The sequence below is a fragment of the Dermacentor albipictus genome, chromosome 5 (assembly GCF_038994185.2).
Source record: "Dermacentor albipictus isolate Rhodes 1998 colony chromosome 5, USDA_Dalb.pri_finalv2, whole genome shotgun sequence".
NCBI lineage: Eukaryota > Metazoa > Arthropoda > Arachnida > Ixodida > Ixodidae > Dermacentor > Dermacentor albipictus.
Window position 1 is genome coordinate 135,403,869 of NC_091825.1, and position 60,948 is coordinate 135,464,816.

A 60,948-nucleotide genomic window follows, 5' to 3' on the forward strand; every position below is an offset into this window, starting at 1 on the left:
CATGAAGTAATCGCATCTCGCCTGCAATACAGATCTAGCTAATAATGCAGTAATGTAGAGCCAACGAAACGTTTCCCGGGAAACGAAATTTGCGAGCAGTAAATGATGCTTGGTGCGTATTAAGTTACATTTTCTCGTGGAATCGTCTGTCATCCTGAAATTTATGTGGGTAATGTGGTAGTAGCTAAAGGAAGTGTTCAACGCGCGTTTTGAGTAGAGGGCGTATTCACAGAATTCTACAAAATTTTCTTTTCTTTTTAGCGGACTCGTTATTTCGTTTTCTTTCTTATCTTTTTTTTGTCATAGCTGTAGTATAAGTTATGCAGATACTAACAACGTACACGTCTGACGCAGCAAGTTAGAACGAATACAGCAAGATACAGCGAACGCAGTAATACGCAGGTACTCTAGTTTATATAGTTACTGTAATTATTATACGTCTGTGGCCTTGTTTTAAGGTTAGAAATTGCACGAAGAAAAGACGGCGCAGAAAGGCGCAGAGCTTCGGTTGACTGCGTTCGACGGAAGGGAGATGGGAGAGGATAGGCGTTGAGGCAACAGAAAGAGAAAGAAAGAGAATCGCGAAGGACGTAAACAGGACACACAATCCAGTAGAAGCAAGCAGCGTTGCCAATGGTAAGCCCGCAGGAGCGCAGACCCCCAGGAAGCGAAACAGCGCGTTCATGGCCTCCTTTGCGAAAGCCCTCTCCGACCACTGGTTCAGACACTTTTGTTCTCGTACAGAAGTGTTAACCCAATAATAATGCGTCAAGCGCACTAAATAGAACATGTGTATAAGCTATCCGGGACCCGAATACCCAGAACACAGGGTACGAAAGCACATGCGGTTTGTGATGTCTGCCTTCCATTTATTGGCCGGTCACGACTCGAGAGCTGCGCAGTAGCCAGTGCAGTGGTCAATTTCGAATCAAATTCGGTTTTCAAAAGGGGCCCTGATCAAGCCAGCCTCCGCCCACGCGGCAACAGCTTCCGCCATGCTGCACGCTTTTAGTGCGGCCGGCGAGCGCAGCGGCCCGGACACGCTCGTAACTCAAGTCGCCTGGTCGCTTGACTGGCTGCCCGGCGCGCCTTGCCCTTAATAAGCGTTACTCGTACGAAAGGACGCAGCGGTGTCTTTCCAGTGCGGCTAAATTAAGCGTCCTCCGCAGTTCTTATTTACTTCCGGTCGAGTGGTGCTTTCGCGTTGAGAAGTGGTCCTCGAAAAGCGATGCGACGATGACTTGCAGGTCTTCTCTCACACGCGAAACGCTAAAATGTAGTTAGTATACGCCACGGATGTCGAGTCCCTATAAGGCACTTTAAGAGCCTCACAAAGAACACCCTTAAGGGCCATACGAAGCAATTATAGCTGGCTCGCTTACGACAGTGACGACGACTTCGATGAAAAGGACGGCATGGTGATGAGCCGGGAATGTCGTAGCCTTCGACTACCCCCATGAACCCGTGATGACGATGCCGGTGGTAGACGCCTCTAGACCTTCAAAACTCCTGGAAACAACAGCCGCTTTAAAAATTGTAGATCAGATATGACGCTCGCACGAAGCATGTTTTCGTATAGGGTCTGCTCGTATGAAGCGTGTTAGTAAGTAATATTATCTACAGGGTAGGCATGCTTGATTAAACCTTTAATTATACCAGATATTTCACCCTAACTTTAACGAAGTTTTTTTTAATGCGGTAAATCTTAGGCGAATGAGACTTGTGTTATATGCTATCTCGTAGTCGACTTGAGTTACACTATTTTTGGTGTGGCATTAGTTTAATAATTAGCTAAGTTCTAAAATGCAATATTCAAATATTCATTTTATGGCATAAGCTCTAGAGCGTGCCCGGAAACAACAAATTTAATTTTCATTACGTTATCTTTTACGTGAATCTTTTTTCCAATCTCTGATGAAAGCCCGCGAAATATCAGAAATATACCGTCACTGTGAACTTGAGCGTCGGTTTCCGTCTCCACGTGCCGACAGTGCTGACGTAGGTGCGTGGGCGCCAGAGCAAATATATATATATATATTTTTACAAGGGACATGAGACCTTCGTTATTCAGAAAACCTCGCGAGTGAGTGCGCTGCAAACCAGACGCGCAAGCGCACATTGACGTCATGCTGTTACAAGCCATTACCGTTAATTGTAGAAGGCACAAGCAAGGGTCGGATCCGGACGGCGATAGAAAAAGCGCTCGGGAGGTTGTTGTTCCGCCGTCTCAGCTGTAGCCTATCTCTGTATATATGCAGTGAATACATTTTTTTCCCTTTAGTTTTGCCTACTCCTATTCCCGTCCCATTTTATTGCGATAGCAATTATATGGACACTCCAGGCGCATTTCTGCCGTCGTCATCGGTGTCGCCGTCGCCGTGAGGTTCCGTATGAGTGAAAGTGGGTGAGGGTGAGCCGGCGAACGCGGTCCAATCTCGCTTGCACGAGCGAGGAACGCTGCCCGGATGCGCGCCCTCTCCTGCTTCGTGCGAGGCAGGGGGGTGGGGGGAAGGGGTTAAGCGGGGAAAGAGTGCGTTCTTCGCCGGCAGCTGCTACGGCACCTCTTTATCTTCGTCGCCCGCCGCTCCGTACAGAATGGAGACAACCGCGGCGTCTACTACAGTGTTGGCCACGCGAGTTGCGGACATTGTAGTAGACGCTTTGGCGGACGTCGTGGGGACGCGTTGCCGGCGCCGGTGTGTCTTGAAAGTGACCTGCGAGGTGGCTAAAGTGCGCGCCCGCGCGTGCCTCGATCATCTTCAAAGCGATCTGCGATGTTTGCAGAGAGGGCGTAGTGCCTGTAGCTTCGTAAGCGCTGTGCTTTCGACATTCCGTCCGCGTTGAAGCGAGATATGCGTGAAGGTCAATTCGCTTGCTGCTGCCGCGATACCTCACTCCAGCAGTTTTACAGCGAGTCATCGAGCGAGATGTGTTCATGTTTACCTGTGCACACGTGACACCATGCTGGTTAGTTTAGTTAAACACGTTAACGGGTTTGAGTTCATGATAGAATGTGTAAGTGCGTCTGAACAAGGATGTAGAAATAAGCAGACACACAAAGACAGCGCTGTCTCTTTGTGTCTTTCTACGTCCTCGTTGAGTCACACTTACACATTCTATCATTGTTAATTTAGTTAGTAAGCGAATGTTTACAAGTTTATATGGCCTATAACACCACTATCCTTACTTCATACAACTATATACTAATTTACTATCGCAATCAGTGCTTCGCCTTTCGGGCGGAATGATGATTTTTTGGCACAGGTGAGGGGTACAAACTGTAACGCCTGGCTCTTTCCAGAATGGCAGAAGAGAAGGCTTCTACCGCATCAGCTGGCAACGTCAATGGTTGTCCTTGCCCAGTCAAGATATCCTGGCACGTTTTGCGGAAGTGATGATGTCGACGCAGAAGATCGTTTGACGATCTACGAGCGTGCGACTAAGAACAACGGATGGCATGGTACGATCATGTTCTCAACACCCTACGTTATCGTCAAAGGACAGCAAGGGTGTGGTTCCAAAATCACGAATTCACCTCATAATTTTTGTTTCATATATCGCGGTTCTCTTCAAAGTCTGGAAAGAACCACGTAAAAATATCATTATGAAATCAACTTCATTGATTGTTCTTAAGCACGACTTGTACCACCAAACTTATGCCCTCAAACAAAAATTTGGAAGTTTATGTAATTGAACTTAGTCATTTAGCTAAGTAATCGCACTTCAAGAAAAAGTGTGAAAAACGGAAGCACACTACAAACTATATGTCGTTGGGCTCATTAGCTGAAGAAGTACCAATTTTTTAAAGAGCTCGGTTCAAGTTGCGTGAAACACCCTGAAATTCGGCGGTCGAGAATCATACGCTGATTACAGGATGGTGCTGTCAAGTAAGGACGGTTTAAGATTGGCAGGCGGGTTAAGCGAAGTTTAAATAATTATCGCTATTTAGGATGTACACGCTCCGATCAATTTTATTTTGCACATGCGTGGCGTCATAAAGGAGAGGGCTGTCCTGTATAACTTATCGCGCAAGTTGACCGCTGCCATAACGCGACGTCGGTGAATGAACTTTCGTCATTACTTGGGGCAGGGACCCATGCTTGGACATGTTGGTTTAGCATTACTGTAAGAAATAGACGCATTGTGTGGGCTGTGCCCTCTTTTGTGTCCCTGTCATTCCTACTTCCTGCAACCATACTTGCAAAAATTACGACCAAAGCTACTAGCACGTATTGTAGTGCAATGCAAGGTTTGTACATCGGCGAACACCTTTAAAAAGGTCATATGTTAACGAGTGCGATATTTTCGATTGCGTATAGTTCGCACACGCATACTAGAAATTTATTTACAAAGTGGGAATCAAGCGACGCGTATACAATGTCGCCACAGGTTGCTTCACGGCACTTACTCTTGCATTGCCGTGAAGCCGCAGCTAAATAAGAAAGACTTTACGTCAAAGACGCATCTGCAGGCAAAATAATGTATAAATGCGCTGGATTTTCGAAGAAAAAACACAGAGGGCTTAGAAAAGCAGTAGTGAAATAGGTGATATATATACAAGAGAAGTATCCGTTTAGATCGCAACAAATGCGGCGTCTAGAACGTTCGTCGTCTGCCCTACATAGTGAGGAAGCCAACAACCAACTTCTAGTTACAAGGTTTGCTCTTAACATGGCTTGCTGGACTCAGCGGCGTCAAGACGAGAGAAAGTGGGCCTGCGAGTGGCGCGTCGGAGAGTGCGACACGACACATAGTGCAATAGCAAGAAATGTTAACTCGCGACCGCGGAGGAAGAAATAAGCTCCTTACTCGGCCGCAACGCGCCAAGCCGTGAATAGCAGCTGACGTAAACACCACTTCGCCCCAAGCACAGCTAGCGAGAGCGTCAAAGCGACGAGCCATTAACGAGGCGAGAGCTCCTCAAACCGCCGCGTCCACCGAAAGACGCCCCTGCCTTTGGTAAGATAGCTGCTGTACCCGAAACCGCAGCCAAGTGGAAGTTGATAAAAAGAAAGGATAAGACAAAAGCATAAAATAAACGTGAGGGATCTCAGGTCCTGAAGACTGCAGCCGCACGAGAAATCGAAAAATAAAGAAAGAACCGCAGCGGTCGGCGGTGTCCCCTTCGTCCAACATTCGAGGCGCGTATACCACGAGTGAGAAGACAGAAGAAGCGAGCTAAAGAAACGACACAAACGGAGGTAAATCGGAGAGAGCAAAGGAAACACCGGCGGCGTTAGAGCTTTCCACAAAGGATGTGCGGCAGACAAGACGAGGCACAGGGGCAAAAAAACAAAGCAGCTCGACTGCCGCTTTAGCACGCCGAGCCTCGGCGTCTCGCGAGACGTCGCGCAGAGAAGGCGGCGTGCTGCAGAGCACCGGGTAGGGCACAGGAGTTGGGGTGGGACGAAGGCTCGCAGGAGGGGGGGTGGGGAGGAGGAAGAGAGACGCGAAGCTCCGGTTCCCCCGCGAGACAAGGGGCCTCACTCCGCGCGCCGCTCGCAGCGGCGCCGCGAAGCACGCTAGCGAGCTTGCAGGCCACGCACCAATGGACGGAGTCATCGGAGCGAAATAACAAACCCTGTCTCGCAGCACTCGAAACATTTTCGCCGTCTCTCGAGCGGCCATGGCAGTTCTGTAGCCATGGCGGCGCGGCGCACCTTGCCGAGGGAGAAAATTGCGAGAGAGGGACGGCAGGAAGCTCGCGGGCTCCCTAAAGAGGAATATAAATCCTTAACAAAGCACCGGGCGCTGGCATATATAAAGCTTGATCCATATTTAAGTAGCTTGGAGGTTGCGCGGGGGGGTTTCGAGGGATCGGGGGAGGAAGGGGAGGCACCCTTCTCTCTCGGGAGCTGCGGGTGGGCGCCGAGCTCGCTCTCTTCCCTCCGAGCATAGTGGCGCGGCGTGAAACGCCAGGGCCGGGCGGACGTCGCGCACCTTGAAACATTCTGCGCGCCGACTAATCCTCGGACGGGCAACAGTTGGCGTTGCCTGGCAACGGCTCCTTCCCTCCTGTTGCACCTCGTCGCCATGGCGATTGAGCCTCCCCGCTCGGCCGGCGAGCGGCGCCAGCCGACGACGACATTCGTCGACGCTCTTGTCTCCCCATCTCCTCCCCCCCCCCCCTACCGGCGTTTTGTCGCCATTACTATACTCGCGCTTGCATTTGCTGCTTGCTCGCCGCGAATTTGACGCTCTTTCTGTTCTTCGTTCTTCGGTGCTTCGTTCCTTAGTAGCAGCAACGACAGGCTCGGCCGTCATATTCCGTTTTCCCCGCGCTGTGCTCATGGTTACCCCGTCTTTTGGAACAGCCGCCGATGCGAACGGCTGTGCGCAACAAGCACGCCGAAATATTTCGAGCTTACTCTCTCTACCTCTTTCTCCCAGATTGCTTTGCCATAGGTACTCCTGCCAAACAAAGCGCGAAACGCCGCTGCAGCGTGGCGGTGCGCGTGCATTCTTTTGTGTTACTGCACCCCGCTCGACGAGCCGAAAATTTTCTGCCGCTGCTTTCGTTTTGCTCTTGTAATGGCGCGGCTTCTGGCATGCGCGCAACAGACGGCCTTACGGCGGGCTGCGCTCGAAGAGCAGCCGATCTTTATTAACGTCAGCGCGCTGTGCGGCGGCGCGCGCCGGTACGTCTGCTTCTTTATCGCCGCGTCGAAGGTGGGATTAGCGGCCATTAACAACTGCGTGCCTGGTTGGGGCACTAATGACGCGAGGCACGCGAAGAATAGAGCGCGTTTGGAAACGCGCGGCGCGCCTTGAAGCGAGCGTGAGTGTGCACAAGTGTTCGAAACCAGCCTTAAAAAAAGATACCCTGCTGCCGAGAAAGCAGCGCAACTGTATAACTGCGCAGGTTTGCTAGGTACATAACTTATTGCATTTCGCAGCGTATAGCACCCGCCGATCCGCTAGTACGTTCTTAAGGCCTCGGCGAGCAGGTTGCTGAGGCTCAGCGTTGATTGCGCTGAGTCGGACTTGGGATGATGACTCGCAGTTTTCGGTAGGCTGTTTTCCCCTTAATCGTCTTTGCCTAACGTAACTTGCATAGTTGAGCTGCAGTACCAGACAAAAAAAGAAAAACTATCGTTAAATTTAAGAGCTGCTCCAACGGCACACTACCATCATGCTCAATACTGGCGGGATGTGCAATCATTTCGCAAATGCTACTCTAAAACTACCCATTAGAGCTTGTTTGCGATTATCTGATCCGCCGTACGATACGTCGGGCAGAGTTACGAGCCAGATTTATCTAATGACATAATCACTGTATTGCCGGCAGTTTAATTGCGTAAAATACAGTATGGCAAGGGAAGCGTATACGGGCAAGTAGGCTAAAGCTGTATATATCTATACGCATGATAATATTTTTAAGCGCTAGTAAACCTACTATAACGTAAGAACTGCGTGATAGAGGGACGGAAGAGAGCGAGAAATGACGAGAATGATGTACCTAACGCGAACGTATACTTAGACAATGTTTTATCTAGGCAAACAGTCGTTTAACAACGCCTTCTTTGGGCTCTAATTTAGAATGAAAAAGTAGAAAAAGATTAAGAGTGTGAGCGTTACTTCGCTCGACAGGTGTGCGAGATAGGTACTGTGCAGAGTTAGAAAACTGGTCATTACTGGCTAATAGAAAGAAATGTATCTTGCGATCGCACAACACACACACACACAAAGAACCAGAAAAAATATGAAAGGTAGTAGCGTCCCGTAAAGGCTTATGTGTGTTCAGGAAAGAGACGAGGGTTATCGTTGAGAATCTGAATTAGCATTACGCTGCTTCCAACCCTATTACATGCGTACGTTTCGCAAACCTTTTGATAAAGCGCGGCTTTATCGCCAGATCACGAGTGATGCTCAGTTGCACCATAAACGTAACTCATTACCCATGAGGAGCGCCTCGCTGCTGTTTCGTCACTCTTAAACTCTCCCAGCTTACTTCTCCCGCAGCTCGCCCTGTTGGTAAAGCCGACTTTCAGGGTAAATCACGATTCATGCGCGCCGTGGCGGGCCATGATGCAGAGTCCCCTGTTGGGTATCGCAGGCAATTAAGGTTTGGTAAGCCGCCACTCTCTGATGTAAGCCCACAATTTTGAAGATTTCTGCGGGCTATGAAAGGCGCTTGTAGGTGTGACGAAACCCTGCACCACAGAAAAGAATGAATGATGGAAAGTGTAAGGTGAGCAGCTTCCCACCACGCGCAGTTTGTAGAAGCGTATCAGCCCTTCATCCCAAGCATACAGACCCTTCACCGTGCAGAGCACAATTAGATGATGATGCGCATGTGGCATTACTGCACTCTGTGTACCGATGTTATGTATCGCGATGTAATGACATCGCAGTACCAATAGTACTGTGTTGTACTCATCCTTTCATTTCAGTGCATTCATTTATTATCAGGGCCGTTCAGAAAGAAGCGTATACCAAAAAAAACATACAGAAATAAGCAAAACATAAGCATTTGGTTATTTAGTATAGTTAATTACAAATTTCAGCCTTCAACATTCTGACATCTTGAATGGAGAGTTCTGCTCATCGCCCTGCTGACCAACCCTAACCGTATCGAGCTAAGCTGTCTGAACAGTGTTACCTGAGGAATACGGCTCAGTGGTGTCATGGGAGGCCGGTAATGTATTAGGCAATGGACTCGCCTTGTGGTACCGGGACTTTCGTAATATGCGAGACTACGCACAGCACGAAGCGAGACTGTCACCAAACAAAGATATGCTGCAAGTACATATTCTTACCTCGAAACAACCAAAACAACGGGCCGGCCAACGTCACTTTCTCCGTCCCGACATACGGCGCAACAGGCGCTCCTTTGCAGCCTATATTAGAATGAGCGCGGAGACAGTTCGATACATTTTCATAATGCAGACGTCCGGAATCGATTACCCCTCGGCAGTGAGTCTCCGTGGCGGTAGAGATAAAGAAGCGCGCTTTTTCTTTTTCTCGCTCTTCTGTCGGGGAAACACTCTATATTGCGCGTTTCCACGCCTCTTCTCTTGTTGCAGACGGGCGGCCGTACTATACGAAGTAAGTAAACTAAAACAGAAAAAAAAACAAGCAGAGAGCCCGCTCATGGGCGCAAAGAGAAGGGCAGCAAAGTAAGAAAATCGGGAGTCTAAGAACACGCGAACACGGGGGCTAAGCTGAAGGAGGAGGGTTGGGGGGGGGGGGGGGGGGGCGCTGGCAAAGGAATTCGTCAATGCTTATTAAGGTTCGGCTGGCGTGACGACGCGCGGGCGACGCCTTGCCCACCACCCTCGGCAGCAGCCCCCCTCGAGAAGAGCGGTGGGAGCCCGACGACAATCGCCAGAACCAGGTCGCCGTACGCACGCACAAATACACGCCACGCATGCCTCGGACGCGACGCAGAAAGCGCGGCAGCGGGCAGACCGGCCTCGGCGGACGCCGGCGACAGCGGCCGTGCCTTTGTGCTCGCTTTCTCGCCGCACACCGTCGAAAGGCGGGGTTGGTGCCGCCGGTCGGCTGGCTGCTAGGGAAAAGCGTGCATGAAGCGGACCGATTACGAGCTTTCGCTGTTCGGCGTTGCCCGTCGGCACGCCAGGGTAAGACGACGCCGGCGCAATATTAACGCGCGCTCTGGCTCGCGCTTCTTTACTCCCCGCCTCCGCCCCCCCCCCCCCCCCCGCCTCTCGTTCACACAGTATCGGGGCGTCTTTCCCGCCCGTCTCTCCCTCCTCCTCCTCGCCCATCCGCTCAAGCAGCGACGAGAGGCAGCTCATGTACGAGGCTCTCGCCAGCCGTATAACCGACGCAGCACACGCCGCGCCCCTGGATTCGGAGACCCTATACCGGGAGCCCCGAATCTCCTCGGCGGCAGGCGAGATTGATTTATTTTTTATTTATTTTTTTATCTAGCGAGAGTCTTGCGTGACTGGGAAAATAAAAAACAGAGAGGGTGGCGCGTCAGGGATTTCGGTGCGGCATTGTTGTTCATGAACGTCAGCGAAGAGAGAGAGAAAGTGATTTGAATGAGGCTGCGTTTCTCTTTCGGAGGCGGCGCGGCATTATGAATCGGATGCGAAATTCGAGACGTCGCTCGGAAGGGCCCGATTGTCTCGCACGAGCGAAGAATAGCCTTCAAAGGCGACTGTTATTTGCTGTGTGTACCAAACATATAGATGGTTAATTTCGCTGCACTACGACCAACAACGTTTTGTGCGGAGGTTCTCTAAGAAAGCAACGAAAGACATCGATAAAGAAGCCGGGTATGACTCCAATTTCAATGTTGAATCATAGAGAGGCTGCGATACTGTCACTGCGACTACGCCTGCGCGAAATCTTCCCACTCTTTTCGTCATCTTTTCCTTTCTTTGCCGGGAGCTATACGCTACCAGCATCACGCGTCTTACGTTCCCGGTCTTCGACGTACACTCACCCTGCCTGTCTGTCATACTCTCGAGACAATAGCTCACGTACTTTGCGTGTGCCCTCAATATGCGGCCGAACGAAAAACACTCAAATCTACAGTTGACAGCTTGGACTCCCGCCCCTTTTCAGAAGAAAAGCTTTTGGGCGCGTGGAGGAGTGTTTACTTTGCCCAACGTGCCATAAAATCACTTTTGAATTTTTTAAGTGAGACTGGTTTAGACGATCGCCTCTAGAAGCTGTGAGACGTGCAGTCAGTGCGAAATGCGTTTGCACAATAACTTTTTGTGACAGGATTACTTTTTGTATGGACAAGATTACTCTTACGCGTATTGCGTCTACAGTGCGCATCCGCATATTGGACACCGTGTATATAGTATCTCATTGTGCGATAACATAATTACCCGGCACCTACCTTTCCCTGTATTTCCCACTTCCCCTTTCCCCAGTGAGGAGTAGCAGGCTAGAGACGCGCTCTCCAGGCCGACCTCTCCTCCTTTCTCTTCATTAAAATCTACTACTCCTCCTCCTCACCCTGCCTGTGCACCGTAATATACACGTTTGCATTCCGTCTAAAGTTCGTGGTTGAGTCGTGATGATTGAAAGTAGTCTGGGAAATATCATAGCAATTCCAACGACTCACCACCTTTACGTCCGCCCGTCCATCCGTCCGTCTTTGCAACGTTGGGCACACTTCTCCGAGACTGTCGACATCAGGCGCAGGCGGGAAGTGGCGCTTTAGACTCGCGCTTTAAAAGTGCGCTCTCAGTAGCAATCAAGCTAGCGTCGAGATTCACTTTTTACGTGAGAGGTATAGGGACGAGTCATTATCGTGCAGATTTAGATTTTCAGAGTGCCTCTCCTATCTTTGCGAAACTCCGTGAATGGCCTCTTCTCAAAACGTGTGGACCACCTTCGGCAATTCAGGCTGTAGTGTTCAGGTAGAGCATGCAGTTTCCCCGTGTCGTCGCTCTGTGGTTCTTTCCTTTTTATTTTTATTTTCACCCAATGTGCTTTGCGGGGTTCAACGCCAATGCTCTCTATTAGCAGATTCGAAGGATAGCCATCATGAAAGTGGTGTTCGTCTTAACGATTTCTGTTAAACAGGTATAGCATCACAAGTGCTCGACGTCAATTTTGCATTTCCGACATGTGTCCTAATCTTTATAATTGAAATGTTATTAAGTAAATAGTTTAAATTAGGTACATGTACGTTGAGATTTCTGAAGAAGATATGTTCTACCTCTTTCAGAAATGCACCTGAAAAGGCGGTCTCTTTCACAGCGCTATCTCTCGCAGACGATGTCAAACAAAAAAAATTGTTCCAAACTTTTTTAAAAAATGAAAGAAAGAAGCCGTGGCCCACAATTTAAACACAAACGTCTGCAGGCCAGTCATGGGTGGCCTGGAGATAGTTTTGTGAGGGTTAGCTGACACTTTAACGATACCGAAGCATATCTAAATTTTCATCTCGCGGGATCGGCCGCCCAATCTACGCCAGATGACGCCAACAAAAGACCGCGTATTCATTGGACTCATCTCCATACTGCTCTCTCTCTCTCTCTCTCTCTCTCGCACCTTCACACCCTTTCGCCGGGCGATCACTTTGAAAACGACCGACGCGCGGAGACTGGACGCGCGCGCGCCAGTTCTCGCCTCGCTTTCCGGGATGGAGCCGCATAGCACGGCCTCGCTTCACTGCGGAAAAACTGCAGGCTCAGGAGGGGGAAGCCAAGGGAGCAGCAACGGCCGGCCGCGGGGGCTTCGTAGCGGCGGCCTGCGTGCATATTCCGCGCCGCATTATCTCCTTCCGTGCGGGCTGCCACGGCACAGCGCTCTCCTGCCTCGGCAAAGATTTAATTAGGCGTGCGCTACAAAGCCGCTCATCCCTTGCGCGGGGACGGCCGCGGGCAGCGGGGATGTGACGGCAGGCGATGGAGGAAGAGGAGGACGTTCTACTTCCGAGCGCGCTGACTGAATGAACCGAATAAGAAACAACAAAATAAAAAAAGAACGCGACCCTAATCAGATCGGCGACAAGAAAGGAGCGTGGCTGCAAGGGGCAAGGCAGGGTCGCGGCGTGAGGCCCTCGAGACGCCATTGTGTCGGAGTTTGGCGGCGTGGACGATTACCCGTGTGAGAGGCGCAGGGAGGGAGATATGGGGACAGTGTGAGATGAAGGAAGCCCCTGACGGCTTGGTTGCCAGTAGTGCCGCCTTTGGAACGTCAGCCGTCGATTCCAACGCGATCCGTATATACACAATTTGACGCTAGAAGGGGACCGCGTAATTAATCCGACAGAATCTAGTTTTTTTTTTATATATATATATAGGGATTCGCTCATTGAAATCCTCGCGGCTGAGTGTAAACGCCAGAGGATAGAGTAAACCAGTTTCTGGCTGGCACCTCGTAGTTAAGACTGGCGATTAGATTCATTCTTCCTATCTGCTTTCTGTTGCGACAACGCTGCTGAAATCGCCCAAGCGCACTCAACCGATGAGAAGTAGGAGGGTGTTGTTGGCTGCGGACCCATCCAGTCTTTCGAAACTTGCCCGCGTTGGCTACCCCCGAGCGCCGCTATTCAACAGCTTAGGAAACCTAATATCGATAAGGCACGTCGTTCAGTGAACCATCATGCACTTAACCAAACGCCAGGCAGATTTCTCGAATATTGTTTTACTAAATCTAGTTAAGAGTAGTAAACACAACTTATTTGTACGCCAACATCCGGCGTTAGCGAAACTGTTTTCATGGGTCTTCGCCGATCATGTCTCTGAAGTGGTAGATGAGATTCGGGAATATAGTTGCTGTGAGTTTGGTGAGTGAGTCACAGTGGCGGAGACTGCATAATGCGGATGGATTGAAAATTGTATGACAGCGGCTAGAGAATTATTGAAATTTCAGAGATTAGGAAACGTTCGTAGAAGACTTGGCATTTCAAGTAGGCGTGTCCCTTCTGTGGAAGAAAACAACTACTGAAAGGCTTGAGAACTACATAAAAAAAATTGCTCGGCAGTGTCAATGTCACGTACGTCGAAAACAGCAGAAGGATGAATTTGTAAGCGTTGGCGGAAAGCTAACGTATTATATCAAGCTTTTGATTAGTCAAGAACGAAATCTGAAGAGTGATGTCGCTACCTGAGCTTGGCGGTTGAAGCAAAATTTCACGACGCGACCGATTATCGCATTTTGTTTTATCAGTAAATAACAAGAAGGAAAAACGGAAAGCTGAGGATGTATAACAGATAATACGCGAAGAAAACGTGAAAATAATTTTAAATAAAGGCGCTCGTGCAAACTAAAAGCAGTCCAGTGCCTGTTCATTGCGCGCTGGGAGCTAGTCGCGAAAGTAACATTATTCGCCCGTTACTTTTCGATTTGCGTTTTGGTAACCAAAGCACATTTACAGCTACAGCTGCACGTATGTGTGCTTTATAATCATAAAACATCCAGGTTTAAGTAATTTCCAATCCCATAAGCAAAAGCGAGATTATCTTGTAAAGTTTATACGGCTGGGTTAACCAAGAAAGTGAAAGGAACTGAAGCCTGAGTGGTCATTTAGGTAAAAGTAAATTCTGCGGTTCTACGAGAAAAAATCACGACGTTATTATGAAGCACGCCGTATTGGCGGGCCACGGATTATTTTGCTCACCTGGGGTTCTTTAACGTGCACCCAATACACGCTACATAGGTGCTTTTTTTGCATTTCGTCCCCATCGAAATGCGGCCACCACGGTCGGGATTTGATGCCGCAATCACGTGCTTAGCAACGCAACAACAAAGTCACTGCGCCACCACAGTGGGTGATTAGTTGCTTGGCGTTGCCACAAGCGTGAACATCAACGACTGAGGCGAGTCGAATACCCGAAATCGAAATCGAATAACCCTGAGCATTCTGCATCTATTCCTAGCAACAAGAAGGCCTTTACGTTTCATTCGAGACGCAAGTCTTAACCAGACCCTGCAGACTGTCTCGGGTTTTATGTTTCAACACTCTGACTGACCACATCATTTTGACATCATTCATCTTCATCCTGCAAAGCCACACGTTCAAAGTTTCAGAAGCAATAAAACGACGTGGTCACAGATGGACGCACGAGAGCACTCCGTGGATGTCACTCCGTGTCTTTTTACTGCGCTTCAGTGGTTAATGATGCCTTACAAAAAAGACTGAATCTCGTTGGAGTAATTAAGATTAGCAAATACTGGGTTAACTTTTCCAGCACTCCTTCAAAGCAATATCTTCAAATTGAACTAGGAACTAGAGAAACATAGAAAGGTAATCGCAGTGAATGATGAAGTTGAAAAACACAGAAAAGCAATTCCTTTCATGCGGAAGCTCCGCCGTCGCCTCCGGCTAAAGGAACAGGGCGCATTCACTGCTGTAAGCGAGTTATGCGTGTTCAAACAAGTTCGGCGCCACGCCGCATTTAGAAACTACAAGATGACGATTCATTGGGGATGGAAAATGAAACAAAATGTTGCGCCCGGTGGCATAAGGTGATGGCCCTTCATAATGTAAATGTTGTTATCAGCAAACCACGTTAAACATCCAACAAAACGACCACGCATGTGATTTTGTCATTTCACAGGACCCTTACTCCTACCCCCTTGAATTATTTGTACATGCTTTCGCAAAGAACATGCATCGTTTTATTGGTTTATTCGCTTTCATCGATCAAGACATTCTGTACTTGTAACGCGTACTTGCTTGCAAGCGTTCTAGTATTGTGAAAAAGCCTAACTTCGACGGTGATAGAGGAATACTATTAGCTGATCCCTCCTGCCTTCGAGGGCCGAAACCCTTGGTTTTTGTAAACAAAGCCGCCGGAATGCTACAGCACAGGTGGGACTAAATGTATGTATGTATGTATGTATGTATGTATGTATGTATGTATGTATGTATGTATGTATGTATGTATGTATGTATGTATGTATGTATGTATGTATGTATGTATGTATGTATGTATGTATGTATGTATGTATGTATGTATGTATGTATGTATGTATGTATGTATGTATGTATGTATGTATGTATGTATGTATGTATGTATGTATGTATGTATGTATGTATGTATGTATGTATGTATGTATGTATGTATGTATGTATGTATGTATGTATGTATGTATGTATGTATTATAGCTCTTTAACCATGCGATTTGCACAGTAGGACCACCCGGTCGTACAGAATATTTTGTTCTGTTCGACAAAACACAGCCACTATAAGGATCGCCCTATCGCCGTATATTGATCGTAGGGAAACGCGACATGGCTAAGCATCTGTATTGATGGGAACGTTATCTTCCTTGCGGCGCACAGAAATCTCATTAGTTTCGGGTTCACTTTATACACGTACAGGATAATACCGTGAGAAAAGCATCGCGCAAGGTAATCATTGTTTGGTTTTCGTTTGTTAGTGTTTTGTTACCTCTCCCGTGCGCAGGCACCTTTGCCAAAGTTGAGCGCACCCAATCCCAGAGCAAGCGCGTTGCAAGCGAGGCAAGCCCGGCTCCCTCCCCTCATTCGGTGTTTCTCATCTGCAGTTCAGCTTGCCAAGCCTCCCCTAACCCGACTCGCTGGGATCCGATACGCGCTGCCACCGCCATATAGTATGTACGCAGAAACCCTGTTCCCCTGTCGAAACCGTTTCGCAAACACGGCGCTGGCTAACTCCCCGTATGCACCGCCACCTCACCAAGTTCTGTGCAGTACAATTGAACGTAATCGAAACAAAAGGTCCCACGCGGAGCCTTTTTCCTTGAAACGAGCTCTCGGTTGGTTCTTACTCGGTGCAATCTTCAGAATTCCACGACGTTTGGCATCAGCTTATGACGCTTGGTTGGTTGATACGAGCGCCCCTTTGATATGAGATGCCTTCAAGCAGCTGGAGCTGCGGTCACGTGATAAACCCAGCGATGCGGTGGTCCGGATGAACAAAAATTTTTGGATGGCAAGAACTTTTTTTTCTGTTTTCGATGATTTTATGGCATATCCGATATTGCAGTTGCTTGGAACCTGTTCGTACGCAACCCTCTATAATTTACGTGGACTGCCTTGTTCAACGCGAGTCCAGATGGCATCGCCTTGCTCGCAGCACAAGGGTTTCCGCAGCAGTGCTTACAACTGTGGCGACGACAGCGGAACATAAGGCGCGTTTCTCGAACCCACCCTTTTTCCCGCTGCTGTTCCGCCCTTCTCCCCTCGCACCCTCCCTCTTCCAGGAAGCCACGGCTTCCGCCGCGGAAACCTACGCGTGCCGGAGAGAGTTGAAGACTCCGAACGCGCGGTTGGGATATCCCCTGGGGAAGCAGCGGACGCCAGCGTCACTAGGCCTGATTGCTGCGAAGCAATCTTGAGCTTAGGCAGCCTACCCTTTTTGCGAGTCTCTGCGGCGAGGCTAAATTGCGGTCACCGCGAAGCTTCGTCTTCCCTCTTCCGCGCATCCGATACGGGTACGGACGGCGGAGAGGGCTCGCTTTCGTTCATCGCTGAATCGTCCATAAATATAAAAATGAAACGAAACCATGGGATTTTCTTTTCGGAACCTAATTTATCTACAGACACTGCGATCCGCTTGAAAGGTTACCAAATCGATATATCCTCGCAGATTCAGTGCCACCCTTAACTACCAAAGTAAACGGGACAGGCCGATAGAGGAACACGTTAGGTGGCGAAGGAACACAGTAATGCTCAAAACGAAGCGGTACCTGCAGCTAGTTAAAAACGAAGAGGAAAGTCTATTTAATGAAATCTGGAAAGGTATAACAAAGTGTGAACTTTGGTACGCAACTCCAGGAGAATGCGATGACGTCGGAAATGGCATACGCAGAACAAACCCCACTCAGACTTGATCCTGACACCTCTTCAATTATAGGGATTTGTGAGAGAAAAAAACACAGTTAGAAGCACAGAACTCCCATTCTGTGGTCCTCCTTTATTCAGGTTTGCGTCTCGCAGCTCAAGGCATCTTTGCAGTATAGTTTCTGTTTTAAATACATGAAACCAGGTTAACATCGCCAACAAGCCCAAATGACGTGTCGTACTAAACTAAACAGGCTGAATGCACTACACAGGGCACGGGTCATATATATTTAGAACCTGCAAGTGATTAACATACCTTATGCAGATAGCAGTTAAAATCCTCGAACCAAAGGAGCTTCCGCGTTGACTCCGATCTCTAAGGAAATGCTGACGTTAGAACACATTGCGGATTGTGGCTCACATTCATCCGCTTTTAAACATCGAGAGTCTAATGTCAACTCCCGTTAATATGGTTATCACCAGCAAAGCAAAAAAATAAGATTATATAAAAAGAACCGTTCAAATGAGCCCTCGATGAAGCAGATTATCACCATTTTTCCTCGTCCTTGGAGATACAGAAATTATTATATCATTTCCGTCTTATATGTCTCTATGGTCTTAGACGTCTAAGAAATACCCAGGAGGCATTCGCATCACAATGGATCTCACCGCATCACTTTATTAGCTTATAGACGCCGTTTAGTGGTATTGTATAGGGGGTAGGTTGCATGAAAAATGAGAACGAATGCATATGCGTTCACTGCGGCATGCGGCCAGCCACTGCTTCCGGAAACTCGGACGAAGAACGATGACCGCGACGTCGTGAGGAAGGCCATCGCAGTCTTTTGCTGTTCGCGAAAAATGAACTCAAGCAAGAAAACCCTTGTAGAACTAAACTCACGTTGACTTTCGACGGTAATGTCATTAGCGTTGAAGCAATGTAGCGACACATCGTATTGCCACCACTGCTACAAAAGCGCCATGTATGGGGCGCGTACTGCAGCGGGATTCCACTCTCGCACATTACTCTGGGCACGTCGCACCATCTAGCGCCGCCACTGCAAAGTTCGTGCAAAGATTATTATATATATATATATATATATATATATATATATATATATATATATATATATATATATGTTTTTTGTGGTGCCTCCTAGAATGAACCGGTGACGCGCCAGTGCGTATGAGCAGTGATGGCCCTTCATAATGCAACTGTTGTTATCAGCAAACCACGCTACATATCCATCAAAACGCTCACGCATGTGATTTTGTCATTTGACAAGACCCCTTACCCATACCTCGCTGAATGATTTATGCATACTTTAGCAAAGAGGATGCATTGGTTTATTGGTTTATTTGCCTTCATCAATCAAGACACTGCGTATCTGTAAAGCGTGCTTGCTTGCAAGCTACCTAGTATTGCAAAAAAGCCTAACTTCGACGGCGAAAGAGGAACGTTAGCATCCAACTGACCCCGGATTCTTCTCGCTTTCCCTCATGGACACGCTGCGCCGCCTAGCGGCGTTGCCGATGGTTTCGCGTCCGAGTTCCCTCCGAGATGCGTGGCGCGCCGGTGCGTGCGAACGCTTTTAGAATTGTTTCCTCACGTCGAATGATACTCACTCGTTCGAACGGTATGAGTACCATGCTTTTCTGAAATAAAATTCAGTTGAGAGTTAGCGCACGTCCTGTCGTCTTTCTTGTCCGTGTCAATCCAGCGCTATGACTTCAATTGAGATTATATCACCACATTCACAACTTCCTAACTGCGCGCCAAAAGCAGCCTATCGCAATTCTGCGAACTACATCTGTAAACTGTTAAAGATTCACTAAAGCGCACACGTCTAATGGATTATTTCGCAGCTTATGCGAAGTCGTAACCTTATTTACGCAAGTTTTGCAAAAGTCTGGCAAGCTCTTGGTACACCTCAGGTCAAAATATAATATTTTAATGCGTCCGCTTTCAGATGTCGTAATATAATTTGACTCACAAGATTGTGCTATCTCATTTAATTGCGAAGTTATACATTTGCGAACTCGACGCTTGCCTTTTTTAATCAGTTTTCGCAAACTATGTCAAAAAGTTAGAAACCTAAAATATATTCTGCCTCAGAGCGTAACTTCATCATTTAAATGCAACAAATGTCATTCAAATTGGTTCAGCATTTCTCAGATTGGAAAATTTCGGCGTTTAATATGCTTTTGAATGAGAATGACTCGAAGTAAGTTCTTTCGTAATGCAAGAAGACGAAGAAATAGTGGATATCCAGTGAGTCGAAGTGAAAAAAAAACACACATAAACAGTGTGTGGGACCAAATAACCCGAGAAAATGGAGACAGATGGAGCAACGAGACAAGCGATAATGAATAACCGTGCATTCTGCTTATTCACAAAGACCAGCAGACTTCGGGAATCGCAGCAGCGCTCGCCAGCGAAGGGCATATCAATGGTCCAATGACCTTGGCTCTTGTAAGCGAAGTTCGGGCGGTCTGGCGTGGCCTTAAGCTAAAGGCGCTGTATTTTAAGCCTGTGCAGAGAAAAAGGGAGATGCTCAATAGAGTGCTCCAATGCGCAGCTGCGGAGTTTAGACGCATTTACCGAAACCACTCTTTCAGCAACTACCGGTACACGATTAGCGATTCAAAACTGGGAGGATCTTCAGTGGTATTTGCAGATTCGTTGAGCGGCGAGAAGTAGTACGCAAGAGTACATTAGAGACACCCTGTTGTCCTAATCTTTTTGTAGAGTATAGCAAAGTGTGATACGCCGCTTTCATTGTACTTCCGGGACGAGGAGTGCGAGCAATGAAAGCAGTGACTTTTTTATGGAATCCTGAGAGAGAAAGAGAGAGAGAGAGAGTCTTCTTTAATGAGCGTAAGGATGGCTTGATTTGCGGGAGTGGTTCTCTCTTCACGGGAATTCATGCGCCGTCTTGAGTGCGACCTCCCTATAACCAACATGGTTTGGTCCGAGTGGCGGGAGCTGGACTGCAGCGTCTCCCACTGCTATCGGGGATGGGGGGGAGCGTGGAGGAGGCAAGTCTGGATTTTGTTTGCAATCTATGACAATGTGCCGGAGAGTTCCTAGCTGTTCGCAATATTTACATTGTTCGTCATACTGAGTTGGGAACATGACCTACACCCAACTCGACTGTAACTGAAAAATTAAGGCGAAAGCCTTAAGTGGCCCATACCCCCGATGGTACGGCATGGTAAAACTTTACTGAAGGCCTTGAAAAAAAAACTGTTCGTCCGGTCCAATGGTACAAAAAATATAATCATCAGCAATGGCTCATGCCGCCCCCCCCCCCCTCCCCAAGCAAGCAAAAGATGTAATGAATCATGCCTCTCGTAATGCAGAGGCTACAAGCAATCATCAAAGCAAAGAGTACAGTGCATACCATCATTGGAATAACGCATAGAACCTACAGAAACGCGGCGTCTAGTCTAGCGGTACAAAAGAACTACGCCACCTTCTCAATGGCTCATACCCCCGTAAGCAATGGCTCATATCCCCGTAAGCAAGCAAAAAATACAATGGCTAATACCCCTGTAAGGTTCAGGCAACAAGCGCTCAGCAAAGTGCAGGGAACAGAGCATACATTCATTGAAATCCCCCATACAACGCACAGAACAGAATACTTTTCAATCCCCTGCTGAAAGAATGCAACGTAACGTCGACGAGAAACGCCGTTGGCACGAGTCTTAACCCACTATACGAGCACCTGAAGCCGCAGCTAAGCGTCGAAAACGAGCCGAAATAGCCGAACTGCGAAATCTGCGACTCGGCGGCGCGAGACGGCGTATTACCGAGTGCGCAGCAGGCTTTCGCCTTCACGTGTTACAGGAGTGTAACATGCTACCAAATTTTTCATTCTTGAACCCGAAAAGCGACTTCTCTAACCAAACGAACTCTTCAAAAGATTTGCAAGACGATCGCAGATTCCCGAAGGGATAAGTAGTCGTCCTGAATGTATAGTGAAACTGCATACCTGTAAACGCATACAGCTTCCTCTGAAAGAAAACTTTGAAGGTGTAGAAATATTTGCATTGTTTCTGTAACGGAATTCCTGGTCCCTTAACCAGAGCGAATTTTCTTTATCTGTGGAGCTTACATTCCATGGAACCCGTGAAGATTTATTTCGTTGCTACACATTCAGGAAGGTGTCTACTCATTTCATAAAGCTGCACTCTTCTTCTTGCCGCAGTACCATAGTCGACAACCACCGCTCCGACACGCGACGGTATTCTTAGACAAGGTGCGACTATTTAAGCATGCCTTCGTAAAGAACGCGGATCGTTTCATTGGCCTCTCTGTCCTCACCCTCAACCACCACCACATTCTATACCTGTAAAGCGTGTTTGCCCGCATAAACCGTTAGCGCTGCGGAGAAAGCCAGAATGTAAGACCGCGAGACCTCTAGAAAGGGGGTCTAGAGCCATCGTCCTTTACAAAGAACGCGCACATTACAGCAGTAACACTGATTAAGCGTTAAAGTGTGCGCACGTGCATATGTGTTACGACATTCTCATATCATTTAACATTTCGCCATTCTAAAACTAGGATAAATTAAACTGTCTTGAATACCTTAGCCGCACTTTCCCCCTGTGTCTTCCTAGATCAATGATCCAAATTGTTACTTCGTCTTTAGTTACTTTTTTTGTTGTGTGTGATCTCGTTCTTAATAAGCCACTCCTACACGAGGTGCGATAAGCTCGTTTATCTTATAGGTATATGAGAACACACAGATGTTTCAAACGCGATCTCAAATGATCATACAAGATTATTAAACATGTACGTGTGATGTGAGATTCTTTGCTACGGAAGAAACAAGAATGAAGGAAAAAAACTTACCTAAAAGAGAGGGAGACAAGAAGAAATGCATGTCTCACCGAAGGTTTCGCCCGGTTGGCTACCCTACACGTGGGGAAAGAGGGAAAGAAAGTTAAGAAGGAATAAGGTGAGAAGAAGAAAAAGTCATTGTCCGCGCACTCACAGATGAGAGTTCCCTCACGTATACATTTACTCACGATGAATGTTCACTCACATGCGCTCCTGTAGACCGGTTGTATTCAAAAATCACACCAGCGTTTTGGTGGCCTTGTGCATACGTACTAGAGGTCTTCAACCAGGGAACACGACAAAGAACCGCAAGAAAACAAAGGAGTACATGAAGCTGATAGTCGATGTTTGGGCTATCTATTCTTCCACCGCATCACTTTCCCCTTACCACAAGTGGCGAAACCAGCTCCATGCCTAAGTGTATATATACGCTACATATCGCTTATCTTCACAGTTTGCGCGTTATCTTCTTATCTGATATTATTATTCTCCTTTTTTCTCCATCGGTCTCTACTAGAGACCAAGAAGAATGTGCTCACGCGAGAGTTGGTTCGTACTGTGGCTGTGAGCAAGCTAACACGATGACTAAGCACCGAAGCCGTAGAAAAAGACGGGCCTCCTCGGTGACGCTCCACGCGCTCCGCGCGAGCGCCAATTTTCTACGCCTCGCCCAGCGAGCGCGGGGGGGAGGGGGGTGAAGACGCCAAAATGACAGATCTGCCCAATTACGCTGCCCGCAAGCACAGCAAGCAATCCCGTTCCTCTCATTCACGTCGTGCTAGGTGCTACGGGCGCGCGCGCACACACACGCGCAAGTGTGCTTGTGAACTGGCGTAGTGCTAACCACATTGCGCAGTTTAACGTCCGAGATTGCGCTGAGGGTTGACGGACGCTGTAATCGGGGCGGCTCTGAATTAAATTTTGACCATCTGCGCTTCCTTTTAACGTGCACCAAAATCACTGTACACGAGCAGTTTTGCGTTCCACCTGGCCGGGTCTCGGACCCGCGACCTCGTTCTCAGTAGCGCGACGGCAAAGCTACTGGAGCCGTCACCACAGCAGATGGCACTGCGTTAAAGGGACACTATTTGTGCAGGCTAGCCTGACACAAATAGTGTCAGGCTAGCCTGCATCGGTAACCTACATACCTCTGCAGTACCAGAAACACCAGTACTGCACCCGAACAATTAAGAAGCATACCCACTAAGAGACCCATGTACGGAATTTGAGCGCGAACGAGCCAATGATGGCGTCGCAGGATGACATACAGGGTGTCCCACGTAACTCGAGCCAAACATTAAAAATATGAAAATGCCACGCAACTGGATAGAACCAAGGTAATGTTGTTTGCCGTCGCTTGGAGATACTCAGATTATTTTTTCTTTCATTCCGCCAAATTAGAGAATTAATCTTAATTAATTAATCGACTTATCAAATATTATAATTATATGGGAAGTGTCAATGAAAAAATTGTAGCGCAACATGAAATTTTCCGACACAGCTTTCTGTTGCTCAATACGTGCTACATAAAAGTGTTATCCGAGCATGAAAGAAGCCCGCAAAGATACATGCAAAAGTGGCGCGTGCTGGCCGCTCGAGGCACTGCGTGTATTCGCGAGCTTCTTTCACGTTCGGAAAAACACTTTCCTGTAGCACGTATCGAGCAACAGAGAGCTGTATCGGAAAATTTCATGTTGCTATAGAATTTTCTCATTGACACTTTTCATGTAATTATAATACTTGTGAAGTTGATTAATTAATTAAGTCTAATTGGCCCAGCTACGTGGCATTGGCACATTTTTAATGCTTCGCTCAGGTTACGTGGCACACCCTGAGTATGCATGTGTGTGTGCGTGTGGATAATTCGATAATTAGACGATATTATTAACTAAGTATTTAATTACTGCATTGAGGGCGCGAATTTTAATAGAAAAGTAATAATTTTGTTTTAAAACACCCGATTCAGATGTTTTCAGTTGCTGTCTCGCGTAATTATTTTTTCCACGTCACAAAGAAAACGCGCGAAATATGAAAATAGCCCCATGATTACGCGTCCATACACCGCGACACCAGCGGTGCCAGGCGTTACTTAGAAGAATCAATTCTGCGCAGTGCAAATCTCGGAGGCGACGTGAAAATGGCAAGGCATTGGAATTGAAGTTGGTCACCGTGAACGGCAAACAATAAATACATTTAATAATGGGGGTTTACGTGCCAAAACCACGACCTGATAATGAGGCGCGCCCTACTGGGGGACTGCCGAATAACTTGGACTCCGTGGGGTTATTTAACGTGCACCTAAACGTAAGTACGCGGGTGTAGTCCCATTTCGCGCTCATCGAAATACGGCAGGCGTGGCTGGGATCCGATGCCGCGACATTTTGCTTAGCAGCCCAACACCACAGCCACTCAGCAACCACTCTACATGCCCTCCGCCAGAAACACCTGCTTCGATGTGGAACCCCCCGCCCCCCCTCCCCAGGTCGGCCGCCAGGTGTAGACAGTTGGATCTTGGGGCCCCACCACCGGGCACTGCTGGACTTCCTCCGAGAATCCGGCGTGTATCTACACGTGTAAATTATTCTTTGTGCCAAAAGGCACGCTTTCGCAACAAAAAAATAACCACGGTGGGTACCGTGAACGGCAAGCTGCCTCTTCCGCGTGAGACGCGAATCCAATGCAATGCGCAGCGGCATTGAGAAGGAGGTCAATGGCATTGAGCAGAGTTAATTCTTGCGAGTAACACCCGGCACGGCTGGTGTCGCCGCACGCGAGAGTGTATAGCCATGCAGATATTTTCATATTTCGCGCGTTTTCGTTACAAATGCTTGCGACATCAAATCACACTATATTCCTCATTCCGTACGGAAAGGAAAGCCGTTCTCGCCCGGTGTAGCTTCCGACGCGAGGGCTCGACCCTCTGACTGCAGCTATGTAATATCTCTACTTCCTAACTTGTAGATATCCACACAAGACAAATGAAATAACTATCCCTGCTGCAAGTTCGTACGTTAGTTTCAACCCTACGGCATCGGATATCGGAAAGCAGACGAACGCAGGGGACAGTCGGTGGGTACGAACCACTCTCGCGATGAGTTGTGACGCATTACAGTAATGCGCGTTAGAACTTTGCAATCGAATCAAGTTACGACCATCAATGAGAAAGTAAGCTGCAAGCTTTCGTATCAGGCACATACACAACTTTTTGATGTTCATGGTTTTTCCTTATTAGTAGAGTTGTTTGTGAACGAACATAATATTAATATCGTGAAGCGAGCGGGTGATGTGAAAATCGCGTGCTTAGGAGTGTGCGTGCTGCCGTTCGTTGTCATGGTGATCGCGCAGAGCCTCGCACGACTGGCACCGATTAGACGCTTTGGCGTCCCGTTAGGTGTTTCTGTATTGTTTTTTCTTTTTTAATATGAACAAAGTTGCTCCGTATTGGAGGTCAATAAATAGAAGTGCTAACTTGGTTTAGATTGGTAGGTTACTTTCTTTAGAACACTGCTCGCATTTGTTCGTCGGGGCAGCTAAAGAAGTGGTAGCATAAAGAAGCAAAAAATAAAGAGCCAGCACATACAGCATGCTTGCACCTCGAATGCATGTGAGTACAATACATAAGAACTTTAACCTTCCTGTAACGCAGACTTTTCTTGACTTCAATATAAGGCGCCACCGGATGTAGAAAAGGAGAAGGAGAGGAGAGTTCGCGGAGGCGTCAATACCAGTACTTAAAATGTGACGCCCTTTTCCTGCCAGACGAATATCACCGCTCACGCTAAATGCCACCGTATTCGCATTGGAGAGGTGGTATTAAAAAAAATTTCGCTCATGTCGGTGCTTTATTTCCCTTTCTCTTATAAACCGTCAGACTGCACAGTTGTTTTCTTTTTGTCTGTTTTCGTTGCTACGTAGTACTGTTACGGCCAAATATTTTTTTAATAGATAGATAGATAGATAGATAGATAGATAGATAGATAGATAGATAGATAGATAGATAGATAGATAGATAGATAGATAGATAGATAGATAGATAGATAGATAGATAGATAGATAGATAGATAGATAGATAGATAGATAGATAGATAGATAGATAGATAGATAGATAGATAGATAGATAGATAGATAGATAGATAGATAGATAGATAGATAGATAGATAGATAGATAGATAGATAGATAGATAGATAGATAGATAGATAGATAGATAGATAGATAGATAGATAGATAGATAGATAGATAGATAGATAGATAGATAGATAGATAGATAGATAGATAGATAGATAGATAGATAGATAGATAGATAGATAGATAGATAGATAGCCTCGCGAATTTACGACCGCATTCAAGCATGCTACAACAATAGAGATTCGCAAGAACAGACGCCAATCAATCATCGTAGCGAAGGCATCGTAAGCTGAGGCGGCCAGCCAGTATTAAACTTTCCCTATGAACGAACACCTTCGCAAAACTTCACCACAATCCTACTGTAACGGGAGTGATTGTCAACGAGTACCTCATGCCCTCGTGAACGGCAAGTAATCGATGCTACTCTTGACCCCACCTTCCCGGGGCGTACAAAACGGTATCCCAAAGGTCACTGCAAGGTGATTTTCGTGAATTGTTTTTGTAGCTGTTACAGAACACCGTCGCGCTCGCTGACGGTGCTACTGGCATTGGAAGCCGTTCGACCATGTCGGCAGCCGAGGCGATTTGTTCGCTTCGCTGAAGCGCTCGCCCACAAGCACTCTTTTAAAATGCGCGCCGCACCTTATCACATTTTCGAAATGCGTTCATGAATTCCAAGAGAGAGAGAGGGAGAAACGAAGAGGGAAAGGTAGGGATGTTAACCAAGGACGTGCCCGGTTGGCTACTCTACACTCGGGGAGGGGGAAAAGGGAAGAACAGATAAGGAGAGAAAATAAAAATAATAGTCAGTGATTCACAGTCAGTCGCAGAGGAATCTCTATTGCAACAAGCGTTCATACAATCAAGTGTCCTTTGAATTCCAAAATATTAAGAAAACAACGTTGAGAAACACTCATAGGAAACACTGTTTGCCTCAGATTTCTTAAGGCGTAAGCTTTAAGAAATCTGATATGTGTGTGTGTGTGTGTGTGTGTGTGTGTGTGTGTGTGTGTGTGTGTGTGTTTGTGTGTGTGTGTGTGTGTGTGTGTGTGTGTGTGTGTGTGTGTGTGTGTGTGTGCGTGTGTGTGTGTGTGTGTTTGTAACACGAGCCAGTGACCACGAACGACGTTTTCCGTTGCCATCGTTACCGCAACGCCAATGTAGACAGTCGTGGAACATGAACTTCCTAAGCAAAACTGTCAATGTCCACGACGGGAGACAGCGGTAGCTTGTGTTGCCCGTATAGGGGCTCTCGCTACGAGTATTCGACGGGAAGGCGTGACGGCAACTACGATGCTTACGGGGACAGCGAACGGCTCGCCACAAGGTGGAAAACCGTGGCGGTGTGGTCCGGATGGATTGCTTTCGCAAATGCCATTTGGAGTGCTTGTCATAGCCGGGAATTCGGTAGCCCACTGAAAGGGCGTCCGACTCCGCTCCTGTGACGCGTCACGCTGGTCGTTAAATCACTGAAAAGTAAAAAGTATATGTGTCCCTTCCATCCCTGCGACCAACTTGGGTCGCAGGGATTGTACCAATGGACATGTACCGCTCTTCAATCAAGCTCTTTGACGCCAACTTGGGTCACTGGATATGTGCCATTGAGTATGTGTCAGCTGCCTGTGTCTCTATATCACCACGAATTACATACCCTTGACAAGACAGAACACTAATAGCATTAAACTCGCCAATCAACACCAAAGGATGGGTGTGTGCCGCCGATTATTATGCCCACTTCAGGATGAACACCTCCCTCGGCGATATCTAACTACTACTGTTTTGCGTGAACTGCCTTTATCCTAAGCTAAATTTTTTTCTGATCTCATCCCAAGCACCAACTCTCCATCTGCCGTCTTCGACTTCGTTCTTCTTTTCTTTTTTTTTTTTTCAATTGGTGCCGATTTCGTTTCACTAATACATCACGGTTTATTTCTCATGTCCCCTTATTCCTCTCAACATAAATCAAATCGATCAATCTACCTATCAGTCAGGTAAAAAAAAAACAATCTATCAATCAATATAGGCCCTGGCAGAATAAAGGGCGAGCAGAAAGAAAGTCGATGAAAAGTCGGCGATAAACCCTGAGGTCTGACGCTGCTCGCCTTATAGCTCCGGCGCAGCGTACACGCGGAGAAAGTAAAGGGAAGGCCCGTCGCGCCAGCTGCACGTCGACGACGCGGCTCGACGCTCAAAGCTCGGAGAAGAGAGAGAGGGGGAACCTACAGCTCGATGCTAAAACCCCATAGAAGAGAGGGGGGAGGGGCAGTCTACAGCTCGACGCTCTAAGCTCGGAGAAGAGATGGGGGGCAGTCTACGGTACCTCACGCTTCGTTTGCGCCGCCGAGGCGGCCAGGCCATCGCACCGGAGCTCGTCAGCAATTCTAACGAGCCGCTCTGGAGGCCGCCCTGATTAGCCGGCTTCAAGTGGCGCCTTCAGCACGCACGCCAATGAATATTTTCCAAGGATCTCGCGCCCCTTGCATATGAGAACAGCGTCGCGTGCGCGCGCTCTCTCCGAGTCGCGTATATGATAATAACGGGCCGACTTTACTTCCCATTCTGCGCGCCAAACAATGCGCGGGTCAGCAAAAAAAGGCCGCGGAGAGATGCTTGTCTGTGCCGGGACGCGTTGGTTACTGCGGAGTGAAGGCGGCGACAGATGTGCGAGGTAAACCGAATGCGCGGTAAGCGCAATATAAAGCGCGAAGTGCGCAATTAAGTCCAGAAAGCGCGCCATAAGAATGATTTTTCCTGCGAGTGTGATTCGAACTTAAGCTGGCATTAGTGAAGGTACGGTGAGCTGAGTATCGCGTTGAGAGGATCGAAAAAAAGTAAGATATAAGTGTACAGCGCTTTCGAAACAGCTTCCAAGGCAAAATAAGAAAAGATGGAGACAACATTGTTCGCGGTCTATTAACTTCTTTTAGAGTATACAAGTCGTATATGCGCATACGTTATAAGGTTCAGAAGGAGGCCCCATAGTAAAGCTGTGTGTAGGCCTCCTGTTAAACAATGTGTAAAATTCCGGCAGAATCCATCTCGGGATAACGGTCGACCCTTATGTGAACGGCATTAAAGCTACTAATGCAGCGACACACCGTATTGCCACCCTCAGACACACGAAGTGGCAACCTCACTGCGTGGTACTACGATACGGTGTATTCTTTTGTAGCACTCCACCCCAATTGAAATACCGTAGTACCCCTCTTATCCTGGCGGCAACTTCGTTGCAATGGCTCTTCATTAATGGAGCGCGCTCGATGTCTTTTGTGGACGGGGCGCTGGCTATGCTGGAGGATGGCCCAAGAATATCCAGCACCATGTCCAGCAGCAACCCAAGTCGTGGGCTAGACCAGAATGCAGCCAACAGCAAGCTGTCTATTCGGCGCATACACAGTGGCCCTGAATAATCCTGTTCCTGAATTCATTAATAGCGCTAATCGCATTAAAGAATAAACACGGGTAAGCAACTAAGCTTGAGCAGCAAAATACGAATATTCACACAAAGTGTTTGCACTGAATGATTAAGAGTTAGTAGTTCGACGAAAACAATGACGACAACGTTGTTGGACAGTATCCCTACATTTATGCAGTACCTTATTTTGTATTTTTGTGCTCAATTTTATTGTCGACATGACGTTGTTGTTTTGAAAGCGTATAATGACACTTTCTTTCTTCGAGAGTGGGGGCGGCGGGGCGGGGGGACACAACGTATGCATTGGACGGACGCACGGAAAGTCGGAAGAACCCAAAACTTCGACTGCTGCATTGGAATATAACAATATTAGATAAGGAAATGCCAAACGAGAACTAGAATTCCTAAATGACGGGTCAATCATGACATAAGAACACCTATTTAGCCCCGAAAGTATACTACACGTAGATTATGCCTAAAGAAAACGGCACGCAGACTATGTCACCGACGAAAATCTGCCTCAGAACCTTATAGTTACAACACAGCATCACAAAAGATCCTGGGCACGTCTATGCACATTCATACCAACGTATATTAGAGCTCGTGTGTGTGTGTTTTATGTGCATAAATAAGCGCTTGAATCGTCGTCAAACGCGCACTGTACTTGTTACTCCAGTTGCGCCGTACAGCCGCAGTTCACATCTTTCGGCATACGCGCAGATCGCGACGTCCCGCCGACACTGTAGCAGCGTCGAGGCGGCGAGCTAGACCCCGCTCGCGCTTACGGGACCGTTATCGGCCTCAGGTGGGGTTCGCTCTGCAGCCCGGCACGCAACGCAACGGCCGCGGTGACGGCGTTGTTTGCGCCGAGCCGTCGTCACCCAAGAAAGAACCAATAAAAACGCGGCGAGGAGGAGTGTTCCAAAGGTCTCCGTACGCGAGAGACTCGGCCGTTGAGGGAGCCACGCCTCGGGACAGCTTAGATAAGGCCTTTAGGCGCCGAGAGTTCTTGGCCCGTTACGGAATTATTTCGATCGCTGCGAGTCGTTGACCAGACGAACAAAAACTCGACAGCTTTTCGCGAGCTACTATACGCTGTCGACGACGGGGGAACGAGCACTGAGACGGAGGACTTGAGTGGCAGCTGTAGCCGTGCGTCGCGATGGAATTCCTCCTAACCACGCTGTTGGGTGAGTGGTCACGAACGCGGTCTACGCCCTTGCGTTGAACGTTGGCCGCCATGGTACAGCCGCCTTCGTCGTCGAGCGTATGATGTGTGCAACAGCGCCGTCGCGTTACTGTCTGTTCTGCGAAAACACAACGGCCCTAATAACGTGAAGCACCTGATGTTTTTTGCTGCTATTATATAGATACTAAAAGTATGGCAACACTAACGCCGATAATGTCACGTATACGTCGAAGCCTCTTCGGCTTTTCAATGTATAGGGCCCAAAAAGACATTTTAAATTACTACTAGCAGTAACAAGCAACAATTCCTAGAGGTTACTACTAGACTAGTTAGCGTACTTCTTTTTTTCTTTCTTTTCTTCCGTGCATACCACAAATAAAACATGGCGCCTTGTTCCTTGCTCATTTAAGCAAAAGCGAGAACAAATTGACAACAAGAGTCCCTGGACGCAAAAACTCTTGCGGTATCTCCCCTGATTCGATGCAATGTAAAAATTCGATAGGTTTATCACTGGATAGTTTGAACGTAAACCTAGCACGTCGGACGAGCTCACTTTGGGCGGCTTTACCTCCGCTGCGACTTGAACGTCAAGTTTAGGCTTGACGCTAACAAATGTGTCTCGACGATTTCTGTACGGCAATAAGACAGCCCTTTGTCTCGTGAGTGTGCAATGGATACTCTTTAGGAGGAACTTATATCCATACGAATATCCTATAGTAGCGAAAATGCAGAAGGGGAAAAATGGAAAACGGACGCGTTACGCATGGCGGAAACGTTTACTCACAATATAGATAAGGACTCGGGCGCGACTGCGTCCATGGCTTCCAGCGTTGTGAGTCACGCTTCTTGTGAAGCGTCCGTGTCGATCTGCTTCACCTCGTTTTGCCGTCTTGCAGGCCTTATTGCCGTTGTCGCTGATGTTACCGCTCAGGGTGCCGGTGGATACGACTTCAACGCCCAGAGCGAAGGGCAGCTAACCGGTGAGTTGCACCAACATTACTATGCAACCCTACGTTTTTTTTTTTTTATGGAACGTGTGAGTGCACCTTGAATCAAGACACATGCTGCAGCTACAAAACTGCAAGTCATCCTGTGCAAACCTGACTTTTTGGCACACATATGTCTATGTAATATTGGAGGGTCAAATGAAATAACTGATGCGCCTTCACAAAACGCTTGACACAACCAGGGAATTCAGCACACAATCGCTGACTTTGATTTTGAGATCAGACCGCAATGCTTGTTTCCAGGCTGCTTGGAAGATCATAGTCTGCAGTCAAAGTTGGCAATTTGATTTTGGGGTGTCAGACACACAAACTGTGTTTTTTGGCATCAGCGCGTCAGTTGTCCATATGCACGAACGATGGAGTGCACTGTCTTAAACAAAGCAGCTGTGAAAGATAACTTTGTAATGTCTGGTACACTGACAACCATGAGGAGACAGACGAACATCATTGTGTACTTCGCAAAAATAACAATCGTCTCACGAGTACTTGTACATGTTCAATAGAGAAGTAGTTGCGAAGCGTTATTGTTACAGATGCCCCTTTATGTTTCGTAGAGACTACTTGAAGACATTTGGCGATATGAAGCTTGTACTAACTTGGCTTCAGCGATAATATATATGTGTAAAAAGATCGCTTCCTGGCATGCTATATAGAAGTACACGTGTTCAATGCCACATTGGACGAGTACAGTATACGCGCGTACAACATTCACAAGCTCGGGCACGGCGACTGTGAAACTTCGTACAATTTGTAAGTGATTCGAGCTTTAAAATCTTACCATTCTGGATCGCTCGGGAAGTCTCGTATACGTCGGACCACCTCGAGCGCAGTCGCTCCGAGCCTAACTTAAGAGCGCAGTGCCGCTTCAAAATTGCGAGCAGTGTATAGCCTCATACAACTATCATGACATTGTTATTGACGCCAACTAGAATCTGCTGCACAAATTATTAAACAGCGTCAGGTCATTGCCCCGGACAATGAGTATACACATGGGCAACCAGTCATGATAGCATGCTGAAAAAAAAAAGAAAACATTGCGACGTGTCGTAGCGCTAATATATACTAGTATATATTAGTTTCGGATTGAATTTCAACCTTCCAGCTGCTTGGGTGATGCGTGTTTTACCTTACAACGTACGTGTTACATGCCTCGTCATATCCAAGGAGGTTGGTTATATCAAAGGGTTTAAAATGGTTATATCTGCCCCATGTACGTACACTCAACCACAAAATTTTACGGAAGACGAAATCTGAGAAAAAGCTGAATATCTGCGCAGCCTCGCAACGCAGCCTATAGTATTCGCATTTACAGCCTCTATAGTACATGTGGTGCACATTGCGATGTGCGGTTTTACTGACTACTGTTGCAGGCTGCTCGAAAATTGAACGTTTTCTGAGATCCCGCGATCCGAGTGGCCGAGTGTACGTGCTGCGAACCTTTCGGGAAGATAAAGAAACATCATGTCGGCACGCAATAATCCTTTGCTCAAAATTATACCTCGTAACTCTTACTAATTGCGCTAGTTGAAGTAGGATAGAAGGCATAAGCCGACAATGAAATAATTTCTTATTCTGTAGATACATTGTGCTTTTTCATTATTCTCGAAGAAATATTTAGATAAAATCTGCAAAGGAAACTTGTAGAAGTCATGTAGACGGCAAGGACACGCATGTCCGTCGCCACAGTTTTGCGCATGCGATGGGAAAGAAGCAGCTGTGGAGTTCGCAAAATCAACGACACTTAAGGGACGCCAAAAAGAAAAATAAGCTAAGCTGTATAAGTAAATTGTCATTCTGGAATTCAAAATGAAAAAGAAAGAAACATCTACCGTAAGAGGAGGTTTGGTAAACCAGAAAAGACGCAAAAAGAAAAGACGGGTGGCCCGCCGCCGCCTCGAGGTTCTTCGCCGTGACGTGATGAATTTTGACGGCAGCTGCATGTCCGGGCTTAGTTAATTGTTCATCGGTAAAGATGAGCAGAATCGTTCTCTAAAGAAGCCAAAAACTGAACATAGCTAGTTTAGAGAACCTTCATTAACTACTCCACAGCGGCACAAACACGAGAAAATTATTTTGAAACCCATGACGTCACAGTGGCGTAGCGTTGGCGTAGTTCCGGCGCGCAATCTTAACAAATTGAAATATAGGTTTTATTTTGTTGTTTTTGTTCTACTAATGAACTTCTTACCGTGAGATTAGCAAAACATAACGTTTGAAAGAACCTAGCTGGCGGTTTCACTTACTAACAGTGGGATTTAACTCGTACATTGTGTCGCGCAGTCATCGTGTCCTCAAGCAACCCAACAACGTGTTTAGAGACACCTTTAAGGACACCTCAAAGAAACACAGTGGCGTTTACCAGCGTCTCAAGACGCTTTCCACCGACGAAGGGCGATTGTACAGTGCACAAAGGGTGGTCAAGAGTTCTCTTCGCACACAATATTGAAGGCATTCGCAATCAATTGTGTTCACAGCGACATATTTTAAACGCAGAGCTCTCAATAATACCTATACCAAGAGAGTTTAAAATAAGGCGGCAAGAAATGCGTTGCCTCAGTTCAAAGTACCTCGGACGGAAGACAGAGCTGCGGACTAACTTTCAAACTATGTGTCGGGTGAACTCGACCAAGTAGTGTGGTAGTAAAAAAAAACGTACTTAATGAAAGTATGGCCTCAAGGCCAGCTAAGAGATATGGTTGAAAATATTGCCACGCTCATCTGCCACAGCGGGGAGCCTTAATCCGGCCTCCCACATGTAAGAGAGTAGCGTGTGATATCACAGAATACCTGTGATATGAGGTGCCGTTCAGCCATGCCTGCAGTGGGTCGTGTTCGTCTTGCACGCCAGCTTTGGCTTAGGCGGCATGACGACGTCTGATATCGGTAGTAGCTGGGCATGTTGTTGTTGTTGTTGTTGTTGTTGTTGCTGTTGTTTATTTATATCGTCAGGCGACAGCGTCTGAATCCTTAGACTGAGGCTAGTTATGGATCCATGCAGAAGTACAAAGGAGAATAAACGATGCAGACACGGGAACAGTCATTTTCGTATTACATTAAAAGGACAAACTTCGCGATTAAGTAAAGCAACTTTGTAATTAAGTGGATCAACTTCATGAGAAAAAGTGAACAGAGAGAGAGAGAGAGAAAGAGATTTTGTCGCATTGGCAGCAGCTTCTGTCGCAAGCGCGACATCCTTTACTTTTAATACAGGGGCACTTCTGTCGTGACGACAGCACTCTCTGGCGTCGCGACATGTCAGTAAGCTTGCGTCAGAAACCTCTGCAGTATTTTGTCACTTTATCTGTCGTCTATTACGTATTGGTTTGATATATCTTTCCCGCACATGCAGGCCAGCTTTCACCCCTGCAAGTGGCCGGAATTTCGATGGTGGTCGTCGCGTGCCTCGGTGCCGCGGTCGTGTCCATGTTCTTCTGCTACTACGTCTACAAGAAGAACAAGGAGAACCTCGCCTTGCCCAGATACTGAACCATGACGAGACCCGTCGGCCGGGGGACGACCTTTTGATGTACATATATAGAACTACATAATCATTCTTATCATGCGCAGCTTGGGCCTTCTTTCATCCTTTTATTGTTCTTTCACCTGAATAAAGTTCCTTTTGTACGATTCGGTACGCTGAGCTTTGAAACGGTGATGGACGTCTATCACTCTACACAAAAAGAACGTAGCAATGAATTAAATTCTGGGATTTTACGTGCCAACACCACGATTTTATTATCAGGCATGCCTACTAAGGGACTCCGCATTAATTTTGACCGCCAGGGGATCTTTAACGTGCCCCCAATGCACGGTACGAGGGCGTTTTTGCATTTAACTCGCATCGAAATGCGGCCGCCGCGACCGGAATTCGATCCCGCGACCTCAAGGTAGCACGCCCGCCTACGTATGCCTTGAGGCAGCTTATAATTTAATTATGGGGTCGTACGTGCCAAATCCATTTTCTAATTATGAGGCACGCCGTAGTGGAGGACTCCGGAAATTTCAACCACATGGGGTTCTTTAACGTGCACCTAAACCCAAGTACACGGGTGTTTCTGCATTTCGCCCCCATCGAAATGCGGCCGCCGTGACCGGAATTCGATCCCGCGACCTCATGCTCAGCAGCCCAACACCATAGCCACTGAGCAACCACGGCGGGTGTAGCTCATACAAGCATTGATGCAGTACGCATATGACAAACTAACACAAATGTTTGCAGGTCGTACTTCAACTAAGCCGAGCAAAAAAAAATTAGCAGCAATACAGTCAAATTACGCAGCATAAAGAAGTTGAAATAACCGCTGTGGCTCCGGTCACGCAAGGGCACCGGTCCCGTCCAAGTACGTACGCCATGCTTTTACGTAGCACATTACATGTAACTGACCAATTACATGATTGGTAGTTTTGTAATTGACAGATCTTTTTTTTCCTCGGTAACGCTCACCGTAATTCAATTGCTTTGTTTTTCTTTTTCTTCTTCTTTTTTCTGCAACCAGTTAAATTGTTGATGATTGCAGTTGTAACAGGCAACACAGCTAGCTTTTGAGTAGTTGAAGTATTAAAAGTAGAAACCCGTGGTCGTGCCACGTAGAAGCCTCGCATATGCGCACGTTCAGACATGCAAACACCGGCGCTCTGTCTGCATTGTGGGCCCCGCATTCTGCACTTCGCGAATAGTAGCGCGTTTTTATGTGGCGCAATGGCGCCACCATCTCTGAGCGCTCGTATTCAGCCAGTTTCAACCTAACAGTCAGGGGATGAACGACGAAATTTTTGAATATCAATGTGTGAAAGGCTGCTGAGGACGCACTAAAACCACCACCGTGACTAAAACAACCAGGCCAGCTCGTTCTATTCACTACGTGTGCGCACCTTTCGTCACGATGACCACCGAACAAGACAATAAATGTGTTGGCACCTATGTTCAAAATTCTGTGTCACCTGTTTGTCGTGTGATACACAGCTTCGCTGGTCATCCACATTCCAGAGTGGAATATGGCACAGCATTTTTTTTCCTCGCAATTTAAGCGCGGGGTAGGCGCTTTCCGCTTTGCTGAGAACTAGCGAAGAGAACGCCAGAAGCATAGCCTCCGAGATAAAGAATAATAATAATCCGCGCTATCGCAACCATACAGGAACTGTCACAGTCACAGAGGTCATGCGTAACCATGCGTGTGTATGTGGCGGTATTATGGCGTTGGACCGCGCGTAAATAACTATAATGATTGCCAGTGAATTCCCGACCTGTTTCACTACCACGAGCAATCGATCGCGCAACGCAGAGCAACTCATACATTTATTCTACCCTCCTTTTCAATGTTTTCATGCAGAGCCACTGAGGATGTGCGATTTGAATAGCAAAAGTTCTGTGGATTTGCAAGCGACAAGGACAGAATGGTTGTTGGCGCCATTTGTATTCATACATGTAATGCAGCCGTGCAAGCAGCCTTTACACATATTTTGGCGACGACTTACTCAGGAAACGAAGCGGGAATTTGCATCGTGGGAGAGCAAGTGTAAAAATGGTTCTGTGTTGGCATCATGGTTTGCTTGCGGCAGCAGAAGTCAGGAAGAGACATACGTATATTATATATATATATATTTTATTACCCAGCCCCAGACATTCTAACACTGCGAAACATTTCTAAGTGCGCAAGGTTTCGCGTGTCTTCCGAGGTAGCGCCGTTCCAAAGTTGCAAGTAGTTGCAAGAGCGCGTCGCATCGCAAACCTCTCTGCCTGAATTCGCAGTGCCATCGTCAGCAGCGGAGCCGTACCAGTCGAAGCAAGCCGCAGAAAAAGCCAAGCGGATTCGTGCTGTGGAGTTGACTGTTGACTGACGATTGCTGGTGGTGGTACCGTGCCCATGTTCTCTCGATAAATAATGACGAATGGTTAGTATTGGTGTCATCAAGTCCGTGCGCAGAGCGCTTACCTGACGAAAGGTATTCACCGATACACATACATGAAATGTGGATAAATGGCCTTATCGCCTAACAAATTTACCATAATGCGACATGTTCGGCATGCAGCGTTCACTATTGCACTTCCCATGAACTTGTAGTTTTAGCTTCCCAGTCATGGTGCAGCTCGACTAGTCTCTTGGTACTATATTGCTTGATGATAGCAACACGAACATCGATAACGCTATTTTCGACTTTTTTTCGTTAGTTTTTAGCGACTGAATCTTGTCTTGTACAGGCAGCATCATTCGTCGTTCAGTTGTCAGATATTTTACTTGCATAAGCAGCTGTAGCTTGCGCCACCATACATAGAAATATTTGCACTCTCGCAGCGTACACCTTCGATGGCCTGGTGGTGTTTGGACTCTTGGTGATTTGCACCTGCGCTTATATGCGCAGAGTTCCCCGGCTGAAGCAGTGGTTTCTTTCTGAGAAGAAGGGATTTTGGGGAGTATTTTACAAAGGTAAGAACAAAATTAAAAAGTTGCACTTCCAAATGAAGTAAAACCCGCTCCTTGGTACTGTGACTCTATTGCTTTGCCGAGGATGTGTGTTGAGAATGTGTGTGCTGAGAATGAGTTGCGATATGCCATTGCCGCATTCACGTAAATGCGGCTGCTAAAAAAGCAACAAGCTTTCTTTCACTCAAGGCCGGCAGGAACTCCAATATGACATATCTTGGTTTTTGTTGGAGTGTTAAGCGTAAAGTAATCCCATATCATATTCATATATGATTAATATTGCAATATATCGTGACCATTTGCTCACACAAGGCAGGCAGTGTTCATTAATTTCGTAACCACCTTCAATTATTCTTACCCTTTACAAAAGAACGAAACTTTCGGGATATATCAGGTTTAACCTAATTCCCAAAGAAGTCTTTCAAGGTGCAAAAATCAGGAATGATAGGGTTCCACCCGAAAACATAGGACCCAGTAATGTTTCTTGCTTATATACAAGTGTGTGCTATGCAAACAAGACGGATTTTTGGGAAAATCCAGCGAACCACGGGGCAAACTTTTGGAAAGAGCAATGCTTGCCCCATCTTGCCCCTGTTGATCACTAGTATGTGCTGTGTGCCATCTAACTTTAGCGGAGACCAATTTTGTGCATGTCAGGGTTCTTGTACTTTTCTTTTTTTTTTCGTGTCAGTTATTGTGTTTTGTTATTTTTTCCAGCATCAGTTATAGGTACACGACTGCACTTCTTCGTCTCTGTGAGCTGTGTCCTGGCTGGCTGTTACCTGCTTTTCATTAAGTGATTGGAAAAGAAAGAACTGTTGAAGATGCTTCTGTTTTGCCCGACCTGCTCCAACATTCTCATCGTAGAGGAAGGTCTCAATTGCTTTCGGTTTGCCTGCAACACATGTCCGTACGTGCACAACATTAAGCAGAAGATGTCAAACCGCAAGTACCCGAGACTCAAGGATGTTGATGACGTACTCGGAGGTGCTGCTGCGTGGGAGAATGTGGATTCAACTGAGGAAAAATGTCCTAAGTGCAGCCATAGCCGCGCCTATTTCATGCAGATTCAAACACGATCAGCCGATGAGCCCATGACTACATTCTACAAGTGCTGCAGTCCTCAGTGTGGGCATCAGTGGAGAGACTGACCACTTTCTTTTCTTTTCTGTGTCTTGGATGAAATGCTGCATGCATATGACAGCAGCATGGTTTCTTTATGCTGCATCCTGCAAAAAAATAATATCTATAACACAAGAAAATGGATATCCAGTAGTGGCACACATGGTGGTGTTTTGGTGCCTGTCATTCCTGAAGGAAGTCATTAATGTTTTTGTCTCATTGGTCTATATGAGGTTATCTTAAATAAAGAAGGCTGTTTCAAGAAATTACATTTTTGTAAGGTGTGCCATGCTTCTATATGGTTAGTGATTAAAGGATATTGAAGTGTCATAGACTGCATGGGCAAGATGTATGCCTGGAATTTGTTTAATATATGTTGAAAATGTGAAGGGAAGTGTGTGCTAAGCCCTCTGCCTTCAATTTGTACCTTGCGGCCACTTACACATAAGCCTAGACGTTTTCAACTGAGAGGATATATCCAAAATGTGTGAAGGTTGAACAGAATTCATTGTGACCACAGTTCTCGATTACATCAGGTTGTATATTGTTATGTAAAGAACCACAGGTGGTCCAAATTTGTGGAGCCCCCACATGGCATGCCTCATAATCAAATAATGGTTTTGGCACGTAAAACCTCATAATTTAATTATAGTCAGTGACAACCTAAGAATGCATTGAAGAATTGCAATTTGAATGCTTTGGCAAGTAAAATGGCATAATTTAATTCTTTATTTTCTTACGTGGCAGTGAAACCATGTTATAACAAAATTAGATGCAGCAAGTTATGTGAACACTGTCAATGTAAAATATATTGCTTGTATCAAACTAAACATGAAACATACTCAATTCTAAGCAGATACTACCTAACCATACCGATTTGCACTTCTAGCAGCATCTACAGTGTCTGAAAATAAGCAACATTGAAGCGTTCTATTTTTGGCCTACAATACACTTAGCATCATCCTTGTGATTGTGTCACCACAGTAACTTGACAGCTGATGAAGCTTTAGAATAAATGATCATATAGAGGGACACTAAAGTAATATATTAAGTCGAGCTTGGCACGGTAAAACCCCATAATTTTATCGATAGATTCTACATAGAAGAAGTCTATCATCGTTTTCTGTATGCCAATATATTGCTTTGTTGCATAGAATATTGCCACCAAAGGTTCCACTGCTGGTCCTCAACGGATGAGTTGACATAATCTCCACGTAACCTCCCTCTATGCCACTCAGCCAGTGCCGAAGTCACATGGGGGGCACCACTCTGATTTTCCATTTTCATCATTTCCTGTCTTGTATAAGCTCTGTGCTCACTGCAAATGACGAATGCATTATTACAGAAGCCTAGTCTTTCAATCTAGCTCAACACAATATTTTCCACCATATATTTCTGCAACTGAAAGTACAAAATGCCTACCAAAAACCTCAAAATGGTGGCCGAATCTTTGAAAGCGATCTGCGATGTTTGCAGAGTGCGCGTAGTGCCGGTAGCTTCGCATGCGCAATGCTTTCGATATTTGGTTCGCGTTATGCTCGAAGGTCAATTCGATCACTGCTGCTGCCGCAATTTCTAACTCCAGCATTTTGACAGCGAGTTTCCGCGGTCATCTAGCGAAATGTGCGCATGTTTGCCTGTGTGCACGTGACACCGTACTGTTAATGTCGTTAAAACACGTTCGCGGGCTAGTTGGTTTGAATTCATGATAGGATGTGTAAGCGTGACTGAACGATGACGTGGAAACCGACACACAGAGACGGCGCTGTCTCCGTGTCTTTTTCTTTCTACGTCCTCGTTCAGTCGCGCTGACGCAATGTCATTGCTAATTTAGTTAGTAAGCGAATGTTTACAAGTTTATACGCTATAGCTGTACTTCGTACAGCTATCTACCAATTTGCTATCGCAATCGGTGCTTCGCCTTTAGGGCGAAACTGCGACTTTTTCTGTATATTACGACCAGGCCTTTTGTTTTGAAGAGCTCTCATGAGCCCTTTACGCGAAGTTTGTTGTGCCACCGTAGTGCTCGAGACTGCAGCTGACACGCACAGCATGGCTGGCACGCGCATGGCAGCAGGCGATTCAAAACCAAAACATGACGTAATTTGCATCGAAATATATTAGCTTGTTGCGCAATATGGTCGTCTACTTTAAGTTGTTTATTTATTCTATGAAGTTGGAAATGTGCAATAAAGAAAATATTGCTGTTTTCGATTGCCTTTCTAGCATTTTTTGAAAAAGCGGTCGGCACGCAGCATTGCTCTGGCTACCTTGGCAGAAACTTTTCAACAGGGAAACTATGATGGAAAGTTATCTATGCCCCGAGGCGTTGCACTTCATTTCGCAACCAGCGTGCGTAAACAGGGAACCGTGACATTCATCGGCGCTGTAGTAGTATCATCAGCACCTTACTGCTTTATGGACCGAAACTAGGTGTACTTTTATACGGTGTTGCAACTGTCGTGAGCAGTCTGCTACACGGTGATGAGTTCCCATCGCTCGCTGAACTCCTCCAAGCGCGGAATGGCGTGTGCAAGCAGTCAACAGGTGAAATATATTTACGAGTTGCCATATGCTCAACGGAATAAGCTGTGTAGACTGTTGGACGCCGGCGGACGATGGAAAGAACTGGGTAAGCACTAATGCTTGTGTCAATTGAGCGCTGACATCCGCAGCATGTCGTATTGACACTCGCCTTGCTACCATCGCTAAGATACTAATACACTGTACCATCGATCGCTGCATGTGAAATCGCCTCCCTTGCAGTTTATTTTGCTCCATTAGGATCTTACTGGTTGCTGGTAGCCATATTCGAAAAAATTGTCATGCCAGAATTTTGGTTGCTTGGGAGTGTAACGTTAGTTTCGTGTTTCGGTTTCCTTGCTGTATTGTTGTTGGTGTCCGACGCTGCACAAGAAACTGTCAGCGCTTTGTCCTTTTATACAGCATATTATTTGGAAACATATCGCACACTTCCTTATTTTGCTTTGGTGCAAGTTTTGCTTTTGTCAGATGTATTGAAGCCACAGCGCGTGGGTACTGAATTAGCTGTCATCGCGTAGCATGCTGAAACTTTTGCTGCTGTAGTGATTAAAGCAACAACTCTTTTCTTTTTGCTTCCTTTAATACAGCATCGTTGCAACATCACAGTGGCTTAGAAACTATCGGTACAGGCACCGCGCGCATGTTACCCACCCCATATTGTTAACAGAACTGCTGCATCCGCTTGCAGGTTTCAACTTTATGCACATGGACCACGTTAGTATCAGCCTCATGGAACAAGCAATCCTGCGAAAAGAAAGCCCAACCGACGAACTGTTGCACAAGTGGGGTGAAAAGAATGGCACAGTGAATCAGTTGTTTGTTTATTTGTACAAAATGAAGCACATGCAGGCAATGCTCATCATCAAGGACTTTGGTGAGTTTGTGTTCCAACATGTCAATTTTCTGACAAAGTTTCAAATGTTAAATGTACATCATATTGCGAAAAATAAAAAGAGAGAAGGAAAGGGAAAGACTAGCTGGCCATTACCATCAACGACTACCTCAGCTGCACTTTTTTTGTGATAGGGCACACATTCCCACCACACTTGAGAGCCGAGCCAAAATGAATGCCGGAAGGTGAAACCAAAATGTTTTTTGCCTGAGCTCATTGGTTGGACATAGCACAATTGGTTTCCAGCAGAACATACTGACATGAACAGCATATGTGTCGTCATCCCTTCTGTCCGTGTCAGTAAATTCTACTGGAAACCAATTGTGCTATGTGAAACCAAAGTTCTGGCATTTAGACAATTGTTATTTGTTCATTAGGTGTGAAGATAAAGAAACAGGCTACCTGCTGCGGGAGCTCAATGGTTCTTAATTAGTAACCGCAGTAACATTTTGTTGGCTGTGGAATGCAAGAATGCTCTTACACTGTGTGTTGGGTGCACGTTGACGAACTCAGATTAATTAGCTGTAGCACATCCGGAGCCCTCTTGTTAGCAGAGTCCTTCATAATTGGAGTGTTTTTTTGTAATGTTGACCCCGCTATCAATCAATAAAAACAGCGTGAAGATAAAGTGTGCAGGAGAGCACTGAGACCAAGAGAAATTGGTGGTAGCAACAAACAGAGGAAGTCATTGGAAATTATGGCCACCTGTCATCTCTTTGCAGCAGGCTCAAAGAGAAAAGTAGTGAGGAGCAGGCTCACAACTCACACTAGAAAGTGCACAATTCAGGCAGAAGAGTATGGCAAGATGTTTAGAAAGGACAGAGATCAGAAGAAATGAAATTGTAGCATACCACCAAGCCCACACTAAAGCTATAGCAAAGGCTGTAACATGGGAGCAGAAATGAGAACAAAACAAAAAAAAATTTACCACACAGAATCAAAATATGAAGAGTAGACTCAACAACAGCATTCAGAAACACTCCCGAGGTCTAGTCGAACTCCATATGAATGGAAGGAGTGCAGAAATTTGAGCAACACAATCTGGAAGGCTAGTCAGCTGCTCTCATATGAGACATAAGGGATGCAATGAGCATGGTCAGGTTGGTCTGTGTAGCCACTAAGTTCCAAGAACTTATTGAAGTGGTAAACGGCAAAACAAGTTGACCACTGTCCCTGATGTGAAATCTGTATTCTCGACACCTTCGTCCCAGGGTTCATCTGGGAGAACAATATTTGGAACATCCGTACATTTTGGCACAAAGCGTAGTAACCTCAAAACTGGTGTTAGTCCTGGAATATTACCTTCAAAGTAGACCTCCTTCAAACGTCGACTTACTTTGCTTTCAAAATTGCAACATGTACTCTGATAACTAATTAGAGAATTCTATTTCATTAAAGAGCTAAAGTGAAATTATCCCATTATATGCGATGCTTCCTAGTGTGAATAATGTGCTGCTAGAGAACTCACCTCAATATCTCTTCTGCACCGAGTTCAACAATTACTGAAAGTCCTTGCTGAAACACCTCGCATGATACCATACTTAACTCATCATAATGACAAAAAAAGGTCTGTGAAGTCTAATGCTATAATTGTGCATGATTATGCATATTTGATAAAATTCTACTCATTTTAATTTGTTCGTGTGTGCTTCTTTTATCCTCTACAGTGAGCCCAAAGTATCGATACCTCCTGGACAGAGAAGAAACAACACAGTTGGATAGCGCACTTCTGAGCAGCAATATGTACCTTCACTCATCTCCAGTGCTCAAAGGCACCGCACCACCAGCGGATGTATGAAGACTTGATTCTTTTGCCGTGAGAGTGCTTTGCTATAAGCGTAAACTGCTTACAGCTGTCAGATCTTATCGGCTTATGTCTCACCTTGCAAATTCACTTGACATCATCAAAACCAGTTGGAATTCTGACCTCTGTACCTGCAAGAACAAGAATTCATCTTCATTATTAATTCTAGAAAAAAAGTTGGTTGAAAGATTTTTGGGTGTAACAGAATACATTAGGGCAAACACTTGTGTTATTTACACTGAACAGTAGCCAGGGTGTCTGATGCCATGGTTCTCTCCTCTGTTCATGGTTAGCACAAAAATATTTGGTTGGAGTGCAGTATGCTAACATCTGAAAACATTAACCTTGTCACTGCCATCGGTATCTTACTTACTCAGCATTTCTGTCATTTGTACAGTGTACAGTGTAATGTCTTTGACAGCACAGATTCATTCAGACAATGTTACTGTGACCCATCTGAACACTAAAAATGCTGTAAGCTTCACTTCATCACTGTGTTGTACAGAATATTATGCTTCATAGCATGACTGAACATGTAAGCGACCACCTTACTGCTTTTCAGCTAGGTGTAGCTGATTTTACTTCCAGCACAAAATTTACATTAGAACTTATGCTCATGAATTCTTGTAAGATGATTTTTCACTTCATTTTAGAGCATTTGCATAATCTTCAGTAGTGTCATCACAGCAGTAATGCCCCATAAGATCCACAACACAATTCTTTCTGCAAGTTGCAGTCAGTGCAACTGTGGATTATTGAAAGTCGTATAGTATGGACGTGAAACCTGTCACAACTGATGCTTTGATCGAATGTTACCTCTGTATCAATTACATGTCCTGGCTGAAGTCTGCAATGGGTGCTGCTGCTTATAGCAAGAACTTCTACCTTGATGACTGCCACATGAATATGGACAAAGGACATTCTCAAGCCAAAATGAACAGCTCCAAGGTCAAGATGGTGTATCCTGGATTGTGAGTACTATTCCTGATAATTCAATGCATAATTGATAGATGTGATGTATCAAGGCCTCCTGTAATAAGTGGCACTAGTTAAACTGTACTTGCAGCATTAAATCATGGCTGTAAACTAAAATTTTTACATGCAGAGTGAGTGAAAAACAGTCGTTCAGTAGCATTCACCACAGTTGTGAAGTGCAATTTGAAGTGTATGCGAATATGCCCTGATTACACTATTGCATTTCCAGGCCAGGGCAGGGCAGCAGAAGTCCCATGCAAGTACCCCAGAGCACATTGCCTTCAGTCACTAACAACTGCTATGCCAATGGAAATAACTTGTACCCTCAGCTTCCAAAATGCCAACCATGTGATGAACCTAAACCCAGCAGTCCCGAAGGAAAAGTACAGAATGTTGCCCCCGAAAGAGTTCAGAGTGTGGATGGAAGGTCCATTAGGCAAGGAGCAGCAAGCACTGCAAAGGGTAAGGGACGCTTCGAATAGCAGGATGCATAAGTTTGTGCTGTTATGGTAAACATGATCTAAAAAAAAAAAAAATAGTGCATGCTATACCTCACACCAATTTGTGCAGTGATGTTTAATTAGACATGAAAGCTTGCTGTAAAATTTTATTAATGGAAATAGTGTGGGTCACTGTTCATCTCTGGCAGGCTCTGTTTGCCTCAGGCGACATGAGCTGAGCTTCCAGTACTTCTTGCATTCGTCAAAAAGACAGTGCAAGCTCCACAGGTGATATGTCAGATATACCATATTAAAGAGAATGCAACTCCATATTAGTGTATACCTTTAAGCTTGGTTGCTTAAAGATACTCGAAAGATGCTTAAAGTTGCTGTAATGTAGCTCAAAGATGTTTCAAATGGACTTTTTATACTTTTATACATACGTCGCTTGTTTTCAACATATGCCACAAATCAGAAATGCGAGAGGTCCTGCACTGTTTTTTTTTTCTTTTAAATACCACGATTTGATTATGAGGCGCGCCGTAGTGGGGGCTCCAAAATAATTTGGACCTCCTGGGGCTCTTTAATGTGCACCTAAATCCAAGCACACGAGTGTTTTCGCATTTTGCCCCCATCGAAATGTGGCCGCCGTGGCCGGGATTCGATCCCATGACCTCGTGCTTAGCAGCCCAACACCATAGCCACTAAGCAACCTTGGCAGGTTACAGTCGTAGATGTCTGTTTCCCACAAATACATGCGTTTGTTTGCCGACTGTTGCTTAGAAGTAACCATGAAGTTGTAGTGCTGCTTCTTTGCTAATGCAGATATTGTTCATAGTGACACAATGTAGCATGCATAAAAAGTGCTGTCGCCTTTCAGAGCCAAGTGAAGGGCAGCCTCTTGTGAATACGATACCTTACGAGGAACTGAAGAAAGCCACGGAGGGCTTCAGTGACAACAAGATCCTTGGCAAGGGAGGCTTTGGAACAGTCTACAAGGGTTGTTGGAAGGACACAATAGTAGCTGTTAAAAGGCTACATGTGGTAATCCCTTTTCTGCATTTTGCAGGGAAGTTACGGTGATACTGAGTACACAAAAAAAAATGACATGTCTTGTAAGCCTGTGTTTGACAAACAGGAATCTTGTGGTAGCAGTGGGTGAACTAGTGCTAACAGCGCTTGTTTTGTCAGTGCCATAGTCCTTGATGGGGCCTTGCTTATACCAGCCCAGGCTGCAGTGCACAGTTCTCAGTTTGATAGTTTACTTCAGCCCTTCTTGGATGCGACAGTGGGTTCTGCAGACAGGATGGTTAATGGCAGTTAAGCTCATCTCATTCTTGTCAGTGAGTGAGTGAGTGAAACAACTCTATTTTGTCCACTATAGACATAAGCAAACGCCACGCCACCTGGCTAGGCCCACTCGGGGACCATCAGGTAAAAATTAAAAATTAAAATTAAAAAATTAAATTGGGTATGTTGTTGCCTGCAAGAATATGTGCAGTGTTTCCCCTGCTGAGGTTGCAGCTTTCCAAACAAGCAAGAAGTCCATGTATTACACCTAGCATTACGTCACACTACCTGCAAACAGCCTTGTGACCATGTATGTTAAAATGAAATATGATTGACCAAAGCCTGACGAGTCTTATGTGTATAACTGGCAAAATGTAAAACATCTGTCTGACATCACCATAACTTTTAAAACAATGCATTCAAAGCTAATGTTTATTAGTGATGATGTTAGTGACGATTGACACTACAACAATTGACAATGTTCAACATGTTGCATGAAGCTTGTTCAGTATTTCGTGCTTGCAATGTTTGCATGTGACAAAGCAATTTGACTTGTTTTACACAGAAAGAGAAGGACGGTGACATAAGACAGGAGCAAAGCTTCAAGCAGTCACTGACAGAGATGAAGGTGCTACAAAGGTATGTGCAGTAGTGAAACCAGGTCCACTGTTAGGGTTAACATGTAAGCACATGGGGCAGTTAAGCGTCCTCTGTGGCAACTACTGGAAAAGCAGCTAGTGCTGCAGCAGAGGCGTGGCAATTCCTGCTGGTTTCTTTCTTATAACCCTAGCTAGATCCAAGGCCTGCTTGTGTTTACCTTTACCTTTACATGTAGTCTACTTCATGTGGCTCCAGTTTATACAAGCTTTATAAAGATGAAAGGATCATAAGGAATTTATAAGGTGTATATAAAGATTCTACAAAGTCCTGATTGTTTATTCTACGCTGTGCAATGGCACTCGTGCAGTTGCCGCATCGACAACATTCTGCCTCTCTATGGTGTCTCTCTTGATGGACCAGAACCCTGCATTGTCTACCAGTATATGCAGAATGGTTCACTTGAAGACAGGCTTCGCTGCAAGGTTTGTGTGCCTCTATATGCTTTCTGAAACAGTTGTTACCCAAACATCAAGGAGTAGCACCACATTCACTGAATGAACTGTCATTGAAGTCTGGCAGGGAGTTTTGTGCACCTTGTAGGACATAATTGAGAAATAAAGCAGTATAACGGCTACTAACTGGTTTGCATTGGCAAGTATTTCAAACTTTTGAATCATACCACACCAACACACCTGTAATAGGATGTAGAAACAGTGTAGAGCAGATGCAGCTCATAAAATCTTTGTTTCCAGCGACAATCACTGCTGGTTCAGGTTGTAGTACACTAAAGTGAAATTTGTATCTACAGTTGCAAAATGAAATGTTACAGTAACAGTTCAAACATTGGCCGCTTTGGATAAGAAAACGTGCATAAGAATTGACAGAGAGGAAGATGAAAGGTGATGATGAAAGGGCAGAATAGTCGATGCCTATGAAACTTAATGTGAGCACACCAGTATATGGTAAAACAAGCACACAGAAACAGAGGATATGTTGTACACACTGCATTGTACATTGTAAAACAGGGTGCACTGTTTATTCACACATAAGGAACTTGAGCAACAAAAACAGTCATGCACAGGAGCTATATTTACTGCCCTTGTTGAGTGCCAGGCAGAGTCGCAAACCCCTGATAACACAAAAACCTCTTAAGTGATTGTACGGGGAATCCAGTTGAGAAATGCGGTCCTGAATGTGGCAAATCAGTTTTACAGAAGCCTGCAAGGTGGAGGAAGGTTTATGAAAGAGAAAATTGTCATTCACCCAACTGTAGCATGAAGCTACAAGGAGAGCCAATACAGCTTTCTCAGAAGAAGAAAAAAAAGCCTTGCGTTTGAAAAAAAAATATCTTTGCCTAGGAATCGAACCCAGGGCCAACACCTTTACGGAGCAGTACGAAGGAACCCATATGGATTTCCTTTCTAGCTCTGTGCTACAGTAGGGTGGATGACAATCTTCCTCTTTGTGAAATGGTGGGTTCAGGTGCATTGGCTGCATACAAAACAAAAAATAATTACAGGGCCTGAACCTAACTCAAAGGGCATTACAGGTAAAACAACCAATGATGCATTACAATGTGTATGTAGGAACAGACAATGTGGACTTATCAGTAACATACTCTAATCTGATGTGAATCGAATGGTTTTAATCCTAAGTTTCTTCCAAATTTGCATGTCACTTGATTTGCTGAATAAACAGCATATGTAACAGTAACCAACTTCTACCTATTGTATTAGTAAGTACAAATATGGCCCACTGATATCTTTACCATACAAACAACAGTGTGGTTCATATGCTGAATTATTAATAATTACAATATGTAATAACATTTAGTTTAGCATCTTAAATAGTGTTATGTCAGGAAAAGATGTGATGCAGAGCACAGTAAATGACGCTGTCTTACTGTCATGTAGCAAGGAAACACCCAGTATCAAAATTATTTATGTTATACAACTATTGCTAGCTGCACAAAGCAAAGGAAAATTCAGAATGCAGTACCGTGCTGTTTGTAATGCTTCCTTGCCTCTCTTTGTGAAACAACTTTCTTAGGTGACATTACTTCAAACCCAAAAGCTTTGTATTGCTGTCCTGATGCTCTTATTATGAGCCATAAAAAATATGAACTTTTCCACCCATATGTATTATGCTGTGTGCCTTATACCATTCTTTTCTTTATTTTTTGTTCAGCACAACACGCAAACCCTAAACTGGACACAGAGAGGAACAATTGCCAAGGGTGTTGCTCGTGGGCTGTATTTTCTTCATACTAGTCGTGTTGATGGCAAGCCACTTATTCATGGCGATATCAAGAGGTGTGTGGCATTAATGAGTATTTTTTTATTATTATCTGCCATGGTTGTTTAGTGGCTATGGTGTTGGGCTGTTAAGCACGAGGTCGTCGGATCGAATCCTGGCCACAGTGGCCACTTTTCGATAGGGGCGCAAAAGCACCCTTGTACTTAGATTTAGGTGCACAATAAAGAAACCCAGGTGGTCCAAATGTGCGGAGTGCCTCTACAGCGTGTCTCATAATCAGATCGTGATTTTGGCACATAAAACCCCATAATTGCATTTTTAATTTATTATTTTTATTGCTATTACTGTGGGAAGGTTGACTACGCTTCGTCCAGTTTGCTGCCCTGGACGTTGAATCACAGAAGCATGACAGACTATTGCAGCATGGTTTTCATTACACAACATCAAGTCTATAAATGGTGTGGTGTTCTTAAGTTAATTCAAATTTTACTCACATCAGAAATTTACAACGTATGACATGCGGAAGGAGGTTTCATACTTAATGATTGTACATTAAGGACCGCTTTTGTTTTCACGCCAAGAATTGCAGTAGTTTCCGGTTGATGTAGTTGTGCACGGAGCTGTCCTTACTTCAGTGGCCGGGCCTTTTATCTTTGCTAGAAATGGGTAGCTGATATCTGCAATCTGTCCTATATCATCTTTTTATATAAAGCTTTGAGCTAAATTTTTCTGATTAGTGTAAATGAATGAAGTTTGATATTACCCTTTCTTTTTATTTAGGCAGTTCACAGGCATTGAATTGCAAAGCGACAACTTTGCAACCCCTTCAGCAACGCGTTAATGCATGGGTTGAGACAAAAAAAAAAAAAAACAAAGAAAACCTCATTGCATTCATTATTCCCCTCTCCCCCCCCCCCTTTTCTTCAAGTGCAAACATTCTTCTGGACACCAACTTGGAGCCAAAAATAGGAGACTTTGGCTTGACTAGATATGGGCCTGAAGCGGACCAATCCATGGTAGTGGTATCCCATGTTCACGGCACAAGGTATTACCTCCCTCACGAGTACCTGAAGAGTAGGCAGCTTTCAACCAAGGTGGACATCTACAGCTATGGAATTGTAAGCAAACCGTTTGTCAAACAGTTACATGACTTAATCATTACATTTGAGCTGGGAATTGCTTGTCCGTTTCTCGGTATAACTCATAGTTTGTTAAAATGTTACGTACTACATTTCATTTTACACACAATGAGATTGTACAGCACAGTGGTGTGCTTAATCCAACTGCAGTGAATTGGTATTTTCATGTACTTGTGACAAATACATGTCTTAAGGGAATGGTGCAGGAGCATGTCTTAAGTTAGTGGTGACTCCATTGTTCAATACAAGTTGAAGTAGGGCACTCCACCAAGCTCTTAAAAGGAGCCAATTGCTAGTATGTGTGTGCTTTTATGCCTTTCAATGAGTACTCATATCTGCATTGGCAAGCAACGTAAGGTCTCACTCATTGTGTAAGGAATACCTGGAACACCTGCTATCTTTTTGGCTTCTCTTAGTCAAGTACAATAATGAGTGTTAACCCCTTTCAGCCTGCTAAGATTCGACTGGTGTTTTGCAAATTCAAGAAAGTTAGTGTCATTTCACTTCGTGAATGCGCATGATGCGCAAGCATATCGGTGCTATAGCACACATAACACTATCGGCTCTCGGTGTGCCTAGACACCTACGCTGTCCGCATCGCAGATACTAGTATCCAAGACAGGGCTCGCATAGCCGCACCATACGCAGCAGCCACCCAAGTAGAAGGCCCCGTTGGAAACATTCGCTTACTATCTAAATTACCTAGCATGGTGTCAACGCACACAGGCAAACATGAACACTTCACGCTCGATGACCACGGACACTCACTGTCGAAATGCTGGTGTGAAGAACCGCAGCAGCAGCAGTGAGCGAAGTGACCTTTGTGCTGTCTTAACGCTTCAACGCAAACTGAGCGGTCAGAACACAGTGCAAGCAAAGCTACGAGCTGTCGGCTCACCTAGACTGTGCCCTCAAAGCAGATCACTTTAAAGCCTACCCAACCGTGCCGTGGGACATTATGGTGGTATCGCTGGCAGGGTAGTACCATTCGGTACTGCATAGTGGCGCGGTGGTAGGGGGAGCGTTCTCACGTTCTACCCTGGTGATAGCTGGCACTTTGAGATGCCGTCGTCAAAATGCTGTACCTCTGATCGCAGCGTCTGCGATCAGAGGCGGTGGTAGGCACTGCACAGGGTTCCGAATACGTTGTTTGAGGAAGTGGCGCTCAAAGTACCGGTTGGCTTCTGCGTACGAGTAAGGCACAGTGGTAATTGGGAGCAGCCCCCTTAACAGAGTGCTGTATAGTGCCGCAAATAACCAACTCCCAATGCATGCTCAACATATTCTTGAATAGTAAGTGGGGTTGGTTCTTCATAAATCTTTTTCTTTGTCCATTAGTAGCGAACGTTTCAGCAGCGCAATTTCAGGCATATGCATGTCAGACTTTATGTTCAAAGTGTTAATTTAAAGAGTATAAAGGATGCTTAATGATTTTTATCCTCAAATTTGTGTGTTGTCATTGCCCATAGTGCTAATTAAATGTGCAAACAAACTGGAGCCAGCACGAAGAGCCAGGCACCTTCCTCATTCGCTTGCTTTGCGGCTTCAGACAAACACTGCCGATTTCACGAGCTGGCCAGTTACACTTGTGCATAAAAATGATGCTGCCTTTTTTTTAGTTTGTTTGGCCTCGTGTCTGTGTGGCAGATCGAAGGCAACATCAAATGTGTCTTGGAATTCATGGCATTAATCTTTTTTTAACCAGTACGTATAACTGACCTTTCTCTTTACTTTTTTGCAGGTTCTTCTAGAGCTTGCTACCAGTAAGCATGTCTATGACAGGCGACGCAAGACCCGAACGCTGGTAAGTTAATGTTTTTTTTTTCTTACCCTCAAATTCGTGCAGCATTGTGCCAGAAATATTAAGCAAACAGCCAATGGACAGTCTTCCGCCTGTTCAACTTTGCTCATAGCTAATGCTTCGGTCCTCATAATTTGCACAGAAGGCACAGTGGTTTCTCAGCTCCCAATTCAAGTTTTATGGCACTTTTTATGAGAAACAAGTTCTCATCGAAGCTTGGAAAAGAAAAGGAAAGACAAAGTTATACTGTTGTCTACAGACCCCCCTCTTCGGTATGCACAACCCACACATATAATATACCCCCCGCTCTACCCTGGGTGTATATTGATAAGCCGCAAAAGTTGAAGAGAATACGATGACGTCATCCAAGTAGCACAAACAGGTGGACCATTTCAAACCACGCAAGAGCATGTCCATCATCCATTCAAACGTCGCCGGGGCATTGCACAAGCCTAAAGGAATTACCTGGAACTGATATAGGCCGTCTGGTGTGACGAATGCAGTCTTTTCAAGGTACATTTCATCCACGGCAATTTACCAATATCCAGAGCGAAGGTCTATAGATAAAAAATAAGTGGCACCATGGAGACAATCCAAAGCATCGTCAATGTGGGGAGGTGGATATACATCTTTCTTGGTGATCGTGTTTAGATGACGATAATCAACGCAGAATCGCCAGCCGTTATCCTTCTTTTTGACTAGAACAACAGGGGACGCCCACGGGCTGGAGGAGTGTTCAATAATCCCTTTGGCAAGCATCTTGTCAACCTCGCTCTGGATAACGTGTCGCTCAGAAGGCGACACCCGGTATGGGCGTCGGCGAACAGGTGCAACAGATAAGAAGACGGCGCAACAGATAGAGCGGAAATGTGGCACTCGTGCGTCGGTGACAACGTGGCAAGAGACCTGCCTCGAGGAACTACTTGTGGGCACTGTCCGAAATTTAGGATGGGAAGACGTGTCTGATTTTCCGCAACAGAAACGATGTTGTGTGCGAAGGAGACATTGTGAGAAAGCAGGACTGAAGTCGCGGGAGTAAGGACATAGTCTCCGTCAGGTACAGGTGGGCAGGCTAAGACAGGGATGCAGGTTGCTGCAAGAGATGGCAGGCGTATAAAATCCGCGGAACAAAGCTGAGTTTGAGCTTGAGCAGGAAGGTCAACGGGGACAGGTAGTGGTAGGTCAAGTTGTACAACGCCGGCGGAACAGTCAATCAGAGCAGAATGGGCGGCCAGAAAGTCAAGTGTGAGGATCACATTGTGAGGGCAACGTTCGAGCACACAGGAAAAACGGACGTGTGGCGACCGGCGACACTGACACGAGCAGTACACATTCCAAGCACAACCGGAGTTCCACCGTCGGCGACCTGGAGCAGTCGAGTCGGAGCAGGAGTCAGTACTTTCTTCAAGCGCGTTTGAAGCTCCGCACTCATAATGGAAATTTGGGCTCCAGTGTCGATGAGTGCTGTAACGGGCAAACCATCCACATCCACGTCCAGAAGGTTCCGATTAGTAGGCAGGGTCAGCAGAGGAATTTCAGGCCGGTGTTCTAGAGCGTCACCTCCAAGAGCTGCCCCAGTTAGTTTCCCGTCGGAGCACGGCGACGGTAAGCTGGGGATGGAGAGCGACACAGCTGGGGCGAACGGTAGCGGCGACTATGGGGTGATGGTGATAGGCTGGTCGCGGTGGCTCAAGCGTTGTCAGGTGCGTCTTCAACCTCGGTGGAGAGGGATGGCGGGCGGGGATTCAGTGGGGAGTGACGGTAGGTGGGAAAGCTTGGTCGAGAGTGGGCTGGCCAGGAGCTTCGACAGTGGTGAGATATGTGGCCCACATGTCCACAGTAAAAGCAGATGGGTCTATCATCATGGGTGCGCCATTCGGCCGGGTTACTATAGCCCGGATATGGACCATATTGGCTCCGGTGAACAGGGGCAGAGGTAGCAGACGAAGCAAAGTCAGGACGGCTGGCGGAGCAGATGGACGGAAGACCTACATTGGCAAGTTCTTGGCGAATGACCGACTGAATGAGTGACACAAGCGGCCTGGAATCGTCAAAGCACTGCGTCACAGGCGTGGCAGGAGACGCTGCTTCGATTTCTCACGGAACGATACGTACGACGTTCTTGGAGGAGGTGGGCTCACGCGGTGGACAAATGTCTTCGCACGTCGATGAAGCTGCGGTATTGGGTAGCCGCGTAAACTGTTGAACTATGGAGCGACTCTTCGCGTCTTCAAAGCGGCGACATTCGTTAATGATCTCATTGACCGTTGTTACGTTCTTGTAAACAAGCAGGTTAAACGCGTCATCCGCGATGCCTTTTAAGACGTGGCTGACCTTGTCTGCCTCTGCCATATTGTTATCTACTTTACGGCAAAGAGTGAGGACGTCCTGGATATACGCCACGTAAGATTCAGTGGACGTCTGTACACGGGTCCCAAGGTCCTTCTTCGCAGCACGTTGGCGGCCTACGGGCTTGCCAAACAAATCTCTGAGCTTCTGCTTGCACTGGTCCCAACTCATAATCTCTTCTTCATTTGTTTCGAACCAGACCCGTGCCGTTTTCTTGAGGTAGAACATTATATTGGCCACCATAAGCGTGTTGTCCCACCTGTTGTGTGCGCTGAGCCGTTCGTAATTCTGCAACCAGTCATCGACGTCAACATTGTCGATCCCGGAAAACATGCCAGGGTCGCGAGGATGGGCCAGGATGACCGTCGGTGGCGACGACGGGGCCGTGGTTGAACTCTCTCCTTCGCATGACATGGTGGCCAGGTTACGTCCGCTGCGGAGCTCCGTCTTGCGCAAGTGATTACCCCGCACCTCCACCAATGATGTTACAGGAAGGAAGAAGCGTGCGTCTATTTACAGATGGCTTTTAATGGCTGGGTTAACAAGCGTAGAGCAGCGATAAAAAAACTACCGTCTTCCTTGTCGTCTCTCAGGCCACCAAGTCCTCTTCTTCACACATTACCGACTGTGACAATATTAATCATAATTAAAGGAGAGCCTTTGCCTTGTTGCAGGCTGTCAGTTTCAATGCTCTTACTCAAATTTAAAGCACACTAGACTAATCTCCGATGTACTGCGCCATTTTCAGATTGAGACGGTACATGACTGTGCACAGAGCAATCAGCTGGACAGCCTTAGAGATACAAATGCTGGTGACGAAAACCAGGTCATATTCAGTCTGCTCATACATCTGGGCCAGAAGTGCTCGAGCTACGACAGGAAGGAGAGGCCGGAAATGGAGCAGGTGAACGTTTTGTTTTCATTTAGGGAAAATAGGAGAAGAAATATTCTTTTGGCATTGTTGACGTTGTGAATTTACCATAATGAAACGGTTTTGAATTTGCAGGTGCTTCAGCAGTTTAAGGAAAATCCCAATGAAGCAGTTCGAAGTAAGTGCAGCATGTGGAAAACTGCTCAAACCATTTGTGCATGTTGTGTCAGCAAAATCTTCTGCAGAATTTTTTGCTTTCCATGAGAAAGGCAGACTCCCTTTTTGTCACTTCTTAACCATAATTTTTTCTTTAGTGCATTTTTAATGCTTGTCACACCAGTGTTCTTTGTAGCATTACACTCACTAGATTGACTCATAATAACCACGAGCTATGACTAGCATGTCATGATTTCCACTCAACCATGTCTTTGTTTGAATATGTGTGCTGTGCAGCGAGTTTAGCTGTAACGTTTAGTTAAGATCTTTACTAAGTGCTGTACATGTTGCTCTCACCCAAAAATTTAAAAAGAAATTAATACTTGTAAAGCTACTGTGCTGCTACACGGAGAATTACTGTGATATCACGCATCTGTGGTTATTTTCAGAGATTGACTGTGATGACTGCTTTGCAAGGACTGTATCTTCTCATCTTCCTATTCTTCGGTTCTTCCTGTAATTTCAAGTTTCCAGGCACTTTCATATATGGGACATTGAGGGCTATAGTGCATTTCATTTATGCACTTTCTGATATGCAGTAAAACTTCATTATAACATAGTTGAAGAGGGAGCCAGAATTGATTTGCTATATCCATTATTGCATGTACTGTGCTATACTCTCTATGGGTATTTCAAGGGAAATTGCACTTATTTCGCTATATTCCATTTCGTTATAACAAGGTTTAACTGTATATCCAAACATCAGTAAATGTAACTGCTTTTCCACCTGACGTATTTGCATCTTTTGTGTAGTTTGCAGCAAGATAGATTGCAATACTGCTGTGTTGTACTGCGTAGCCATCATGAAGGTGGTGTCTAAAGTAACATAAGGCATCTCTCTCTCTCCTTCATGCACTTGCCTGTGCATACCATATGTGAACATGTTCACTTATGGTTGTGCATAAGCACACACATATGTTAACATGTTCTTTTGAAAAGTTGGTCATACGGACAAAGCTTTTATGAAGATGTTGAAGGCTGTTTATGAAGCTGCCAGTAGTTCATATTTGTCATGATCTCACTCGATAGCGTGCTGTAAATTGATGGAGCAATGGAATATTTTCAGCAGAAAGTGGTCACTTATGCAAAATTGTGCGTGTTACTGCAGGGCTGTCTCAGGGCACACTGATTCCTCCCAGCCAGCCTGGAAGCCCATCACCTTTCGACCTCCAGAGGTGGTATGACATTCGACAAGGCCAGGCCACAAAGCCCACTTACCTGACACCCAACACTCCCCTGTCCACCACACCCACCAACGCAGCTGCAGCGAGGCAAGTGCCTATGTCTTGTATGTGTTGCACGTCTTTTTGACTACGGGTGTGTGAATGGTGATTTTTGAGACCAAATCGAATACGAATCAAATAGTGCCAGAAGTGAATCAAACATCGCATACTTTTCAAATAGTTTTTGAACAATGAATAGCCGTTATCACAATTGATATAAAACAATGTCCGCATTCCACTATTCTTAAAGTTAGCAAGCTTCTTTCATTCATAGTACGTTATCAAGCATTGTTTAGTAAAAGCACAAATGCGGCATTAGGAACAAACAAGTTTCTTTGCATGTACAGGGCTCTTCAGAGGGTGTGAATTATTGCTGTACAGCCTCTAAAGTATGGCTACGTAGCCTGCTCCACTATGCAAGCTCTCATGTTTTATGTCTGTACTATATATGGCCACGGGGGGTGAAAATTGACCATGCTTTTGCTTCAGTTTTATGTTTATCTGGGTGCAGGTGACATTTAGAAATATTTGAAAAGTATTTTAAAAATATTTGCATTTACAAATAGGACACTATTCGATTCATTATTATAAAGTTTCAAATATTTGCGCACCCCTACTTTTTACCCTTGTTTAAAATAAAAAAAAGTTATGCTGGCCTAAGCCACTGAAGAAGCACAGGCTGTCACATTCGTTTAACTGTGCAGTGATGAGTAATCGCGTCGTCTTTACAGACTACAAAAATAATCTTTTAACCTTTTACACCTCAAGGATGTGAGGGATGCTGCAGTGAAGAGTTGCATATAATTTTGACCATCATAATACATGCCTCCTATAGTCAAGTATTTGCATTGGGGTGTCAACATGATCAATCAGATCTAAACACAGAATGCTTTGTGGAAGCAACTTGGCCGATTTTCTATGTTCGCCACAATAGTCTGGCCTGGCACTTGTAAATCTGCATTGTCTTTAAGCATATGCTGTTTGCAGCCCCAAGTTGTCACCCACGTTCCCACCTCATGCTCTACTGCCTTCAACGTCTCCTCCTGCTACTGTGGAAAAGGAAATTGTCCCAGAAGTCTGTCTACCAGCAATGTTAGAGCAGCCCCTGTCATCACCAGACAACCAGCTACCCATGGTTTCTATACTTGGTGTGACTCAGAGCCCAGCACAGCACTCCGGCGATGCCAGCGTTGGAGCTGGCAATGCAGTTGCCGCCTCCACAGCAGCACCACTGCATGAAGCAGTAGTTGTGACCCCGGACTTGCGTGGCGGAGAGCTAAAAATGCCCAACCTTGACGAGCTGGACTTGAGTAGCATGAGTCTTTTAGATGATGACGAGGACTACAATAGCCAGGATACCGGTCTTGAGAGCAAGAGTGAGGCAGTTTCAAGCGAAGCATGATGTGCGTTTTTATGGTGACGATAATTGAGCATCAAGTCACAGTGTGAATGTCGCACCTTTTACTAGAGCTACCACACCTGTCATCAGCCATGTACAGTTTGCTCTGTGCATAGGAAAATTTTAAGTGTGGAATATTGTGCACCAAAGGCAGACAGTCAGCCTTTTGCATGGGTGCAAAGAATGAATGCAAGAAGCTTCTGCACAATGCTCACAGTGTCCTCACATGGGGAACAGAACTGGCTGGCGGAGGGCATGTACACATGGTTGGACCAACCTTGTGTTGTTTTCTGGAATTCTCATGTGGCAACTATCACTATCTCGAATGTCAGATTATTATACCTCTCTGGACATTAGAAGTTCAAAAGGAACATCTGTTCACGCAGTACAATTGCAATGAATCCATGCAACATTGTTTTCCATAAAAATGATGGGGGCATAATTTGCCATGAAAGATGCTCGAAACGAACATGAAGCCAGCTTTGAAATCTCTTCATCTATGATAGCACTGAATCTCTGGTATATTTAACAGCGGTTTGTCTGCGATTTGTTCAGCCTATCGTAGAATTCATTTTAAAGGGAGTCATGCAATCAGTAAAAGCACAATATTTCAGTGCCTTTTAGCTGCTGTGACAAGTTTGCTAATGAAAAAAAAAAAAGTTATGTGACACATTTTTTCTTTTTTTGTAGGCTTGTGCAACGTATTAGGTAGTCCTTCCTTTCTTAGCTTTTGCTGTGTAGTCATGTTCAGCGACAGCAATATCTTGTACAGAACATAAGTGTATAAAGTTTTGGTAGTTAGTTCTATGGGAACAAAAACAAAAAAAAAGCAAAGTGCAGAAAAGTCATCTTTCCATTCACTGAAAACCCCGAGAAGAAGGTACCAATGTCACAGTTACATGTTTCAGAGTATTTTATTCACATGTTTGAATGAAAAGCTGACTTGCTGCATTTATTTTTGTAATGTTTTTAGTGCCATAATCAAAATAAAGGCGCAAGCAAAAGATCTGCATCCATTGTTTTCATTCTACGAAGACGGACATCTATGAAAACAGTTTTTCTCTTTTAATGCAGCACCTCATACTTAACCTGAACGCATTAGAAGCACCTTTTCGTTTCTCTGGCAGAACGTTCAGGATAGGTTTGATGACAGCTGTACTTATGTATATATTATATGTACACTTGAGGTAGAAATAAAAATTATTGTTATTCAGATTAACATTCTCATTAGTAATAGAATAACTTTTGTAATCTGCTATGCAGCTTGGTATATTATAGAGAAAATGAGTTCTAAACCAGCAAGCTGTAGGAAGCTTTGTGAAAATTTAGCTTGAAAATATTACGCAAGGGAAGCAGTGGCGTAGCTACAGGGGGGGGCCAGGGGGCCATGGGCCCCGGGTGCTGCAAGGGGCCAGTGGGGGGGGTGTCAATACGTCTGAAGACACCCCTCTTTCCGCCGGCTTGACTGGGCGCAAATGGCAAAGAATGCTCCGGTATCCAGTAGCCTGAGCTCATGTACCCGATGCGTTGCGCCACAGAATTGTCGGTTGCAGCTCTATCAACACCCCACGAAATAATTGTGCGAATGTTCAGGCTAAAAAATTTACTTCGAAAAATGGTCGCTGAACTACTCGCCTTAGCGGAATGTTTCATGTGGGGTGCGCTCATGCCGTGCGTTCATGCTGGGAGCAGGCGTCGCTAAACATACAGTCAGGCGTTATAAGGCGCTGAGGCTCTTGGGTCCCTCTTCCGTTCTGAATGCGCAGCGAAGACGAACAAAGACAGCAGCGAGAGGGCGTTCAACGAGCGCGCC

The 60,948-nt window shown here is 45.8% G+C and overlaps 3 protein-coding genes and 1 long non-coding RNA gene across 4 annotated transcripts; all 4 read left to right on the forward strand.

Annotated features, from left to right (window-relative positions):
• Positions 1–30,530: 30,530 nt before the first annotated feature.
• Positions 30,531–35,424, forward strand: LOC135909308 (uncharacterized). The gene is made up of 3 exons (XM_065441246.1): positions 30,531–30,786; positions 31,682–31,765; positions 35,142–35,424. The coding sequence occupies exons 1-3, from the start codon at positions 30,759–30,761 to the stop codon at positions 35,276–35,278; spliced, it is 249 nt and encodes an 82-aa protein (XP_065297318.1). The 5' UTR covers positions 30,531–30,758; the 3' UTR covers positions 35,279–35,424.
• Positions 35,425–37,533: 2,109 nt separating this feature from the next.
• On the forward strand, positions 37,534–39,016 carry LOC135909310 (uncharacterized). The gene is made up of 3 exons (XR_010566679.2): positions 37,534–37,684; positions 38,086–38,217; positions 38,932–39,016. It is a non-coding gene; the product is annotated as an uncharacterized lncRNA (long non-coding RNA).
• Positions 39,017–39,038: 22 nt separating this feature from the next.
• Positions 39,039–39,365, forward strand: LOC135909300 (DNA-directed RNA polymerase III subunit RPC10-like). The gene has a single exon (XM_065441238.1). The coding sequence runs from the start codon at positions 39,039–39,041 to the stop codon at positions 39,363–39,365; it is 327 nt and encodes a 108-aa protein (XP_065297310.1).
• A 2,241-nt stretch (positions 39,366–41,606) lies between these two features.
• Positions 41,607–60,147, forward strand: LOC135909236 (serine/threonine-protein kinase pelle-like). Its single transcript, XM_065441095.1, has 15 exons — positions 41,607–41,968; positions 42,569–42,754; positions 44,440–44,564; positions 45,423–45,547; positions 45,781–46,013; positions 46,872–47,035; positions 47,847–47,920; positions 48,249–48,363; positions 50,069–50,193; positions 51,066–51,255; positions 53,018–53,080; positions 56,175–56,330; positions 56,433–56,475; positions 57,622–57,784; positions 58,724–60,147. Exons 1-15 carry the CDS (start codon positions 41,821–41,823, stop codon positions 59,136–59,138), a joined length of 2,325 nt encoding a protein of 774 aa, XP_065297167.1. The 5' UTR covers positions 41,607–41,820; the 3' UTR covers positions 59,139–60,147.
• The last annotated feature ends 801 nt before the right edge of the window (positions 60,148–60,948 follow it).

What these genes read in the sequence shown, in the direction of transcription:
- LOC135909308 (XM_065441246.1), top strand. Translation starts at nt 30,759, where the DNA reads ATGGAATTCCTCCTAACCACGCTGTTGG. An exon ending in CCTCCTAACCACGCTGTTGG is followed by an intron (nt 30,787 to 31,681) that starts GTGAGTGGTCAC and finishes GCCGTCTTGCAG; the next exon opens with GCCTTATTGCCGTTGTCGCT. An exon ending in GAGCGAAGGGCAGCTAACCG is followed by an intron (nt 31,766 to 35,141) that starts GTGAGTTGCACC and finishes CCGCACATGCAG; the next exon opens with GCCAGCTTTCACCCCTGCAA.
- LOC135909300 (XM_065441238.1), top strand. Translation starts at nt 39,039, where the DNA reads ATGCTTCTGTTTTGCCCGACCTGCTCCAACATTCTCATCGTAGAGGAA.
- LOC135909236 (XM_065441095.1), top strand. Translation starts at nt 41,821, where the DNA reads ATGAGTTCCCATCGCTCGCTGAACTCCTCCAAGCGCGGAATGGCGTGT. An exon ending in AAGATGGTGTATCCTGGATT is followed by an intron (nt 45,548 to 45,780) that starts GTGAGTACTATT and finishes TTGCATTTCCAG; the next exon opens with GCCAGGGCAGGGCAGCAGAA. An exon ending in ACCAACGCAGCTGCAGCGAG is followed by an intron (nt 57,785 to 58,723) that starts GCAAGTGCCTAT and finishes TGCTGTTTGCAG; the next exon opens with CCCCAAGTTGTCACCCACGT.